Source organism: Balaenoptera acutorostrata, chromosome 6 (genome assembly GCF_949987535.1).
Source record: "Balaenoptera acutorostrata chromosome 6, mBalAcu1.1, whole genome shotgun sequence".
Taxonomy (NCBI): Eukaryota; Metazoa; Chordata; class Mammalia; order Artiodactyla; family Balaenopteridae; genus Balaenoptera; species Balaenoptera acutorostrata.
This window is the reverse complement of record NC_080069.1, coordinates 53,836,067-53,908,155: the sequence shown is the minus strand read 5'-3', so window position 1 is coordinate 53,908,155 and position 72,089 is coordinate 53,836,067. Positions and strand designations below refer to the sequence as shown.

Below are 72,089 nucleotides of genomic sequence, written 5' to 3'. Positions count from 1 at the left end.
AGCTCTGTGCCAAGAAGGAGGTGGGGCCAGCAAAGACCAAATATATTTCTTATTATGCCACAATACCATGTAGTAATATTTGATTTTTGAACCCCAGAAGTAGAATAGGTACTAAAATTTTAGAATGTACCAGTTATGCAACTGAATTCTGATATTTTCCCCTCTGATTTTGTCTAGTATTTTGTCTAGTATTTTAATCCACCATCATTTCTGAAACACCTGAACAACATCTGCCATCCCAGCTCCAATTGGGAAGAGACACCTATTTAAAAAAATCCAAGAAACACCTCATGGGTTGTCATTCTCTTGCATTCACACTTATCACCAAGGCATTGTCTGCCCCAAGTTGTATACTGGTGCATCCTTGGCTAATTTCAAGACAGCACTAGCTATTTGTTACTACCATTTGAAAAAGAGCAAGTTTCTTACATCTGGGGCTAAAAATAACGGTAGGCCATCTACCTCTTTAATGTTCTAAAATCTTGACGAGAAGACAAACATGGCCAAATCTAGGAGTACGGCCAAGATGCCATGTAATGGCTACAACAAATTAAAATGTCACAACAGCTGCCAAGAAATCCCCCAAAAGTACCTGAGGCAACTGATGCTAAAAGATGATGAAGAAGATTCTGGAGACCATGGGATTGTCAACAAAAAATTCAAAGAAGCCAGAAAAAAAAAAGTCAGTGAAATAGTTGTCAAAGTAGACAAGAGCAAGAAATAGGACTCAAAAAGAAGCCAAGTGTCATTTAGGAAGCAATTATCTGATAACATAAAACTCAGAGCCCTCTTGGACTTAACCTTCATGTACATATTAAATATCAGTTAACTGATAAGGCTTGGTGGATTATATTTGCCAAAGGTTATTTGTATTTCAAAAAGAAATTAACTTCTGAAACAATGGAATGCTTTAATTCATTCAACAAATATTTGCTAAGCACCTACTGGGGATATGATGGTGAGCACAACGGGAAACTTTTGCTGGGGTCATGGAATTTAGGAGCTAGAGGCAAAGTCAAATATCAATCAAACAACGCTAACATCTGTGCAATAACAAACTGAGGTAAATAAGTGTTCCAAAAAGAAGGAAAATCATTTTGTGAGAGTTTATACCAAAGAATCTAAATCAAGGAAGTATCCTGGAAGAAATAACCATTAAACTGAGATCTGAAGGATGAGTTGGGTTGAATGGTCTGAGCCTTAAAGTGAAACAGGATTTTTACCGAAGAGCTGGTGTATTACTTTGTTAGGGCTGCCATAACAAAGTATCACAAACTAGGTGGCTTAAACAACAGAAATTTATTGTCTCAGTTCTAAAAGCTAGAAGTCAAGGTGTCAGGAAAATTGGTTCCTTCTGAGAGTGGTGAGGGAGAATCTGTTCCATTCCTCTCTCCCAGATTCTGGCAGTTTGCTGGCAATCTTCGGTGCTCCTTGGCTTGTAGATTTTCTGCTGCATCTTCATATGGCATTCGCCCTGTGCGCATATCTGTGCCTAAATTTCCCCTTTTTATAAGGACGCCAGTCATATTAAATTAGGGGTTCACCTTAATCCTCATCTTAATTGACTATATCTGCAATGACCCTATTTCCAAACAAGGTCACATTTTGAGGGTAGGACTTCAACATATGTATTTTGCAGGTATAAAATTCAATCCTTAACAGCTGGGGAAGTTACAGTGGAAAGCAAAAAGGGTCTCAAATTCACCTCTTGACTTCAGATGGGTTGCTAATGAGAATAAAAATTTTCACTTCAGAGACCTTCAGGAAATTCCGTGTCCTCAAGGGAGAGTTGGACTGCATTTATACTAAGAAGGAGGCAGAAACTAAGAAGAAATTGAGGCTACAGGGCATTAGCTGATTATGGAGTAGGAATACGAGGGAACACAGTGGAAAGTTTGGGAGTTGGGAGAGGTTTGGGTTAAGGACAAGGGACTATAGACAATTATGAGCATGAAGGGCAGGTAGAGGAAATTGGTCAGGAGTACTTACTTATACTGAGGTCTGTGTGTGATGAAAACAGGAATAAGAAGCAAGATAGCTTTAATCTCAAATGCCTTTTTGAGAAAGGCCAAAAGACCTCCCAGTCTAGAGCAATATCAGGCTCAAGGGTCATAGTCCATGGTCTCCTGGACAGAACTGGGATCAAATACTGGCTCTCCCATTCACTAGACGTATGTGGTTGGGCCAGGTACAGCACCTCTCTAAGCCTCAGCTTCCTCATTTACAAGATGGGTATCGCAATAACTCTTAGTTGAGGAAGCTTGTGCAGTAAATCTCAATATCACTACTGAAGGCCTGGAGGATTCTCATGCCCTCAGTGAATTGTATGATCTCTCAGATTCTCTATTTCCTGATTTTAAAGTTGAAATAGCAATGCCTTATAAGGGGTTGCAAAAATTTGTGGAAATCTTGTTTATTAAAATGATTTGAAAACAGAAAAATAATGTCAATTTTCCTAGTTATACTGAGCCAAGACTGTGTCCTGTGACTGCGTCTGAATGCACCACAGGAGGGTGCATAAAGAAGGCAGCCTCCACTCTGCATAAGGAAAGCAGCTCCACTCCATTCTACTTTTCTCCTCTTCCCCAGTATAAGTTAAACCTGTGTGCCAATTTATCTTCCTTAATCTACCTGGTTCTATTAAGAGATCATTCCTAGTGTCCTCACTCTAGTTCATGGAGGAGGGGAAATCCTTATCCTCTTTGGGCTTACTCTAAAAATGCATATCCAGTCAGAGCCCCAATTTTATTCCCCAGAGATCCTGGATGTCTTAAACTGATCTTGTAAGAGTTTTCATCTTTGGGTTTAGTCTCTGAAAAAATCTCTTTCTGGTCCTGTATGCCTCTTTTCTTCTCTAGAGTCTAGAATAATTAGACAGTATAGTAAGTTGAATAGCATCTTCCCCAAAGGTATGTCCAAGTCCTACCCCCTATTGATTTGGAAATAGGGTGTTGCAGATGTAATTAAATTAAGGATCTCAGCATGAGATTATGCTGGATTTAGGGAGGCACTAAATCCAATAACCAACGTCCTTATAAGAGAAAGGAGAGGAAGATTTGACAACACAGAGAGACCCAGAGGAAAAGGCCATGTGAATATTCAGTCAGAGACTGGAGTGATTCAGCTACAAGCCAAGGAATACCAAGGATTTCTGACAACCACTAGAACCAGGAGACAGGCCATGGAAGAGATTCTCCCTCAGAGACTCCAGGAGGAACCAATCCTGCCAACACCTTGATTTTCGACTTCTGGCCTCCAGAACCGTGGGAGAATATATTTCTATTGTTTCAAGCCACTCAGTTTGTGGTAATTTTTATGGAAGACTCAGGAAACTAATATAGGCATGTTTCAAACTCAAGAAAAGTTTTCTAAACACTTGTTTTGTGCCATACATGGTGCTAGCCCTTTCATGCAATTTATTCTTCTTAACACGTGAGTCTGTTCTGTACCTAACTCTGATTTCCTAGTTGTGTGCAAATGTACAAGACACTTATCAGTCTTGATGTGGAGCTGGGGGTGGGGTATCAATTTTATTAATTTTTTCAAGATTTAACTTTTATGTTGATTTTTTTCTCTTTTGGCTATTTGATTTTTTTACTGATTTCTCCTCTTCACTTTTTCCTTCCTTCTACTTTCTTTACAATTAATTTACTGCTCTTTTTCTAGCCATTTGAGATAATGTTTAGATCAGTGATTTTCAGTCTGCCTTCTTTTCCTTTTTTTTTAATACATTTATTTATTTATTTATTTTTGGCTGTGTTGGGTCCTCGTGGCTGCGTGCGGGCTTTCTCTAGTTGCTGCATGTGGGCTTTCTCTAGTTGCAGTGAGAGGGGGTTACTCTTCAGTTGTGGTGTGTGGGCCTCTCACCATGGTGGCTTCTCTTGTTGTGCAGCACGGGCTCTAGGTGTGTGGGCTTCAGTAGTTGTGACACGTGGGCTCAGCAGCTGCGGCATGAGGGCCCAGTTGCTCCGCGGCATGTGGGATCCTCCCAGACCAGGGCTCGAACCCGTGTCCCCTGCACTGGCAGGAGGATTCCCAACCACTGCACCACCAGGGAAGCCCTTCTTTTCTAATATTTACATTTAAAGCTAAAAAAAAATTATTCTCTAAGAGTTTTTTCTTTTTCCTCTAAGTTTTTTCTTTTTCTCTTTTTTTCTTGTATTTAATGAGATGCTGATGATAACTAAACTTACTGTGGTAATCATTTCAGATATATGTAAGTCAAATCACTATCCTGTATACCTTTAACTTATATAGTGCTGTATGTCGATTGTATCTCAATAAAACTGGGGAAAAATTATCCTCGAAGCACTGCTTTAATTGCAAACCACAGGTTTTGATATGTTGTATTTACATTATCATTCAAACAAAAATATTTTAAAATTTCTGTTGTCAGACTTCCCTGGCGGTCCAGTGGTTAAGACTTTGCCTTCCAATGCAGGGGGTGTGGGTTCAATCCCTGGTTGGGGAGCATGTAGTTTTTTGGCTACATGCCTCATGGCCAAAAACCCAAAAAACATAAAACAGAAGCAATACTGTAACAAATTCAATAAAGACTCTGAAAACGGTCCACATCAAACAAATCTTAATAAAATTTCTGTTGTGATTTCTCTTTTGACCCATAGATTGTTTCAAAATCAACTCAAAATAAACAACTTAAATACCAAATGATGATTTTTCTAGTTATCTTACTGTAAATGTCCTTAGCTTAATTCCACTGTGATCAGGAAACATACTCCATGATTTAAATTATTTGAAATTTTTTGAGACTTATATGATTCAATATAAGACCTATTTTGGTAAATGTTCCATATGGACTTGAAAGAATGTATATCACAGAATACCTTATGCCTATAAAGTTTGTTATTCATGATATTCAAATCTTTTATGTTCTCACTAATTTTTGTCTGCTTTTTCTATTAGTTACTAAGAGAGCTATGTTAAAATCTCCAAATATGATTATAAATTATCTATATACTTTATAAGTTCTGACATTTTTTATTTTATATATTTTGAGTCCATATTTTAATATTTTTAAATGCCATTTTTATCATTATAGAATATTCCTTAAGATTTTTAGAAATACTTCTTTGCCTAAAATCCTTCTTTATTGCCATTTCAAATCACTTCTCCTTGGAAGAAACACTGTTGAAAGTTTGATGTATATAGCCTTTTAGATCCTTCTCTATAAGTTTATAAACACATATACAATGTATAATTTTGTTGTATGTATGTTTAAAGATGAATGGAATATTATGTACTATTATGCAATTTCCTTTTTCCTCTCTCAATAAGTCTTGAGAATCTTTCTATATTCCTATATTTATAGACCCCAAATCCATCCTCACCAGAATGGATGCCTGTGCCTATTTTTAAAATATTAGCTCCAGAGGCAATTCAATGGAAAAAGGACAGTCTCTTCAACACGTGTCGCTGGGACAGTTGGACATCCACATGCAAAAAAATAATCCTAGACAGAGACTTAATACCTTCCACAAAAATTAATTCAAAGTTTATCATAGACCCAAATGTAAAATGCAAAACTATAAAACTTCTAAAAGATAATACAGGAGAAAACCTAGTTGACCTTGGGTCTTGTGAGTTTTTACACAGAACCTCAAAAGCTTGATCCATGAAAGGAAAAATAAGGTAAGCTGGACTTCACTGAAATTAAAAGCTTCTGCTCTGAAAAAGACACTGGTAAGATAATAAAAACACAAGCTACAGACCAGGCGAAAATATATGCAAAACACATAACAATGAAAGACTGGTATCCAAAATACACAAAGGACTCTTAAAACTTAGCAATAAGGGCTTCCCTGGTGGCGCAGTCGTTGAGAATCTGCCTGCCAATGCAGGGGACACGGGTTCGAGCCCTGGTCTGGGAAGATCCCACATGCTGCAGAGTGGCTGGGTCCATGAGCCACAACTACTGAGCCTGCGCATCTGGAGCCTGTGCTCCGCAACAAGAGAGGCCACAATAGTGAGAGGCCCGCGCACCGCGATGAAGAGTGGCCCCCGCTTGCCGCAACTAGAGAAAAGCCCTCGCACAGAAACAAAGACCCAACACAGCCAAAAATAAATAAAAATAAAATAATTAAAAAGCACAGATTTTAAAAAAACCAAAAAAAAAAACTTCGCAATAAGAAAACAACCCAATAAAAAATGTGCAAAAACAAAAATGTGCGAAAGATCTGAAGAGACACCTCTCTAAAGGATATATACATATGGTAAATAAACATATGAAAAGATTCTCAACATAATTTATCATTAAGAATTGAAAATTAGGGCTTCCCTGGTGGCGCAGTGGTTGAGAATCTGCCTGCCAATGCAGGGGACACGGGTTCGAGCCCTGGTCTGGGAAGATCCCACATGCCGTGGAGCAACTGGGCCCGTGAGCCACAACTACTGAGCCTGCGCGTCTGGAGCCTGTGCTCCGCAAGAAGAGAGGCCACGATAGTGAGACGCCCGCGCACCGCGATGAAGAGTGGCCCCCGCTCGCCGCAACTAGAGGAAGCCCTCGCACAGAAACGAAGACCCAACACAGCCATAAATAAATAAATAAATAATAATTAAAAAAAAAAAAAAAGAATTGAAAATTAAAACAACAGTGAGATGTTACTACATATCAGAACAGCTAATATACCAAAAAACAAAACAAAACCCAAAAAACCTGAGAATACCAACTGCTAGCAAGGATGTGGAGAACAGGATTTATTCATGCTGGTGGGACTCCAAAATGGTACAACCACTTTGGAAGACTGCTGGGCAATTCTTCTGATAAAGCTAAACACAGTATTACCATACAATCCAGTAATCATTCTCCTAAGTATTTACTCAACTGATCTGAAAACATACAAATATTTATAGCAGATTTATTCATATTCAGCAAAACTGGAAGCAACCAAGATGTCCTACAATAGGTGAATAGATAAACTGTGGTACATCCAGACAACAGAATATCACTCAGTGATTAAAAAAAAGAAGTGAGCTATCAAGCCTCAAAAAGACATGCATGAATCTTAAATGTAAGTTGCTAAGTGAAGTAAGTTACTTTGAAAAGCCTACATACTGTGTGATTCCAGGCATATGACATCCTGGAAAAGGAAAAACTATAGTGATGGTAAAAAGATCAGTGCCTGCCAGGGATTCAAGAAAAGGAGAGAAGGGTGGAATAGGTGAAGCACAGGGGATTTTTTTCGAGCAGTAAAATTATTCTGTATGATACTGTAATTGTGTATGCATGACACTGCATTTTTTAAAACCACAGAATTTTACGATACAAAGAGTGAACCTTAATGTATGCAGTTGAAAAAAATCATTTAGGAGATCAGGAAACTCCAGGAAAAAGTGCAGAACGTGACAAAATAATCTAACTGATTTACAAATATATGAAATTACCTTACCGTAGGGAATGGGGGAATTGCTGACCTAATTAACTTCCAGAAATGAGTGGAGTCTGTAAGACAAAAGGCAAAAGAAACTGTCCATAAGGGCCAGACTCTTGTTTTCCACAGAGATTCAGGCTAACAACTCTAATACTCTATACAGATTACCAGACTTGAACAATTAAGTAAATTACAGTAAATTAGGGATGGTGCAAGGCAGATTTCTCACTGTTGGAGTGGGAGTTTACAGATAAGGGAAGGAAGCTAGAATGCTCTTTCTGATAACAGGTTACATTTGGAGACATTAATATGAAATTGCTTTAAGTTTAATGTAGATACAAATGATTACATATAAAAAGACTTATAGATATGTACATATACGTGTATTAGTATACACATATATTTCCTTGCACTGTCAGCTGAGAAGGTCTAGAAGCAACAATACCCTAGGAACAATGAGCACTCTGCATCCAATTCTTGGTTTATAATACCATTCTCCAATAAAAGGAACCATTGCTCTTTAGGAAAAAATGTTAGTTCTGGAACTAGAGCAGGAAATATGCAGGATGAGCCTGGAGTATCTTGTAGTGTCAGAAAGTAAAGATATGCTGACAACAACAAACCCAAAAGATGGAGTTATGTCAAAGGGACTTACACTGAAAGAGCCAACTGAAAAAGCTCCCAATGGTCAAATATGGAACCATTTGAGCAATAAAGTAACATTGGCTTACAATCCAAGCTCTAAAATAAATATCCATGAGTTTATATTAATCCGAATAAACGATTGAATAAACAAAAAAATGAGGGAGAAGAGACAATTTTCCATGCAGAAGAATTCCAAATAATGTATGCAGCTTTTCCACCCTAAAGGGGATGAAGCATGACTCCCCACTCTTTAAGTGTGGGCCGTGCGTGGTGACTCTTTTCCGAAAAGCACAGTGTGGAAAGGGGAAATAAAAGAGTGGTGGAAAAATACCTGACAAGCACTACCTCAGCAAGGTGATCAGGGTCATCATCAACACTGATAAGTCATGCTGATAGTATGTACTCTTTTTATGATATGGTGAACATGGCACTTTACCTCTGTAGTCTTCCTCCCCAGCCCTATATGTTTCTACTACACAATGAAAAACTGTAAAGTAACTGGTAACAGGCCATATTGATCTCTAGAATTTTTCAAGAACAACTAGATGTTTTTACGTTTTAAGAGAACTGAGAGAAAGCAAAGATGTCTGTATGCAAACTAAAGAATGAGAAATTGCCTCACCAGGCACTGTCTTCATACAGAAATAGTCCAAATTTTCTGTTATTAAAATGAAGGATGATCATAAATATGCTAGAGAGCCAGAAAACACTAATATTTAACAGATTAAAAACCAAGAAAAAGATGGTTAAAGACACAGACATTTGTGTAGCAAGGTTTTGGTCTCTGGCCCAGTCTAAAGTCTGGCTTTTTAGAAAAGAATGAAGAGAATTAAGATGTAATGGCAACTCTGAGAGAAAGAAATACAGAACATACTGTTAGAGGTCAAGACAATGCTTTTCCAGCTAGAAGGATTTGGGGTATGTCTGCAGACCAATATGGGCAGAATAAGACCAGAATCTAACAAAAGGCAAGAACATTGGCTAGTAAAGTTGTGTACTACATGCCAAGATTGCAGAAAGCCAAATCCAGTTTTACCCTATCCTCTGTAGCAGGCTCTAGAATTACCTCATAATGACTTAGCCTGGAACTTTTGTTTCCAGAGAGTGTGAGCTGGGTAACTTGAAGTAATGCTCCTACAAAAAAGCAGCTAAGAAGTCTGAATTAAAAGATTTAAAACCATTTAGAGCGCATTGGAGAGCTAACAAGCTAGTAGGGAATTACCGGACAAAGACTAACGGGAAAGTAGGAACCCAGAGAGATAAGCCACCACAAAAGCTTCTTTTTTCCTGAGGACACTTGCTGATCAGAGAAAATTCACTGTTGTCTTAATGCCCCTGCAAAATTAGGGGACTAGAAATAAAAGCCAAGACCTCCTCAAGTTCCAGTGTCTAACAGGAGACTTTCTCCATGTTTCTCCAGTTTAGAGTACTCAAGAGGTTACACTTTCAAGGTACAGAGGAACTAGAAATAAACTGACCTGTCCAGAGATTTGCAACCTAGGGTCACATTGCCTGAACTGGCCATGGAACTCAAGCCAGAAATTTGGTTTAAGTTAGTTCTGTACTAAACTGTCCAATGTTGCCTGGAAAAGTAAATACAAGCCTTCCCTGGAGGCAAGCACCTTAATACCAGAACTCAAATTATTTTTACAAATGATTTTCAAGGAGGATAATCACTTTACAAAGATAAGTAAGTACAGAGATAAAGAAAGATTCTATGTAAGAGTCAGAAACTAGAGACACAGAAAGAGAATCACAAAGACTTCAGATATTATAAGCTTGGGTACTCGTGTTCCAGGATATATTCACAAGAATGTCTTCTAGCAACAATGGGTGTAAAGTCCAAAACTGAAGAAAAACGCAAATGCACATCAAAATGCAAAAGGATAAATTTTTGTTTAAATATTTATTTATTTTTTTTAACATCTTTATTGGAGTATAATTGCTTTACAATGGTGTGTTAGTTTCTGCTGTATAACAAAGTGAATCAGCTATATGCATACACATATCCCCATATCCCCTCCCTCTTGCATCTCCCTCCCACCCCCCTTATCCCACCCCTCTAGGTGGTCACAAAGCACCAAGCTGATCTCCCTGTGCTACGCAGCTGCTTCCCACTAGCTATCTATTTTACATTTGGTAGTGTATATATGTCAAATGTTACTCTCTCATTTTGTCCCAGCTTACACTTCCCCCTCCCCGTGTCCTCAAGTCTATTTTCTACATCTGTGTCTTTATTCCTGTCCTGCCCCTAAGTTCATCAGAACCTTTTTTTTTTTTAGATTCCATATATATGTGTTACCATATGGTATTTGTTTTTCTCTTTCTGACTTACTTCACTCTATTACAGACTCTAGGTCCATCCACCTCACTACAAATAACTCAACTTCGCTTCTTTTTATGGCTGAGTAATATTCCAATGCATATATGTGCCACGTCTTCTTTATCCATTCATCTGTCGATGGACACTTAGGTTGCTTCCATGTCTTGGCTATTGTAAATAGAGTTGCAGTGAACATTGTGGTACATGACTCTTTTTGAATTATGGTTTTCTCAAGGTATATGCCCAGTAGTGGGATTGCTGGGTCGTATGGTAGTTCTATTTTTAGTTTTTTAAGGAACCTCCATACTGTTCTCCATAGTGGCTGTATCAATTTACATTCCCACCAACAGTGCAAGAGGGTTCCCTTTTCTCCACACCCTCTCCAGCATTTATTGTTTGTAGATTTTTTGATGATGGCCATTCTGACCAGTGTGAGGTGACACCTCATTGAAGTTTTGATTTGCATTCATCTTTTCATGTGTTTGTTGGCAATGTGTATATCTTCTTTGGAGAAATGTCTATTTAGGTCTTCCGCCCATTTTTACATTGTGTTGTTTGTTTTTTTGATATTGAGCTGCATGAGCTGCTTCTATATTTTGGAGATTAATCCTTTGTCACTTGCTTTGTTTGCAAATATCTTCTCTCATTCTAAAGGTTGTCTCTCCATCCTGTTTATGGTTTCATTTGCAGTGCAAAAGCTTTTAAGTTTCATTAGGTCCCATTTGTTTATTTTTGTTTTTATTTCCATTTCTCTAGGAGGTGGGTCAGAAAGGATCTTGCTGTGATTTATGTCATAGAGTGTTCTGCCTACGTTTTCCTCTAAGAGTTTTACAGTGTCTGGCCTTACATTTAGATCTTTAATCCATTTTGAGTTTATTTTTGTGTATGGTGTTAGGGAGTGTTCTAATTTCATTCTTTTACATGTAGCTGTCCAGTTTTCCCAGCACCACTTATTGAAGAGAGTCTCTTTTCTCCAGTGTATATCCTTGCCTCCTTTGTCATAGATTAGTTGACCATAGGTGCGTGGGTTTACCTCTGGGCTTTCTATCCTGTTCCATTGATCTATATTTCTGTTTTTGTGCCAGTACCATACTGTCTTGATTACTGTAGCTTTTGTAGTATAGTCTGAAGTCCAGGAGCCTGATTCCTCCAGCTCCATTCTTCTTTCTGAAGATTGCTTTGGCTATTCAGGGTCTTTTGTGTCTCCATACAAATTGTGAAATTTTTTGTTCTAGTTCTGTGAAAAATGCCATTGGTAGTTTGATAGGGATTGCACTGAATCTGTAGATTGCCTTAGTTAGTATCGTCATTTTCACAATGTTGATTCTTCCAATCCAAGAACACGGTATATCTCTCCATCTGTTTGTATCATCTTTAATGTCTTTCATCAGTGTCTTATAGTTTTCTGCAGACAGGTCTTTTGTCTCCTTAGGTAGGTTTATTCCTAGGTATTTTACTCGTTTTGTTGCAATGGTAAATGGGAGTGTTTCCTTAATTTCTCTTTCAGATTTTTCATCATTAGTGTATAGGAATGCAAGAGATTTCAGTGCATTAATTTTGTATCCTGCTACTTTACCAAATTCATTGATTAGCTCTAGTAGTTTTCTGGTAGCATCTTTAGGATTCTCTATGTATAGTATCATGTCATCTGCAAACAGTGACAGTTTTACTTCTTCTTTTCTGATTTGGATTCCTTTTATTTCTTTTTATTCTGATTGCTGTGGCTAAAATTTCCAAAACTATGTTGAATAGTGGTGAGAGTGAGAAACCTTGTCTTGTTCCTGATCTTAGTGGAAATGGTTTTTGTTTTTCACCATTGAGAACAATGTTGGCTGTGGGTGTGTCATATATGGCCTTTATTATGTTGAGGTAGGTTCCCTCTATGCCTACCTTCTGGAGAGTTTTTATCATAAATGGGTACTGAATTCTGTCAAAAGATTTTTCTGCATCTATTGAGATTATCACATGGTTTTTATCCTTCAACTTGTTAATATGATGTATCACATTGATTGATTTGCATATATTGAAGAATCCTTGCATTCCTGGGATAAACCCCACTTGATCAGAGTGTATGACCCTTTTAATGTGCTGCTGGCTTCTGTTTGCTAGTATTTTGTTGAGGATTTTTGCATCTATGTTCATCAGTGATATTGGCCTGTAGTTTTCTTTCTTTGGGCCATCTTTGTCTGGTTTTGGTATCAGGGTGATGGTGGCCTCGTAGAATGAGTTTGGGAGTGTTCCTCTGCTATATTTTGGAAGAGTATGAGAAGGATAGGTGTTAGCTCTTCTCTAAATGTTTGATAGAATTCACCTGTGAAGCCATCTGGTCCTGGGCTTTTGTTTGTTGGAAGGTTTTTAATCACAGTTTCAATTTCAGTGCTTGTGATTGGTCTGTTTATATTTTCTATTTCTTTCTGGTTCAGTCTTGGAAGGTTGTGCTTTTCTAAGAATTTGTCCATTTCTTCCAGGTTGTCCATTTTATTGGCATATGGTTGCTTGTAGTAATCACTCATGATCCTTTGTATTTCTGCAGTGTCAGTTGTTACTTCTCCTTTTTCATTTCTAATTCTATTGATTTGAGTCTTCCCCTTTTTTTTCTTGATGAGTCTGGCTAATGGTTTATCAATTTTGTTTATCTTCTCAAAGAACCAGCTTTTAGTTTTATTGATCTTTGCTATTGTTTTCTTCATTTCTTTTTCATTTATTTCTGATCTAATCTATATGATTTCTTTCCTTCTTTCAACTTTGGAGTTTTTTTATTCTTCTTTCTCTAATTGCTTTAGGTGTAAGGTTAGGTTGTTTATTTGAGATTTTTCTTGTTTCCTGAGGTAGGATTGCATTGCTATAAACTTCCCTCTTAGAACTGCTTTTGCTGTATCCCATAGGATTTGGGTCATCAGGTTTTCATTGCCATTTGTTTCTAGGTATTTTTTGATTTCCTCTTTGATTTCTTCAGTGATCTCTTGGTTATTTAGTAGTGTATTGTTTAGCTTCCATGTGTTTGTATTTTTTACAGTTTTTTTCCTGTAACTGATATCTAGTCTCATAGCATTGTGGTCGGAAAAGATACTTGATATGATTTCAATTTTCTTACATTTACCAAGGCTTGATTTGTGACCCAAGATATGGTCTATCCTGGAGAATGTTCCATGAGCACTTGAGAAGAAAGTGTAGTCTGTTGTTTTTGGATGGAATGCCCTATAAATATCAATTAAGTCCACCTTGTTTAATGTGTCATTTAAAGCTTGTGTTTCCTTATTTACTTTCATTTCAGATGATCTGTCCATTGGTGAAAGTGGGGTGTTAAAGTCCCCTACTATGATTGTGTTACTGTCGATTTCCCCTTTCATGGCTGTTAGCATTAGCCTTATGTATTGAGGTGCTCCTATGTTGGGTGCATAAATATTTATAATTGTTATATCTTCTTCTTGGATTGACCCCTTGATCATTATGTAGTGTCCTTCTCTGTCTCTTGTAATAGTCTTTAAAGTCTATTTTGTCTGATATGAGAATTGCTACTCCAGCTTTCTTCTGATTTCCGTTTGCATGGAATATCTTTTTCCATCCCCTCACTTTCAGTCTGTATGTGTCCCTAGGTCTGAAGTGGGTCTCTTCTAGACAGCATATATATGGGTCTTGTTTTTGTATCCATTCAGCCCCTCTATGTCTTTTGGTTGGAGCATTTAATCCATTTACATTTAAGGTAATTATTGATATGTATGTTCCTATTACTATTTTCTTAATTGTTTTGGGTTTTTGTAGGTCTTTTCCTTCTCTTGTGTTTCCTGCCTAGATAAGTTCCTTTAGCATTTGTTGAAAAGCTGGTTTGGTGGTGCTAAATTCTCTTAACTTTGGCTTATCTGTAAAGGTTTTATTTTCTCCATCGAATGTGAATGAGATCCTTGCTTGGTAATCTTGGTTGTAAGTTTTTCCCTTTCATCACTTTAAATATGTCCTGCCACTCCCTTCTGGCTTGCAGAGTTTCTGCTGAAAGATCAGCTGTTAACCTTATGGGGATTCCCTTGCATGTTATTTGTTGCTTTTCCCATGGTGCTTTTAATATTTTTTCTTTGTATTTAATTTTTATTAATTTGATTAATATGTGTCTTGGTGTGTTTCTCTTTGGGTTTATCCTGTATGGTACTCTCTGTGCTTCTTGGACTTGACTATTTCCTTTGCCATATTAGGGAAGTTTTCGACTATAATCTCTTCAAATATTTTCTCAGACCCTTTCTTTTTCTCTTCTTCTTCTGCAACCCCTATAATTTGAATATTGGTGCATTTAACATTGTCCCAGATGTCTCTGAGACTGTCCTCAATTCTTTTCATTCTTTTTTCTTTATTCTGCTCTGCGGTAGTTATTTCCACTATTTTATCTTCCAGGTCACTTATCTGTTCTTCTGCCTCAGTTATTCTGCTATTGCTTCCTTCTAGAGTATTTTTAACTTCAGTAACTGTGTTGGTCATCACTGTTTGTTTGCTCTTTAGTTCTTCTAGATCCTTGTTAAATGTTTGTTGTATTTTCTCCATTCTGTTTCTGAGATTTTGTATCATCCTTACTATCATTACTCTGAATTCTTTTTCAGGTAGGTTGCCTGTTTTGTCTTCATTTATTTGGTCTTGTAGGTTTTTACCTTGCTCCTTCATCTGTAACAATTTTTTTGTCATTTTTTTTTTTTGGTGACTGGTGTTGCTGTATTCCTGTCTTACTGGTTGTTTGGCCTGAGACACCCAGCACTGGAGTTTGCAGGCAGTTGGATAGAGTCGGGTCTTGGTACTGAGATGAGAACCTCTGGGATGCCTCACTCTGATTAATATTCCCTGGGGTCTGAGTTTCTCTGTTAGTCCAGCAGTTTGGACTCGGAGTTCCCACCACAGGAGCTCGGGCCCAACCTCCAGCCTGCGAACCAAGATCCTGCAAGCCAGTAACTGGAGGTTCCTCCTGTCCCCTTAGGTGTCCGTGGTCCCCCACTGGTGCCTGGCATGTGCCCTAGTTGTGTGGAGACGCGAATTCTGCATCTTCCTATTACGCTATCTTGACTCTGCAAGGATAAATTTTAGTATATCCATACAATGGAACACTATTGAAGAGTGAAAACAGCATGATGCATCTCAAAAAAACCATAATGTTGGGCAAAAGGGAAAACAAAAAATACATATAGCATGATTCTATATATATATAAAGATAAAAATCGGAGAAATAAAACAACATTTTTAGGGATCAATATATAGATGGAAAACTATAAAGAAAAACAAGGAAGTAACTATTACAAAGGTCAATACAGAGGTTACATTTAGGGAAAAGGGAGAGCTTGTGATCAAGAAAAGACATTCTGGAGACTTGTGGAACTTAAAATAGCCTATCTCTTGACCTAGTTGGTTGGAATACAGGTGTTTGCTCTGTAATTATTTGTGAAACTGAATGTTTATATTTTATGCATTTTGCTGTATGTATGTTAGACTTCAGAATTAAAAAAAATAAAAAGAACAAGAACTTAGTGAACATGTTAAAATACCTAAGTTACTTGTAGACAGATTGATGTTGGTTTCAGTTTCTCACTAAGAATTAATTAAAACAATAATCGACAAATGCAGTGGATGTTTCTGTGTAGTTTGCTGCATAGAATCATTTACTCATAACTTAAATTTAGTTTTAGTGATTAAAGCTCTCCCTCATATTCAGTACTGTCACCATGACTCAAAACTGAGTGCTATTTCCTTCCTCGAAGTATGTAGCACTGTCATCTATATCAGTTACTCAGCATGTAGTACACAGCTGTCAGTTGGTTATAGATGGTGACTTGTTGCCTGCATAGACTTCTCAAGAATTCATGCCTTGTCTCCCCTACCAGATTGTAGTTGCCTTAAAGACAGGGCACTCTTCCTCATTTTTACTATAGATCAACTTCAGCGGGAGCGGATCCCACAGCTATTTACGTGATGGTGGAGTTTTATTACAATGACTGCGTATATAAAGCTCATGCCTCCATTTTACAGATGCTGGGGATGACTAAGCTGGCTTTCTTGTCCCTTTGGGAAGATTCTCAAAAAAAGACATTTTCAGGGGCAGGGTGATGCTTTAGAGATTAGGCAAAAAGTAAAGTTAATTAAAAGGATACTAAAACTAGGAAAAAGAAAGCCATCAGAACAAAAGCAGCCATTCTCTCAGGCTCTCTCTCTTTCTCTGAGCCACATGACCATTCGCCTTTGATTACTAAACATAAATGATGTAGTCTCTCTCTCCGGAAACTGGCATTTCTTAGTTCCCTGCGTACATGACTAAAGGTGGTGTCCCAGAGCTCCCTATTTACGCATTCCTAAATTCCAAACACACATAATACTGACTCTTTCAAAAAAACAGTATGTATTCTTTTCTTGCTGATTCTTTGCTGATTACAAAAGTAGCAGATGCTCATAATTTAAAATATTTTTTAAATTATAGACTATTTTTTAGAACCGTTTTAAGTTCATGGGAAAAAAAGCAAAAATTACCAAGTTCTCATATACTTCCTCCTATTTCCTGCCACACACACACAGTTCCCCCTATTATTAACAACTTGCATTGCTCTAATACATTTTCTGTAATTGATGGACTGATATATTTTAAAATTTATTTTATTGGGGTAACATTGATTTATAACATTATATAAGTTTCATGTGTACAACATTATATTTCTAATTCTGTATACACTACAGCATGCATACTACCAAAAATTTAGTTTCCCTCCATCACCATTCAGTTAATCCCCTTTACCTATTTCACCCTCCCCAGCTTTTCTGATGGGGCTCCTCAAAGGACTGGCTTCTCTCTTGCTCATGTTGGAGCTCTGGCAGGTCCAACACTATCTAGCCACGTGGAGGAGAGTCGAGATGGTGCCTTCGGCTGGTAATATGAAATTTGTTGTTTAAAGGTAAACATGTAGACAAATACTGAATACTGTAATATTTTAATCATGATGAGTAAGTCACTTTTAATTCCAGTATAAAAGTTAAAGGAAAAAAGTATTAAAAAAACTATAATTTTAAAATGTTAAAAGGTACAAATATGAACAGATGTAAAATGTGACAACAATAATATAAAGTGTGTGGGGGACTTAAAATGTAGAGGTTTTGTAGGTGACTGAACTTAAGTTATTATCAGTCTGAAAATAGACTGTTACAGCTCTAAGATATTGTATGTAAGCCTCAACGTAACCATGTAAAAAAATACCTACAGCCTTATACCCATTAGGATTGCTACTATCAAAAAACAGAAAACAAATGTCAGTGAGGATGTGGAAAAATTGGAACCCTTATGCACTACCAATAAGAATGTAAATTGGCACAGTGGCTGTGGAAAATTGCATGGCAGTTCTTGAAAAAATTAAAAATAGAAATACCATATGCTCCAACAATTTCACTTCTGAGTATATACCCAAAAGAATGGAAAGTAGGGTCTCAAAGAGGTATCTGTACACCCATGTTCATAGCACCATTATTCACAATAGCTAAAATGTGAAAGCGACCCACGTGTCCATGGATAGATGAGTAAGCAAAATGTGGTATATACATACAATGGAACATTATTCAGTCTTGAAGGAAATTCTGCAATATACTGTAATATGGATGAACCTTGAGGACATTACGCTAAGTGAAATAAGCCAGTCACAAAAAGACAAATACTGTATGATTCCATTTATATGAGGTACTTAGAGCAGTCAATATTATACAGACAGAAAGTAGAAAGGTAGTTGCCAGGGGCTGAGGGGAGGGGAGAATGGGGAGTCATTGTTTAAAGGGTACAGAGGTTCAGTTTTACATGATGAAAAAGTTATGTGAATGTATTTAACACCACTGAACTGTACTAAAAAATGGTTAAGATGGTAAATATCACGTTATGTATATTTTACCACAATAAAAAAGAAAAACACAGACTTCCCTGGTGGCGGAGTGGTTAAGAATCTTCATGCCAATGCAGGGGACACGGGTTTGAGCCCTGGTCTGAGAAAATCTCACATGCCGCAGAGCAACTAAGCCCCTGCGCCTCAACTACTGAGCCTGTGCTCTAGAGCCTCCGAGCCACAACTACTGAAGCCCGCGCACCTAGACCCCATGTTCTGCAACAGGAGAAGCCACCTCAATGAGAAGCCCACGCACCACAATGAAGAGTAGCCACTGCTCGCCACAACTAGAGGAAGCCCGCACGCAGCAAAGAAGACCCAATGAAAGAAGGAAGGAAGGAAGGAAGGACCTACAGAAACAACACAGAAGAGAGGAATCAAAGCACAGCTATACAAAAAAACAACAAAACACAAAGGAAGACATCAAGAGAGGAAAAGGAAGACAAACTAATTAAAAGACTAACAAAAAGGGGGGAGTGGGGGGTTTAAAAACTGTGCAACATTGACAAAAGGACCAAGATAGTCAAGGCCCAGGAAGGGATAGCCCCAAGGACCTGGGGTGTCTCCTCTCCCAAGGCCAGGAGCAGCAGCAGGGTGGAAACTGGGGGTCCCCCTAGCCCCTGCATGGCCCAGTGCATGGGCCTCTCCAGGTGGGGTGGTGACCCAAGGAAGAGGCCTCAGTAGTGTGTGCTCATCATGCAGCCTGGATGCCCCTACCACTCACTCTGCCGCAGAAGGAGATAGAGTGACAGAAACTCAGGAGCATCCTCCCCCATTGCTGAGGCTGTAACCCACTTGCTAAGAATGGCCAATTGCCACAGTGCCCTTGGTCTCGCTCCAGCGTGCTCTGGATCTCCTTCAGGACCCTCTTGTCACTGAGCAGAGCATGCTCCATCTCGGGCCGACCTCCTCTCCTCTCCTCTCCATCACTTTGGCTTAGTTCCTGGCTCCACCCAAGGCCTTCTCAGGGCCCGATCCATTGCGGGGGCGGCTGTAGTTCTTTGTTTCTGCTGAATCCACCAGACACTGGGGCTCAACCAGCCACTTGGTGGAGAGAGAGAAGTGCTCAAATTCGGAGGGTGAGATCAGGTAGAAACCTTGGCCATATTTGGTGAAGATGCAGAAAGCAATGCTGCTGACATCCACCCAGCAGAAGTAGTTATAGTGAACCTGGGGCTTGAGCAGGGGCAGTGAGACCACCTGGACATCACCCACGTTGGTGAGGACAGCCAGGTGATGTTCCCTATAGTCCTCAGCTCGACAGCTGCGGAAGCAGGCCGCAGTGACTCACTGCACCCGCAAGCCCTCTAGGGTGGTTAGCTTCAGCTTCAGCCTGGCACTGATCTTGGGCAGCGTGAAACACCTTGAACTGCTCTTCTGACACAGTGAGTAGCTGGTGGCTTCCCTGAATGTCCAGGCTCTTTGACAGGTCATGGGCCACTTCCAGGGACTTGAGAAGGGGCACACTGTGTCCGTCCAGCACCAGGATGCCCACCAGGCAACAGCTGGATCTCCCTGGCCTGCTCCGCTCGCACCAGCTCATCTATTCTCTGCTCCTTGGGTGTCATGCACAAGGCAAAGGCATAGACGGTACTACCATTGGTGCCAGCCCACAGCAAGGGGCAGAGGCGAGAGTTGTTCCTCAGGTAGATGTCAGTGAAGTAGAGGGTCTGGACTAAGCCCATGAAGGTGTCTGCTGCCAAATGGGCCTCCATCTTGCACTGCACGGGTGCCAGCTCCATGTTCTGCATGTGGGTCTGCTCTGCCCTGGTGCTCCCCTCCTGCACATCTCCTGGAGGGCCAGTGGGCCACTGCTACCTTTTGGACACCCGGCTGCGACGTGTCCAGCGGAAGGACTGGCACAGAGATGTCTTTAGGAACTTCACGTGGGACAGCGGGCCCTCCAAGGCTAGCTGATCATTGAGGCGTGTGCACTTGACAAAGACCTGCTGCTACTGCTGGTGGTCAAAGAGGCTGAAGCCATGGCTGGTGCCGAAGGCCACGAGGTGCCACTGGGAGTGCAGGGCCAAGAAGGTGACCACAGCCAGGGGCTGGCACTGCACCAATACGAAGGGCTGAAAGCCAGGCTCAAAGCGCACAGGCCCCGGGCAGGCACACAGGCATTCCTGCCCCTTCCAGAGGTAGCCTTCCTGGTCCTGCAGCAGGTCAGCCTCCACCTGCTCCACGGAGTGCTCCACCTCCTCGTCACTTAGCTCCAGCAACCTCACCTGCCCTGCCATGGTGGCCACAACCAGGTAGCCACTGTATTTGCAGAGGAAAATCTTTTGGATGCCCAGCTGAGGATCGTCACTGTGGGGGTCGAAGGAGCCCACCTTGCAGAGCAGGGACCACTCATCCTGGCCCTGGGCAGTGAGGCTCTCACTGGGGTCTGTGTTGGTGAGGAACACCTGTACAGTGCTGAGTTTGCAGAGCAGCAGCAAGCACATGCCAGAGGCATCCCAGAACCTCACCATGCTGTCCTCATGCCCTATGAGTTATGGGCCACTCCACGGTGGAGAAGTGTGTGTTCTGCCAGCTGCCAGCAGCGATGATGTGCTCCCACAGCTTCAGGGGGATGTTGGAGACTTGGTGGGAGCAGGTGATGGCAGAGCAATTCAGGGAGGCCAGGTAGGGAGGTTAAATCTGCAGCCAACCGGCCGTCTGCAGGTCAATCACCACCAACTCCTCCTCAGCCAGCACCACCTGAGCGTAGGGGTCATCAAAGGCAGCCGCACGGTCCATCTCAACGAGAAGAGTAAAGTCAATGACTCGGGAGGTGAAGTCAGAGGCTGTCTGCTGGCTGTTGTGGGCCACCGAGATGCAGTGGCAGTCCCCATAGCCGGCCCACAGCATGCCACCCTTAAAGATGGTGAAGGGCAACCCCTGCTTGGTGGTCAGCCAGAAGATGTTGGTAATAGCTTTGCAAGGAAAAGGACCATAAGGCACACAGCTGTGCAGGGGCTCTGGTTGCTGGGTATCACCGGACACGGGCCACTGGCAGTAGCTGCTGTCAGAATGGCAGCTATCAGATGACCATCCCGCTGCCAGCAGATATTCTCCAGTTGCTAGCTGCTGAGGAAATGACAGAGCACGCGGCTGCCCTGCAGGTCCCAGAAGACGATGAGGCCCAAGCTGTAGCCAATGAGGATCTGGTCGGGGTCCCAAGGATATTCCTGCAGAGCCTCCACCACCTCAAATACCCACTGGTGGAGGGCCTCCTCTGGAAACTATGTTCATAGCAGCACTATGTACAATAGCCAAGACATGGAAACAACCTAAATGTCCATCGACAGATGAATGGATAAAGAAGATGTGATATGTGTGTATATATGTATATATACACACAATGGAATATTACTCAACCATTAAAAAAATGAAATAATGCCATCTGCAGCAACATGGATGGACCTAGAGATTATCATACTAAGTGAAGTAAGTCAGAAAGAGAAAGACAAATACCGTATTATATCACTTATATGTGGAATCTAAAACAGGACACAAATGAACATATCTATGGAACAAAAAGAGACTCAGACATAGAGAACAGACTTGTGGTTGGCAAGAGGGAGTGGGGATGTGGGAGGGAAGTACTGGGAGTTTGGGATTAGCAGATGCAAACTATTATATACAGGATGGATAAACAACAAGGTCCTACTGTATAGCACAGGGAACTATATTCAATATCCTGTGATTAAACCATAATGGAAAAAATATGAAAAATATTATATATATTTATAACTGAGTCACAATGCTGTATAGCAGAAATTAACACTGTAAATCAACTATACTTCAATAAAAAGTTTTTAAAAAGAAAAAAAATAGAACAGAAAATATCAAAGTATATCTCCCATAATACCAATAAGTGTTATTTCATGAGACTTGTTTCAGTTATGAGTATAGGTGCACACAAATGACATGGTGGGTTACAATGTTAACTATATTGATACTTGTTACTGTGAGTCATGGTATAAAATGTTGTTTTTCATGGTATAAAATGTTTGAAAGCTACTGCTCTCTGGTACCTAAACTAGAGGGATGCCTAATGCTCTATGAATGCTTACTGAATTGAACAAACTGAGTAGTATGATACAATCCATTTATTACAACTTCAAAGTTTCCACTTTAAAAGAATATAAAGTATAATGGTTATTGGAACAAAAGTAAATGGAGGGCTTCCCTGGTGGCGCAGTGGTTAAGAATCTGTCTGCCAATGCAGGGGACATGAGTTCGAGCCCTGGTCCGGGAAGATCCCACATGCCGCGGAGCAACTAAGCCTGTGCACAACTACTGAAGCCCGCGCCTAGAGCCCGTACTCTGAAACAAGAGAAGCCACCGCAATGAGAAGCCCGCGCACTGCAGTGAAGAGTAGCCCCCGCTCATTGCAACTAGAGAAAGCCCGTGCACAGCAACAAAGACCCAACGCAGCCAAAAATAAAATAAATAAATTTATTAAAAAAAAAAAAAAGTAAATGGATTCTGGGCTATGTGAAGCTACAGGGGGCAGGGCGGAGGAGTAGTAGAGAGGGATCCGAATACTTCCTGTTATATTTCAACAGACTTTCTCCCCAATAACTAAAATGTGTCTATATTTAAGGAAGATTAAATACAATTTTGGCTAAGTTCACTTTGGAAAGCTTTTCTTGTTCACTGAAATCACCTCATGATTATAAAGTTCTGCATATTTAAAATATCTGGTACAGGTAATTCCACCATGATTCATAAAAGGATCTTTCAGAGAAAGAAGCAAACGAACAAAACAAACAAAAACAAAAAACAAAAAACCTAACAGAAGACAGTGAACTCAATGGTAACAGTAAATCTTTTTTTGTCAGTAATTAACATTAAATGAAAAAATATTAAACTCTTTAGTTAAAAGACAAAGAGTGGCTGAACGAATTAAAAAAACAAGACTCAACTATATGCTGTCTAAAAAGGACACACAGGTTGAAAGTGAAGGGATGGAAAAAGACATTCCACAGAAATAGTAACCAAAATAGAGCAGGGTTGGCTATACTTATATCACACAAAATAGATTATAAGTCAAAAATTGTCATAAGAGACAGAAGGACATTATACTGATAAAAGTGCCAATCTACCAACAAGATATAAGAATTATATATATTACACACATCAGAGCACCTAAATATATAGAGCAAACATTGACAGTTTGAAGGGAGAAATAAACAATATAAGACAAGACAAGACAATAATAGTAAGAGACTCCACTCTCAGTAATGGATAGAACATCCAGACAGAAGATCAAAAAGGAAACAGAGGACTTGAACAAAACTATAGACTAAATGGACCTAACAGACATACAGAGTAAGTCCCCTACATACGAACCTTCAAGTTGCAAACTTTCAAAGATAGGAACGTGTGTTCGCATGTCCAATCACGTAAGTTAGTTCACTTGTCTGGCGTATATTGTCACTTGCATGCATCCTCTACAAGTAGTTGTGCTTCTGTGTACTTTACTGTACAGTACTGTACAGAGTACAGTAGTATAGTATCTTTATTTCAGCTAGATCTGCAAGAGGACGACTTCATTGAACTCCTTGCTGTGCAACATGAGGAGATTATTAATGAAGACCTGATGGAATTGGAGGCCCAGAGCAAGGACGAAGAGAGACAAGAGAAAGAAGAAGTAACTGAAGAACCGAAGAGATTCACGATGCAGGAAATGGCAAGGGGATTTTCTTTATTTGAGGAGGCACTGTTAGTTTTTGAGGCATAGGACCAGAATGTAGAACAGTACACGAAGGTTGCAGCAACCGTTCAGAATGCAATCCAGTGCTACCATGTCATCTATGATGAGAAAAAAAGAGCTACTACCCAGACATCACTGGTTCGTTTTTTCAAGAGGGTAGACAGAATTAAATCCAGCAAGGAACCAGAACCTGTGCCATCGTCAGGTGTGACTGAAAATTGCAGCTTGCCCTCTGTCTCCTATTGTTGTTGATCCTTCAGCTCTGCCATCTCCCACCTCCTCTCCCTCCTCCAGTCAGTAACTCTTCTTGCCTGTTCACTCAACGCCAGCCCCTGTATGCCAGCTGTTGTACTGTACACTGTACTTTTCAAGGTACTGTACTGTAAGATTAAAAATGTTTTCTTTATTTTTTGTTTATGAATTATATGTGTGAAAAGTATTATAAACCTATTACAGTACAGTACTATATAGCCGATTGTATTAGCTGGGTGCCTAGGCTAACTTTGTTGGACTTACGAACAAACTGGACTTATGAATGCGCTCTCAGAACGGAACTCGTTTGTATGTAGGGGACTTACTGTATAGAACATTCCACCCAACAGCAGCAGAACACATTCTTCTCAAGTGCGCATGGAACATTCTCCAGGATAGCTCACATTTAGGTCACAAAACAAAGTCTTAACAAATTTAAGAAGATTGAAATTATACCAAATATCTTTTCTGACCACAATGGAATGAAACTAGCACTCAATAGTAGACAAAAAACTGGAAAAATTAACAAGTGTGGAAATTAAACAATAATCTTGAACAACAATTGGATTTAAAAGGAAATTTGAAAATACCTTGAGATAAATAAAAACACAACATATCAAAACATATGAGATCCAACGAAAGCAGTACTAAGAGGGAAGTTTATTGTCATAAATGCTTAATTAAAAAAGAAAAAAAAATCTCAAACAACCTAACTTTACACCCCAAGAGGCGAGAAAAAGAATAAATTAAGCCTACAGTTATCAAAAAGATGGGAATAAGAAAGATTAGAACATAAGTAAGTGAAATCAAAAATAGAAAAACAAGTGAAAAAAACCAATGAAACTAAGAGCTGATATTTTGAAAAGGTAAATAAAATTGACAAACTCTTAGAAAGACTAAGAAAAAAAAGAGATGACAAAATAAAATGAAAAAGAAGACATTTAAAAAGATGCCATAGGGGCTTCCCTAGTGGTGCAGTGGTTAAGAATCCACCTGCCAATGCAGGGGACGTGGGTTTGAGCCCTGGTCCGGGAAGATCCCACGTGCCGCAGGGCAACTAATCCCGTGTGACACAACTACCGAGCCTGAGCTCTAGAGCCCATGAGCCACAACTACTGAGCCCACGTGCCACAACTACTGAAGCCTGTGTGCCTAGAGCCATGCTCCGCAACAAGAGAGGCCACCACAATGAGAAGCCCACGCACCGCAACTAGAGAAAGCCCGCGTGCAGCAACAAGACCCAACACAGCAAAAAATTAATTAATTAATTTAAAAAAGAATTAAAAAAAAAGATGCCATAGAAATTAAAAAGATCATAAGTGACCAGTATGAACAATTATACACCAACGAACTGGATAACCTAGAAATAATGGATAAATTCCTAGAAACATACAACCTACCAAGACCCAATCATAAAGAAAAACAAAGTCTAGGGAGTTCCCTGGTGGCCTAGTGGTTAGGATTCCCGGCTTTCACTGCTGTGGCCTGGGATCAATCCCTGGTCAGGGAACTGAGATCCCACAAGCTGCATGGCACAGCCCCCCCCGCAAAAAAAAGTCTCAACTATAGTCTAACAAGACCTATAACTTGTATGAAGGCTGAATCAATAGTCAAAAATCTCCCAAGGAAGAAAAGCCCAGGACCAGATGGCTTCACTAATGAATTCTACCAAACATTTTAAAAGAATTAATGCCAATCTGTCTCAAGCTCTTCCAAAAACTTGAAGAGAAGTATATATATTTCCAAACTCATTTATGAAGTCAGCATTATCCTGATACCAAAGCCAGAAAAAGACACTACAAGAAAAGAAAACTACAGGCCAATATCCCAGATGAATACAAATGCAAAATCCTAAACAAAATACTAGCAAAACAAATTCAACAGCTTTTTAAAAGGACTGTAGATCATGACCAAGTGGGATTTATCCCTGGGATGCAAGGATGTTGGTTCAACATATACAAATCAATAAATGTGATACACCACAATACCAGAATATAGAATAAAAATTAGACAATCATCTCAACAGATGAACAAAAAGCATTTGACAAAATTCAAATACCCTTTTATGATAAAAACTCTCAAAAAACAAGGAATATGAGGAAATTACCTCAACATAATAAAGGCCATATATGACAAGCCCACAGCTAACCTCACACTAAATGGTAAAAAATTGAAAGCGTTTCCTTTAATATTAGTAACAGACAAGGATAACTGCTCTTGCTACTTCTATTTAACATAGTACTAGAAATTATAGCTAGAACACTTAGGCAAGAAAAAGAAATAAAAGGCATCCAAATTGGAAAGAAAGAAGTAAAACTGTCCATGTTTGCAAATGACAATATCTTATATATAGAAAATCTTAAAGACTCCACCAAGAAACTGTTAGAACTAATAAATTCAGTAAATTTGCAGGATACAAAATCAACATACAAAAATCAGTTGTATTTCTCTATGCTAACACTGAACTATCTGAAAATTAAAGAAATATCATTCATAACAGCATAAAAAAAATAGCATATTTAGGAATAAATATAAACAAGGATGTGAAAGACCCGTGCACTGAAAACTATAAGACGTTGATAAAGACGCAAACAAATGGAAAGATATCCCATATTCATGGATTGAAGAGTTAATATTGTTAAAATGTCCATACTACCCAAAGTGATCTACAGATTCTATGTAACCCCTATCCAAATTCCAACAGCATTTTTCACAAAAGTAGAAAAAGCAATCCTAAAACTCATATGGAAACACCAAAGAACCCGAATAGATAAAGCAATCTTGCAAAACTGGAGGTACTCCACTTCCTGATTTCAAAATATATTACAGAGCTACAATAGTCAAAACAGTACTGTACTGGCATAAAGACAGAGATTTGGACCAACGGAACAGACTAGAGAGCCCAGAAATAAACATATGCATACATGGTCAACTGATCTTTGACAAAAGTGCCAAGAATACACAATGGGGAAAGGATAATCTCTTCAACAACTGGTGTTGGGAAAACTGAATATCTATATGCTAAAGAATGAAATAGTACCCTTATCTTATACCATACACGGAAATCAACTCAAAATGGATTAACTTTTAAAGAAGAGACATGAAAGTGTAAAACTCCTAGAAGAAAATGCTGGGGAAAAGCTTCATTGGTCTTGAATATGATTTTTTTGTATATGACAACAGTAACCCAGGCAACAAAAGCAAAACAGTCAATTGGGACTACATCAAACTAAAAAGCTCCTTTATAGCAACAGAAACAACAGAGTGAAAAGGCAATTTATGGACTCAGAGAAAATAGTTGCAAACTATATAACTTATAAGGGGTTAATATTCAAAATATGTAAGGAACTCCTACAACTCAACAGCCAAAAACCAAAACCTGATTTTAAAATGAGCTAAGGACTTGAATAGGCATCTCTCCAAAGTAGACATATAAATGGCTATCAGGTATATGAAAAAATGCTCCACAGTCTATAACCATCATGGAAATACAAATCAAATCAAAGCCACAATGAAATATCACCTCACTCCTGTAAGGATGGTTATTATTTAAAAAAAAAAAAAAAAAAAGACCACAAGTGTTGGTTAGGATGTGGAGAAACTGGAACCCTTGTCCACTGTTGGTGGGAAAGCAAAATAGTGTAGCCACTATGGTTAACAGTATAGAGGTTCCTCAAAAAATTAAAAACAGAACTACTGGGACTTCCCTGGTGGTCTGGTGGTTAAGAATCTGCGCTTCTAATGCAGGGGGCACAGGTTTGATCCCTGGTCGAGGAACTAAGATCCCGCATGCTGTGCAGTATGGCCAAAAAATAAAAATAAAAATAGAACTACCATATGACCAAGCAATCCCAGTTCTAGGTATTTATCCAAAAGAACTGAAACTAGGATCTCAAAGAAATCTCCCATGTTCATTACACTCCATTACAGCACCAGTCACGATAGCCAAGATGTGAAAAACCATGAATGTCTATCAACAGATGAATAGAGTCATAGTGGTATACACATACAATGGATTATTAGCCTTTAAAAAGAAGGAAACTCTGCAATATGCAACATGGATGAACCTTGAAGATATTATGCTAAGTGAAATAAACCAGTCACAGAAAGACAAATATTGCACGATTTCAGTTATACCAGCTACCTAAAATAGTCCAATTCATAGAATCAAAATGTGTAATGGTGGTTGCCAGGAGCCAGAGAGAGGGGATGTGTGAATTATTAATCAATAGGCATAAAGTTTCAGTTAAGCAAGATGAATAAGTTCTAGAGATCTGCTCTACAACACTGTATCTACCCTATAGTCAACAATACTGTATTGTGTACTTAAAAAACTACTAAGAGGATAAATCTCAAGTGTTCTTACTAAAATTAAACTCCAAAATGGGTCTCATTGAGTTAAAATCAATGTGTTAACAGGACTGTGTTCCTTTCTGAAGCTCTGTAGGATAATTTGTTTCTTGCCTTTTCCACTCTCTAGAGGCCTTCCACATTCCTTGGCTTACTGCCCTCTTTTTTCATCTTCAGGGCCATCACCATCGGACTAAGTCTTTCTCACACTGCCAGCTCTCTGGTTCTTTGTTATGCCTCTCTCTTCCATTTATATGAATTATAATTACATTGGGACCATCTGGATACTCTAGGATAATCTCTATACACATGGCAGAGTGAATAATGTCCTCCAAAGATATCCAAGCCTGAGTTCCTGGAACCTATGATTGCTACCATATATGGAAAAAGGGACTTTTGCATATGTAATTAAATTAAGGGTTTTGAAAAGGGGAGATTATCCTAGATTATGTGGGTGAACTCTAAATTAATTGCAAGTGTTCTTATGAGAGATTGAGGGAGATTTCATGAAAGAGAGGTGAAGGAGATATGACAGAAGCAGAGATTAGAGGGATGTGCTTCAAAGATAGAGGAAGGGGCCCCAAACCAAGGAATACAAATGGTCACTAGAAGATGAAAAAAACAAGAAAAGGGACTTTCCATTCAGAGACTCCAGAAAAAAATCGGCCCTGAAAACATTTTGACTTTAGCCCAGTGAAAACTGATGTTGGCTTTCTGACATCCAGAACTGTAAGAGAATAAATGTGTGTTGTTTTAAGCCACAGAACTTGTAGCAACAATAGGAAACTAATATACCATCATCTCAAGGTCTGCTGATTACCAACCTTAATTCCATCTGAAACCTTCATTCCATTTTTCCATTCCATTTTGAATTTAATATAGTCACAGTTTCCAGGAATTAGGACATGGACATCTTGGGGATAAGGGCATTATATTGCCTACCACAACTTCACACACAGTGAAAGTCCAGGTGAACAAAATATGTCAATGTCAAACATTAACAGAAAATGTAGGAGAATGTGTTCATAATCTTGGGTGTGTAAAAGGCCTTAAGACAACAAAGTTGTTAAGACATCTTTTTAAAAAACTGATACATTTGCTTCCATCAAAGTTTTAAAATTCTGTAGGCTAAATAATACCATATATAAAGTAATAATACAAGCAACAAGCCGGCAGAGAACATTTGTAACATATATAACCAAACATTAATAGCCCATTTTATACTAGTAAAAAATAGAAAATGACTTAAGTGTCCATCATTAGGGGAATGATTAACTAAATCATACATTTATCCATACAATAGGCTACCTACAGCAGTTTAAAAGAGTGAGGGAGAATCTTTCTGATTCTTTGCAAAAATCTCCAAGACATATTGATATTCTAGACAGTTATAGAACAGTGTGTATTGTGTGATGCTATTGTAAGGGGGGAAACAACATGCACCAAACAAAGTCATAAAGTATTTCCCCCAACTTTATGAGGATATCAGCAATTACCTCTGGGGAAAACAGCAGCAGCAAAGGGGAACATTAATTTTGTTTTACATCATTTGAATGCAGACACATTCATGTATAAACTGCATAATATTTTTTAAAGCACAGTTTTGTCTTGCTCATCACTGTATCCAAGCAGCCAGCACAGTACTTGATAGGTAATGTTTGTTTAGTGAATGAAATCCAAAGGGATGGGACTTACTGCTAATGGTAAATCCTGTGCTGGTGAGAAAATGCCCTGGTTGTACCTAAATTCTTCCTGCTTCAAGCCCCGCTTGGTCTTCCTTTGGGAACTGCTTTGGGGAAACTGGAAGCCTGAGCCAGAAGTGTGTGTGTGTGTGTGTGTGTGTGTGTGTGTGTGTGTGCGCGCGCGCATGCACGTGCTAGCATGTATAATAATTTATATTCTTTATGTTTAATCCAGACAACAAGCCTGCAAAGTAGTCACCCTCATACCCATTTTACAAATGAGGAAACTAAGGCTTAGATAAGGGACTAACTGAATGACTTACCCTGGAGTTTTCTTTTTTCTCTTCCTGTAAATGCAATTTTGACAGTTGCAGAATTCTTACAAAACAGAATGTGGTCAGTTCAAGAAACAACTTCCTTCTACCAGTACTTGACTTGCTTTATTAGTTATTTGTTTTACTTGTATTAGATAGTTCATACACTTGTTTTTAAAACTGGCAGTAAATTGTATTCAGTACATCTACTTCCCTCCCTTGAGACAATAGTCAACAACTTTTTGTGTGTCTTTCCAGAAATATTCTACGTACATACAAGCACACATACAAATATTTCTAAAGTTTAATTTGAAGCATTTTACATACATTGTCTGGTACCTCTCTTATTTCACTCAACAATGTATCTTGGAAATCATTACATATTTGCTAGATCTGCTACATTCTGGACCATAGCTGTACATGATTAATTTTAGAGAAGCCTCATAATTTAATTAATCCCTCCTCATTTATGGCCACTGAAATTGTCTCATATCTTGTTATTACAAAGCTACAGTGGCTATTGTTATACACGGGCCATTTTGCACATGTGCAAATGTATCTGCAGAATAATTTCTAGAGGAGCAATTGCTGAATAAAATAGATGTCCCTTAAAATTTTTCATGGATATTGATAATTTTCCTCTGTAGATGTTATATAATTTCACTCTCCCCAAGCAATGTTTATTCGTACCCCACGTCCAACACTTGGTAACATTTTCTTATACAAGAGGGAAAAGACAGAAAAAAGAAAAGAAAAAATCTATTTCATTTGCATTTGGCACCCAAAGGTAGTTTCTTCAACCTTGCCCAGGGGCAAGTTGCAGTTCCATCAACCCCCCATTTCCTGCAACTGTACTACTTTTCAACTGAAACTGTGAAAACTATTCCCCTCTCTTTTACTTTATACGTGATTGATCTACTTCATGTAGGACTGGGCATGGAAATTATTAATTCTGCTCTTCTATTTAAAAGATATCACTCCTTTCAAGCTGATCGACCCCCTCACAATCCTAGGTCACTTTCTGAGGGCACTTTCCAGAAATTTCCACCTTTGGTTCTGTGGTGTAGCTACTGCCTCCTCCTGAGAACTATTTACTTGAGGTACTTTTCCTGGCAAAAAATAAACACACTGTCCCCATTTCTTTCCTCCCCCCCTTTCATCAATCTCACCTCAAGTGTTTTCCTTAGGAAAACACTTTATTTCATTACTATTTAGCTTTGTGCAAACTAGTTTCCCCAGTTCCCCAACTACAAAGACAGACTCCTTGACTTCTAAGGCCAAATCTATTTGTTCTTACTATTCCTATACAAAGCTTGAAAATATGGCAACTGATAAAAAAAACTTTTTACATGTTAAAATAGCTTTAAAATTATATAGCAACTAATAGTGACTTAGAGGTTAGCAGGTAGAAGGATCCTGAGATGTATTTCCTGGATTGCTAACTTCAAATTTCATCTGTGACAACAGTTTTCTCACCTGAGTTATTATCAACAACAACAACAAAAATCATTTCATTATATGATTTATAGTGAGGGGAGCACTATTTCTCTCTCTCTCCTCCAATTAGGAAAAAATACTGGGCTTCCCTGGTGGCGCAGTGGTTAAGAATCTGCCTGCCAATGCAGGGGACACGGGTTCGAGCCCTGGTCCGGGAAGATCCCACATGCCACGGAGCAACTAAGCCTGTGCGCCACAACTACTGAGCCTGCGCGTCTGGAGCCTGTGCTCCGCAACAAGAGAGGCCGTGATAGTGAGAGGCCCGCGCACTGTGATGAAGGGTAGCCCCCGCTCACTGCAACTAAAGAAAGCCCGCGCACAGCAACGAAGACCCAACGCAGCCAAAAATAAATAAAATAAATTTATATTTAAAAAAAAAAAGAAAAAAGAAAAAATACTATCACTAGCTTCTTCTGGGTAGAGATAACATGTTGATTTGTTCTCTTATTCATCACAAAAATCTTTCTGGCAATCTTTACCAAATCAAAGCTATTTGGCTTGGTTGGAAAATAGATGTGATTTCAGTCCATTAAGAAATTTGTCTTTGTATGAGGGGAAAGATTTTCTCAGAAGGTAACTAGAAGAGAACATTGGTAGATTCATGAACAATACCAGTACTTTCTGTTTTGTTTTTATCTTTCCTTAGAGATGGTGAGTCCTGTAGTCCTACTGCCTGGCACAGTGCCTGGCATACAAGAGGTGCTCAATAATTATCTCTTGAGTCAATTAATGAATAAGATTACTTACGGAGAAAGAACTCCTCACATTCTTCCCCCTCAGCTCTCACATATCTTTTCCTAGTAAACTGGAGTGCAAACAGGGTCGGGGGGAGCTCCATTATCCACCTGAATGGAGACAAGAGATTAGGGAATGATTATTCTGTTTGCTCATAAATACCTTAAAGATATTAATAAACAGAGGAGATAACTTAAATAATTTCAGGTAGCAGTCCATAGGCAGAAAATGTAAATGCAGACTTGCTCCTTGGCTGCGATCCCTCAAGAGAAACAATTCTCTAAGAGCAAGCCGTCTACAGACAGAACTGGGGCAACACCCGATGATTTACTCAGCTATTTAAAGAAAAAGACAATTGAGATTTCAGAAAACAGACTAAATTATTGTAAGACAGTTCACTCAAAGAAAAGTTCAAATAGGAAAAAAATGGAATAATAATATTCACTTTAAAATAGGTATGTTTGCTTATTGCGCGAACGTTATTGCTTCAATCCGGTACGTGAGTTCTGGGAGGAGGTGCTTCCTTTCTCGCAGGCCGCCCGGCCTACGCGGGCACCTGGGAGACGCGGCCAAATCCCGGGCTACTCTCTGGGGCCTCGGGCTCCCAGGTCGCTGCACCCGGCGCGCTCCCCACTGAAGCTAGAAAAATGCCTCAGTCCGGCAGTACCTTTTTTTCTTTCCTCCACGGCTGATTGGCTCCGAAGTTTCGTCCGTTATTACGGGAAAGCCCCGGCCTCCGGCCTCCGAGCCGAGCTGCGGTCCCGCAGCCTCCTCTCCGGCCTCAGGGCCCCAGCCGTCTAGCTTAGAACCGCTCCCTCTTTCCTCTTTCTCGCTCCCTTTCTCTCACCCTCCTCGCTCTCTCTTTTCTTTGTTTGTTTTTTAAACCAGAGAAAGCCGCCGAGTTTCTCGGCCCGCTCTCGGGTGGCCCCGACCCAACCCCGCGCGTTTCACTTCCACGTCGCTCCGGCGGCGCAAGCGGCCGGCCGGGCCGGCGCTTTGCGTGCTCGGGAGACGCGCACGTGCACGCTCTGCTCTGCGAGCGCAGGTTCGGGAGGAGCTCTGGTTGGCCGGAGGCCCTTGGGGCTTACAAGTGAGCGTCCGTGCTGCCCCCGAGGCGCTCCAGCCTGCTGGCAAGCGGCTGGGGAATTACTACGTGTGAGGAATCTCCAAAGGAGAAAAGCAGGGTGTGCGTGCGTGCGTGCGTGCAAGAAAGTTGAGGAAAGAAGGGCCAGCTCTTAACAGTGCAAAAAAGAGAAAGGGGGGCGGTGGAGAAATTTTGGAGGGGAGTAGCTGACTGTTAGAGTTAGAGGGGGCTTCAGAGAAGTGGTGGGGGACAGGTAACCCAGAGGGTGGGAAGGCGGGGCATGGAAGACTTGCGTCCCAGTCACAGAGGATGTATGGAGGAAGGAACTTGGCACATCAGAGGCATTTTGCCATTCTGCTCGAAAGCAAAACAAAACAAAAATTAGAAGGGACGTCAATGGAAATGGCAGAATAGGAAGCTGCACGGGCCCGTCCCTACACAGAAACCCCAAAAAGATAAGTGTCAGAATTGACTTTGTGGGAATTCTGGGAAATAGCTGAACGTTTGCAGCATCCAAGTGACTCCTCAATCAAGAAAAAGATGACTTAAACACAACATAATGGGGACATTACTAGCGAATTTAAGGGAATAAAAAGGATTATGAGAGAAAACTCTGAACAGTGTACACTAACAAGTTAGGTAATCTAGATTAAATGGGCAAATTCCTAGAAACACACAGACCACCATCAGTAGTTTAAAAAACAAAACAAACAAACAAAAACCCTTCTGACAAAGAAAAGTCCAGGACCAGATAAGATGGCTTCACTAGTGAACTGCATCAAACTTTTAAGGAACAATTAACACTAATCCTTTTCAAACTCTTCTAAGAATAGAAAAGCACTGAACACTTCTTAACTTATTTGATGGGGCCAACATTACCTGATGCCAAAACCAGAGACATCATAAGAAAAGAAATTTTCAGACCAATATCCCTTATGAATATAGATGCAAAAAATCCTCAATAAAATCCTTGCAAACCGAATCCAGCAAAATGTTAAAAGAATTACACACCATGAGTAAATGATATTTACCTCAAGAGGGATTCAACATATAAAAATCAATCAAAGTAATATACAATATCAATAGAATGAAGGAAAAACGTGATCATCTCAACTGATGCAGAAGAATAATTTGACAAAATCCAACACTTTTTCATGATAAAAACATTCAACAAACTGGGAATAAAGAGAACTCCCTCAATCTGATTAAGGGCATTTATGAAAAAAAAAAAAAACTACAACTAACATCAATAGTGAAAGACTGAAAGATTTCCCCCTAAGATCAGGAACAACAACAACAACAAAAAGAATGCCTGCTTTTGCTTCATCTATTCAAAATTGTGTAAGCAGCATTGTCCTGAAAGTTCTAACTTGAGCAATAAGGCAAGAAAAAAGAAATAAGAGGCACCCTGGTGGTCCAGTGAGTAAGACTCTGCACTCCCAATGCAGGGGGCCTGGGTTTGATCCCTGGTCAGGGAACTAGATCCCACATGCCACAACTAAGAAGTCCACATGCCACAACTAAGGAGCCCACGTGCCACAACTGGGACCTGGTGCAGCCTAAATAAATAAATAAATAAATATTAAGAAAAAAAAGAAACAAGAGGCATCCAAATTAGAAAGAAACAAGTAAAACCACCCCTCTTTGCAGATGACATGATCTTATATAGGAAATCATAAAGAATCCACAAAAAACTATTAGGGCTAATAAACAAATTCAGTGAAACTGCAGGATAAAAGATAAACACATGAAAATTAGTTGTATTTCTAAACACTAGCAATGAACAATCCAGATAGGAATCTGAGAAAATTCAATTTTCAGTAGCATCAAAAAGAGTAAAATACTTAGAAATAAATTTAACCAAATAGGTGCAATACTTGTACACTGAAAACTACAAAACATTGTTGAATTAAAGAAGACCTAAATGAATGGAAAGACATCCTGTGTTCATGAATTAGAAGACTTAATAGTGTCAAGATGGCAAAAGTACCTAAAGTAATCTACATATCCAGTGCAATCCTAATGAAAATCCCAATGGCCTTTTCTTTGGTACAAATGAAAAAGCTGATCCAGAAACTTACATGGAATTGCAAAGGAACCCAGATACAAACTTGAAACAGGTCAATATTATTTTGAAAAGAAGAACAGAAATGGAATACACTTCCCAATTTCAAAACATACTGCAAAGCTACAGTAATCAAAGCAGTGTGGAACAGACATTAAAAATACACATATATCTCAGTGGAATACGATTGAGAATCCAGAAATAAACCAATACATCTATACTCAATTGATTTTTGACAAGAATCCCAAACCATTCAATTAACAAAGAAGAGTCTCATTAACAAATGGTGATAGGACAACTGGAGGTCCACTTGCAAGGGAAGGTACAACCCTACCTTACACCATATGCAAAAGAATACATCAAAATGCATCAAAGACTTAAGTGTGAGCTATAAAACTCTAAAGGTCATGGAAGAAAACATAGAGGTAAATCTTCAACAAGGACCTACTGTATAGCAAAGGGAACTCTGCTCAATACTATGTAACAACCTAAACAGGAAAAGAATTTGAAAAAGAATAGATACATGTATATGTATAACTGAATCACTTTGCTATACACCTGAAACTAACACAACATTGTTAATCAACTCTACTCCAATATAAAGTACAAAGTTAAAAAAAAGAAAACATAGAGGTAAATCTTTATGACCTTGGATTTGGTAATGGAGTCTTGGATATGACACCAAAAGCATAAGCAACAAACAAAAAAAACAAAATTAATTAGACTTCTTCAAAACTAAAATCTTTTGTGCATAAAAGGACACTCTCGGGACTTCCCTGGTGGTGCAGTGGATAAGACTCCGTGCTCCCAATGCCGGGGGCCTGGGTTCGATCACTGGTCAGGGAACTAGATCCTACATGCATGCCTCAACTAAGAGTTTGCATGACACAACTAAAGAGCCCATGTGCCGCAAGTAAGGAGCCTGCCTGCTGCAACTAAGGGGACTGCTACAACTAAGAAGCCCCCCTGCAGCAATTAAGACCTGGCACGACCAAATAAATAAATATATATATATATTTTTTTTTTTAAAAAGACACTATCAGTAAAGTGAAATGACAGCAGATAGAATGAAAGAAAATATTTATAAATCATATATTTGACAACGATCTAGTATCTATAATATACAAAGATTTCATGCAACTTAACAGCAAAAAGAAAAGCAACCCAGTTTTAAAATGGGCAAAGGACTTGGAGAGACATTTCTCCTAAGAAAATATACAAATGACCAATAAACACATGAAAAGATACTCAACATCTGTAGTCATTAAGGAAATGTAAATCAAACCCACAATGAGTTACCACTTCATACCCACTAGGACGGCTTCTAAAAAAAACCAAAAAAAAAACAAAACAAAAGAACAACGGGGGCTTCCCTGGTGGCGCAGTGGTTGAGAATCTGTCTGCCAATGCAGGGGACACGGGTTCGAGCCCTGGTCTGGGAAGATCCCACATGCCGCGGAGCAACTGGGCCCGTGAGCCACAACTGCTGAGCCTGCGCGTCTGGAGCCTGTGCCCTGCAACAAGAGAGGCCGCGACAGTGAGAGGCCCGCGCACCGCGATGAAGAGTGACCCCCACTTGCCGCAACTAGAGAAAGCCCTCGCACAGAAACAAAGACCCAACACAGCCAAAAATAAATAATAAAATAAATAAATAAATTTTTAAAAAACCCGGAAAATAACAAGTGTTATTGAGGATGTGGAGATATTGCAATTCTTGTACACTGCTGGTAGGAATGTTTAATAGTTCAGCTGCTGTGGAAAACAGTTTGGCAGTTCCACAAAAAGTTAAACATATTATTATATGACCTAGCAATTCAACTCCTAGGTATATACCCCCGAAATTGAAAACTATTCAAAAAAATACTGGTATACAAACGTTCACAGCACTATTCACAAAAGCCAAAAGGTGGAAACAACCCGAACGTTCATTACCAGATGACAAGATAAACAATGGAATATTATTCGGCCATAAGAAGGAGTGCTACATGCTACAACACGGATAAGCCTCAAAAAAAAGTATGCTAAGTGAAAGAAGACAGACACAAAAGGCAACATATTGTATGATTCCACTTACCATCAAGTGTCCAGAATAGGTAAATCCATAGAGACAATAGATTAGTGGTTGCCAGGGTCTGGGAACAGGGAGGATCTAATGAATATGCTTAATGGGTATGGGGTCGCCGTTGGGGATGATGAAAATGTTGGAACTAGATAAATGGCGATGGTTGCACAACACTGTGAGTGTACTAATGCCACTGAATTATACCCTTTAAAATTGTTAATCTTATGTGAATTTCACCTCAATAAGCAACGGAGACTGAGGCAGCCCCAGCTGAAGTTGGAGCTACGTTCCTGCAACATCCCTGCTCTGGCAAAGAAGCGCGGAGCTGCTTTTGGCTTGGGTGGCGGTCACAGCCACAACCTCACAGCCCGCCACTGGCGAATCCCGGAGCGCTGGGCCGGCCTGGAGGGCCAGCTCACGCAGGCCCCAGCGGGATGCAGAACTCTGCGCTTGGTTGTGGGTCATGTTCTGCAGGCTCCGCCACCTACTATTGATTGTGACGCTTTGTGCAAAATACCCAAAACCTTACTTACGGGGCTCGGATTCTGGAGCCAGGTAAGTAAGGGAAGTCTCAATCTGAGGTCTCCCTGGAGTTTCCATTTATCACTTTTTACCCCTTTTCATCGATCTAAAGTCCCAGCTTTTGACATTTCATTATCTGAAATCCGAATGTGTCTTATTACTCTATGGTATGCACTCTTACCTGCAGCGTTTTTCTTTCCAAGAGGTATGTGAAACAATGGTGAGTCTCGGAAACAATGCTATATCTGCGATTCAATGAAATAGGCCTTAAAATTTCTAGTTATGTGTTGTGTGCTTATTAGTTGATGTCCCTGGCCCTGTCCAGGGACATCTGTTCCCCCCGCCCCCCCCCCCCACAGCTATACCCCTGGTAAGGTGCCATAATAGGTGCTCAATAAATGTTGACTGAGTGAACGGAAAGAACCCTATTTGTTTTAAACTTTTTTGCGCCTGGGCTTCGCCCCTTGCGGGCAGTTTGACACAAGAAGCGTCACGTAATCCATTTAAGCTTCGTTTTCCTAGTTCACAAAATGGCTGTAATAACCTCAGCGTCTGGCGGGTGCGAGGCTCGAAAGAGGAAGTGCCCGCTTAGATGTGTTCCCAGAGCCTGAGTACTCGCTCCCGAAAACTCTAACCCGATGAAAAGACAAGAACAGTGTCGGTTTTTTGTTTTTGTTTTTTTTATTTTTATAGCAAAATTTAAGGGAAGGAAGGGGGAGGCAGTTCCAATTTTTAAAAAGCGTTATTTGATGAATTGGAACTAAGCAGGGAAGACTTAGATATGGTGGGGGTAGTTCTTGTATTCAAACTTCGACGACTGAAGATCAAAATACGTAGTCGAAGTGTCTCTAAATTTCAATGATTCTTTAGGGCGGGACTGTCTGTAGAAGGCAGAAAGAAAAACGACATTAGAAACCAGAAGTCAAAGACGTGCGACCCTCCCTCCTCTCTCGCAGCCCCCCACGGGCTGTGCAGACACCTCTTCTTAACATCCACCATCCTCAGCACAGGGTCTGTCTAGGGAGTCTGGACCCTCCCAGCCGCCGCCGCACTCCCGAGCCTCCCCGATCTCGCAGCGCGTCCGCTTGACCCGCTGGGCTTCTCCGGGCTCGCCAGGCCGCTCCCGCGCTCGGGACCCGCTCGACGAGGGCAGGGAGAGAGCAGCCGCGCAACCTGCGGGGTTGCGAGAACCAAGCAGGTCTATAACGAGTGCCAAGTTGTTTGCCACACAGAATGCCAGGCGACTGGAGGTGAAGGGGTCGCCTTGCCCTTCGAACGTCCCCAGGTAACAGCGATTCGGCGAACTCGCATAACCAGAGAGCACCTCAGGCTCAGGGGCGCTCCGCAGTGTGAGAACCTTCGATTCCAGTCCTATCTTCTTTCCCAGACCCTGTCTCCCAAACCTGCTAATGGTTTCCTAACGTTTCTAGAACAAAATCCATGTTTTGATCTAACATCCTTTTTTTTGGACTTACAGGGCCACTACGTTATCTGGCCTCTGCCCTCTTCTTTGCTCTCGTTGCGTACTCGCTCCAGCTGGCCTTTGGGTCCTCTTAAACTGCCAAGTTCTTTTTCACGTAAGTTTTTGCACTCGAGTTTCTCTGCCTCCCGTGGCTAATCTCTTCTCATGACTCAGGTTCTCTGACCACTCTTAAGATAGTCTCCCCGCCTATTCACACTTCATTCTTATCCACCACATCGGTTTTACAAACTCACTCTTCGAAATACACTGTTATATTGCGTAAAAATCTACTTCCCAGAATGTAAGCTCCATGAGGGCAGGATTCCTGTTTTGTCCTATTCACTTTTGTGTCTGATCTAGAACGGGGCTGATCACAAGTAGGAACTTAAAAAAAAAAAATAGGAAGGAAGGAAGGAAGGGAGGGAGGGAGGGAGGGAGGGAGGGAAGGAGGGAGGGATCGTGTGTACCTGGGTTAAATATCTTAGGTTTGATTATTCATTTGCCTGTGGACCAACTCGATCATCTAAATCCTCCTCCTCTTCAGCTCCTCCCAGTTCTTCCTCCGCCCAACAGCCCTGTGATTGGCCCCTAGTCCTACGACGCATTCCATACGGAAGCTTCAGTTGGAGGAGAGAGAGCGTGGCAGGCTAAAGGAGGTATGGGTGCCTCTCACACCCAAGGCCTAGCACTCAAGACATCTCCCAAATGTCCAGAGCAAGCCTTTCCACTCCGTCCTCCTAGGCTCCCCTAAGGCACAGGGAGCCTAGTGCCCCAGTTCTGAGCCAAAATACGATAGATTTCAGTCTCTTCGAAGTCATGGTTTACCTTAAATTTTCGCGTAATCTCGTATATTGCTATAGATAGATAGGTAGGTAGGTAGGTAGGTAGATAGATAGGTAGATAAAATGATTCCCCCTTCAGAAAAAAGTCAGAGTAAAGTTGGTACTTTAAGCAGGTAGGAGTGAGGTGGGGGAAATGGGCCAAGGGAAAAGAAGTCTTCGTGGTCGTAGGAAGAGGCAAGGAGGTCCGCATATCCATCATAACAGAATGCTTAAGAGAGGGAAAAGCTTAAGAGTGTCTATTTCTCAGAGAGTGCAGCGAATCCCAGTGTGCAGACTGCGAGAGTTGGCGAGGTCTCCATCCCAGTCGCCCTCAGAACCCACTGGGAGAGCTCTGAAAAACTCCACCGCATAGAGCGGAAGGTCAGATTTAGTAGAGTTTTGCAACAGAGCCGGGAATGATAGATCTCTGCCAGATGATGCCACGCGCAGTTGGCTTTGGAAATTCCAGGGTTCCTTCAGCGGCCTTGTTAAACTAATGGGGAAACTGGGGGCCGTTGAAAGGTTGAAAGGATGCAGCTAGCCAGCTAATTTGCAGGAAGAGGGGCCACTAGACCTCTAGCCTCCGGAGTGCTCAATTTTCCACCGTCTGCTTCTCAAGTGTTTAGGGGATGGGAGGCACGGTTTATGGGATGGGCTTTAACGTGCGACAGTCCATCTTGGGCTATTTCCCGTCTGCAGTCCTACCGAGGCAGCGCGGTCGGGAGACGAGTTGTCCCACGGGTTGGCAGGATGAGCTGAGGTAGGACCAAATACCCTAGTCTCCTGGGCCCAACTTTCTCTTCCGAAAAGTGAGTGCGCTGGGCTGCGGAAGCTGAGTTCAAACTCGTGGATCAGCCACCTCACCTGCGGGACCTTCCGCGGAGTCTGCGCGGGCGTGGCTCCCGCCTTCGGTGCCCCCTGCAGCCGCGCGCAGGTAGCGGGCGACGTCGCGGTGGCCCCGCTCCTCAGCCAGGTCCACGGGCAGGCGGCCCCAGGCGTCGCGCACGTCCAGCCGCGCCCCGGCTCGGTGCAGCGCCACCAGCGTGTCCAGGAAGCCCTCCCGGGCCGCGTCGTGCACGGGTCGGGTGAGGGTGTCGGGGTCCGCGCAGTTGGGGTCCGCACCGTGGAGCAGCAGCAGCTCGGCCACGCGGGCGCTGCCCATCATCATGACCTGCCGGAGAGAGCAGAGCGGTCAGGACCGGGGTGGGGGCAAGGGCAGGAATAAAGAAACTACTTGCGGAGCCCCCAGAACTTGCAGACGCCCTTACAAGCCATAGGTGTCTAGGTACTACTTTCTTTCAGTTACCAACTCGCTTAGCCAGTTCTCCTACCTATTCCATTTTCCTGTACACATTCTGTTATATTCTCCAACGTTTTGCAGGGTTCCAGCCACGCACAGAAAACTGCCAGAGTCACAGACAACAGCAAAAGGGTGAAGAACAAACTGGCTTTCACTACAGCCTAACCTCCTGTATTTTCTTCCTCATTTTGATATGAAATTATGTAAGGCTCGGAGATTTTGTATGGTTCACTGCTGTATATCCAAGCCCAGAACGTGGTAATTGTTTAAAAGCAAAAATGAAAAAGAAAAAAAAACCGACAAAAACTTAATTCTTGCAAAACTTTAAGCTACCCTTGGTTTCCCTGAACGTTAAACTTCAATTTCTTTAAGAATAAAATGAGAAAGTTTGTCTAACCAGTCCTAAAATTCCTTCTTCTGGTAAACTAAGTAATGCCCCCCAAAGATGTCCACTTCCTAACACTCAAAAGCTGTGAATATATTACCTTATATGGCAAAGGGGACTTTGCAGATGTGGTTAAATTAAGGATTTTGAGGGAGATTAACTTGTATTGTCAGGGTGGGCTCAACTTAATTACAAGTTTCCTTATAAAAAAGGACACAGTCAGAGAGAAGATATAAGAATGGAAGCAGAGGTCAGAGAGAAGATGCAGGGGCCAAGAGCCAAGGAAAGTTGACTGTCACTAGACGTTGGAAAAGACAAGGAAATGGATTCTTCCTTAGAACTCCCGACAGGAGTGCAGCCCTGTGGATCCATTTTAGACTTCTGACTTCCAGAACCATAAAATAATAAATTTATGTTGATACTAAATTTGTGGTAATTTGTTATAGCAGAAATAGGAAACTCAGACACTTTCCAAGATTACACTCTGAGAGTTCACTAAGTAGGGGGTGCTCATCTCATTTGGCTCCTAAATAATCTTTGATACAAAGCCATTACCAAAGAGGAATTTTGAAATGGTGTTCACAATCACAGCAACCTTACAATCTGAGTGTTACATGGTGGGTGGTGGTGGTAGACTATTCTTTTTTTAGGGTAACCATTATTTGGTTATATTAGCAAGACCATAGTGACTATAAAGAGGAATTACTTATTTTTAGTTACATTCTGTATTAAACATAAATGAATCTGTCCAAACCAAGGAATCATAACAAGTTACAGTACGTTTGTTGATTCCTGTCCTGGAGAAAGTGAAACTGATTTAATTTTCAAAAAGACAGAGAGAAAATATAAGTGAACCAACTTACAGCTACAAAAAGAAAGAAAAACTAATGCAGTGCATTAGAAGAATTGTTTTTAAAAGAAAAACTGGTGAAACTGTCACAATATTATTAACTACTTATTTACACTATTAGATTTCTAATAGATTATGGGTTAATTTCCAAAACAAAGGGGCCACACCCAAGGATGATGTCATAATGTTTTGGAAGCTCTACTGCAAGTGCCAGAGCTAGTACATGTATGTACACTTCCATGCCTGTATATAATGCAGGTGAAAATATATTAGTTGGGTTGGATAAATAAAGTCCTTCATCTTAGTCATAAAACTGGTTTTAAATGTTTTATTATATGCCACAGTATTAAAGGTTGAAAAGTAACATAACATTTAAATATTTAAATAATAGCAATCCAAAGCAAAAAGAAACTTAATCAAACAAACTAATATTTATAGGGTGCCTAAGTCAACTTGATGACCTAAATTTAATTTAGTAATTAAAATTTTTCTATAAACTAAGTATTTTTCTATTAAGCACAAATTTGGTTAGGGTTCAAAACTAAAATCATACCCCCTTTTGTCTATGCTTTTATCTTATTTAAAAATGATTTAAAATTAATTATCCAACTTTCTTTTTGTATTTAAACAATAAGGTCTCATCTAACACCTTCTAGAACTCGAAGGCTGAACGCCCAGTCTGCAAGGTGCTGGCAAAATTTTAGAGATATCTAATTATGACTCAGGCATGCATTTTTTAAAAAGGACTCAATGCTTCTCTTCTACAACCATTCAACCTTTCTCTCCCCAAATCTCTCCACATTTCAAATCCCAAATAATCTCAAATTTTAAGGCATTTTAGTTTTATTTCTATATCTGTATCTAAAAGTGTGTAAAATTTATCCTATGTAGCATAGTTTCAGGAAAGGAAGATTCACTTGTGAAACCTGTTAAGTTCCAAGTGCAGTTACTTTTCCTTTGTCTTGTTAGACTGGAGTTTTTGCAATGTGCATTTGCTTCATATAACTTTTGTTTTTCAGAATCAGAAATCATTGTCGAAACTGGGCGTAAAACAAGGGTAGTGACTGCCAGGAAGATTGTGTCTTTAGCCTCAGATTTAGGAAGTTAGTGAAGGCGAAAAACAACAGAAAAACGAACTCAACACACCCTCACACACACAAAACTGGAGTGGGGAGGGGAGAAATGACATTTTTAAACTATGAGGAATTGAAAACTCTCAAATAAATTAACCTACATCAAGTAAGTTTAAAATACCCAAAATGATAGGAGATACTCCCCAAGTGGTTTACTAAATTGACAGCATTATTTCAGTCAAGGTTACATTAACGTTTTTCTTCAGATATGTCTGTTTCCTAACAAGCATATATTTTCCTTACTCGGTTAAAAAAAATAAACACGATGTGTAGTTACTTCTGAAAAATTTCAATCGACCTTTATTCCAACATACACAGCAGGAGATTTCCACTGAAATCCCTCCCCCCACTCCCAACAAAGAGGATTATCAGCTCCATTCCCCATTCAGTGAGTTCGGGGTTAAGTGGTCCAGCAAATCTTCCATTTCTTTAAACTCTTACCCCAAACGTTCGTCAATTTCGCATCTGATGAAGAACATACTTCGGTTTATATGAACACAAATAGGCTCTCCCCTCTAGATCTTCATACCAGTCTACAGATCTGAACCCCATGTGCCTTTCAGTCCTCCGGTGGCTTCCTGAGCCCCCTGGGCGTCGCTGAAAGGAGGTCTCCGACTCCGACCTCGGTCTGAAAACTCCCCAGGAAGTCTCCCCTTTACCAAGAATCGCTTACCTGGTTCCGATCCACTGGCCAACCTCGTCCTTCTAAGTCGTCCGCCATCCCCCCCCCCCCCGCCAGCACCCCGCTCCCCCGCCACCTTCCCGCGGCAGGCCTGCCGACCTACCTGAATCGGGCTCCGACCGTAACGGTTCGGCGCGTGGGCCGGCGCCCCCGCCTCGAGCAGCGCCCGCACCTCGTCAGCCCGGCCCCGGGCGGCGGCGGTGGCCAGCCAGTCAGCCGAGGTCTCCATGCTGCTCCCCAACGCTCACCCCTCGCTCCCTCGCTCCCTCGCTCCCCCCTCCCTGGAGTGCAGGCGGCCCGCCCCGGCCGCCCGGGAGCAGCCCGCCCCTCCTCTTTCCTCCTCCGGGGCCCGCGGAAGCGGCCCCCAGACTCGGCTCCTCGACTCCTCCCGCGGACTCTTTCCACTCCAGAGAGCGCCCTCCGCGCGTTCTTCCAGGAGGCGCCTTTTGCTCCCAACGCGCTGCAAATGAGACACCTCTGAAGGGGCCCCACTTCATGCCTCCGCAGTCACGAGTCCTCAGCCCGCCCGCCCGGGGGCACCGGCCGGAAGCGGCCCGCCCCTGGAGCGCGGCGGAGCCCCGGCTGGAGGGCGCCCAGGGCCCTCCCACCTGCCCCCTCCCCGCGTCCCCCGCGCCCGCCTCCCAGCGCTGCGCCCCCACCCCCAGCAGAGGCGCACGCGCAGCTCTGAGCGAGTTCGTTCCACTAAAGCGAAATTCCTCGCGTGTACACCCCGCCTGGCATTAGAGAGTTGCACGGGATTCCTAACCGCCAAGTTCGAACCAGTGTGTTTGGTGTCCTAGGCAAAGTATTGCTTCCTCTTTTAATCAGAAGAAACAGCCAGCCTGTCCTCGCGGTAAGAGCCGAGGATCGGTATCACCCATCCCACCATGAGGCTTCCCTTCTTTCAGACGACACACTCCCCCTCCAACACTCTGCACTTGGATTTCGCGCGCTGGCTCTGCTGTGCCAGAAATCCTAGCTCAAACGTTCATTTTGGAGAGTGCTCACCCGCCAGCCTGTGCCTCCCTCCCTCCACACACATGAAAACGGATGTCGGGAGAGAGCGTTTCCGAGGCTTACACAATGCCTGGTACTAGTGCCTAGTATACGGGCTGGCTCCGAGAAGATGAGGTCTGTTTAACAGGGATGGTGGGGATTTCTGCGTATAAGCAGATAGGAAAGTGGCAAGGGAGTCACTGGGCTGATAGGCTCCGTTCTTAATAAATAATTCCTCCTAGATCAGAAAAAGTGCTCAGCGCTCTAGAGGCAGAGTTGCGTTCAGAGTTGATTCAGAGACCAGGCTCACACACTGTCCTGGCGCCGCTTCTGTCCCGCCCCCTACACCTCTCCTTCCTACTGGAAAAACCTTAAAATTTTCTTAGTTATAAAATGGGGGGTTAAGAGTCGTCCCTACTTCATAGGACTGTTCTGAGTTTTAAATGAATTGATATACACATAAGTATTTAGAACAGTGTCACACATCCTAAGCTAATGCCTGTTAGCTCTTAAATTATCCATTTTGAGGATTCTTTTGCAATCCTGTTATGAGACACAAAGAAGAAAATGCTTTGGGTAGAATTATCAATATTATATAAAAGGGGAAGGCAAGAAGACCTTAATCACCGAAACAATGATAGACATCCTCCAAAAACCGACATATTTAATGAAAAGTTAAAAAAAATGAAGAGGATAATAAGCAAAAGAAAATCCAACAAGGTTCTAATTTATCCTGTGGTTATTACATATATATACATATATATGTATATACACACACACACACACACCACACACATATATATACTTTTTTAAAAGACTGGGTTGCTCAGGCTTTGCAGATGCCTTAATCACATGCTTCATCTGTCTACTACATAACCCAGCTCTATTTTAAAAGTTATGTTTCAATACCTGCTTGACTCCTCTTTTTTTTTTTAACATCTTTATTGGAGTATAATTGCTTTACAATGGTGTGTTAGTTTCTGCTTTATAACAAAGTGAATCAGCTATACATATACATATATCCCCATATCTCCTCCCTCTTGCTTCTCCCTCCCACCCTCCCTATCCCACCCCTCTAGGTGGTCAAAAAGCCCCGAGCTGATCTCCCTGTGCTATGTGGCTGCTTCCCACTAGCTATCTATTTTACATTTGGTAGTATATATAAGTCCATGCCATTCTCTCACTTCATCCCAGCTTCCCCTTCCCCCTCCCCGTGTCCTCAAGTCCATTCTCTACATCTGCGTCTTTATTCCTGTCCTGCCCCTAGGTTCTTCAGAACCTTTTTCTTCTTTTTAGATTCCATATATATGCATTAGTATATGGTATTTGTTTTTCTCTTTCTGACTTACTTCACTCCGTATGACAGACTTGACTCCTCTTGAAGACCCAGAATACCTGACTGTACTTTCAGTTGCTGTTAGATAAGGCAACACATGAAGTTTTAAGTGATGCCAATTAAAACATGTATGGGATATCAAATCCATTATAAAAATCCATCACTGTGCCATTTATATTTTCCCCCAGGCACCTCTCAATTATTAGGGCAACAATGGTGTGGAAAATTCAAACTGTGGTAGAGAACATAAAATTCTTTTAATGTAGCTTAAGGTATTGTATCATGGGGGAGGGGAAAATAGCCGTTGTGGTGATGGGATGGAGGGAACAGATTTCCCTTGTAATATGTCCAGCTTTTTAGACTAATATCAAAATTAGTTCTCATCACTAAAAAGATGGTTCCTAATCTTAGGGCAGGGAGAGTAGGCCCTTTGGAGAACCTGTTGAAAGCTATATATCCTCTCCTCAAAAAATAAAGTATGCAATTTTATTTAAAAAGTGTGTTCACTGGCACATATAACTTTTAGGGAATTCAGAAATTCCTCTAAAACTCAACTATAGATTCCTACATCAGGAACTCTTTAAACTCTCATGCAGTATATTGGACGGTTACTGGAGGAAATGGGTGATGGAATCATATAAAAACATCCCTTGGGGCTTCCTTGGTGGCGCAGTGGTTGAGAATCTGCCTGCCAATGCAGGGGACACGAGTTCGAGCCCTGGTCTGGGAAGATCCCACATGCCGCGGAGCAACTGGGCCCGTGAGCCACAATTACTGAGCCTGTGCGTCTGGAGCCTGTGCTCTGCAACAAGAGAGGCCGCGATGGTGAGAGGCCTGCGCACCGCGATGAAGAGTGGCCCCCGCTTGCCACAACTAGAGAAAGCCCTCGCACAGAAACGAAGACCCAACACAGCCATAAATTTTTAAAAAACAACAAAAAAACCCACCAAAAAACATCCCTTGGATGCGTTATATACAGACATGGAGGTTGACTTTCTCCAAGAGCAGGTTTCAGACAGGTATGCATTAGCTCCAGCACTTACAGTAGAGTTTCCCCAAAGATTATGGTATCCTTGAGTATGGCCCCTTTGTTCTGGAAGTTGATCCCATACTCCACTGGAAATCTTGTGTAAATAAGTAGTTAATAATAGTATGAAAGCTTTCCTAGTTTTTCTTTCAAAGAACTACCAAACTCCCAATTTACTCAGGTATATCAGCTCAGACCTGAGGGGAAATCCCTCAGAAGAAATAAAATATAAAGCCCAGGATCCTGGTGCTGGTTATGCCAGTCTCAGATTCCCCATGTGTAAAATGGAGTCATAATATATTTCATGGATTGATAAAATAAGATGATGTATGTCAAAAAGCTTCAAAAATTCTAAAGTTTGTTGGTTATTTCCATTATCCTCCTCAAACTTTCTTTCTTCTCTTCTTCCCTGAGGATGTCATGGCCTTATTTAGGTTTGTGCTGTGTTTGCAGTTTTGAAAATCTATACTATGAAATAAAAATCTGTCTCAATTCTGATCAGTTTTTTAAGATGATTCATTTAAAAAAATGAATGTTCATTCAACAAGCTCACAGGTTAAGGGTAGAGTATTAAGTGCAGGGGGTGGGTAGAAGATGTTAAACATATGGGCTTGAGTTGGAATGCCTGGGTTCAGATTAGACTTTTCACTTAGTTGCTCTATAACAAAGTAACTTATTGTACCTGGACCTCAGGTTTTTCATCTGTATAACTGGGATAATAGTACTCGCCTCAAACAGTTGTTGTAGGGATTAAATGAGGCATTATATGTAATGTGTGTAGAAGAGCAAAGGGAAGCAGAGGATGACACAAGAAAATGCAAATGGAACCAAACTCATTCTGGTGGCTTAGGCAAAGTCTTCATGGATGCTGAAAGCTCACCTTAGTCTTGAAAAGTGTAGGAGTATAAAGATGGAAAAGAAGAAGAAAGATGTTCCAGGCAGAAGTGAGAGCAAAGAAGTTTGGGAAAACTGAAAGTAATTTACTGGGATGCATGGTGAGAAACTGGAAAAATAAACTTCTGGAAGAAAAGCCTGCAAAGGCGTCTGCTAAGTGCTGCTCAGATTGTCAGGAGGAAAACCAGGAGTGAATAGGATGCGGAGGAAGTGGGGACGCCCTGTGCAGGCTACTCTTTCACAGGTTAGCTGTGACAGCTCAAGGCAGTGAGTGGTGAGGGGAGGCAGAGGGAAGGTGCAAGAGGCCTGAGCACACATGTACCCTAAAGGAAAAGTGCCAGGTGACAGGAAGAACAGTTAGGAGAGGAAAAAAAAGAGAAACTGAGGACATAGGCAAGATAGGGTATTTCTGAGGACCTGAGGCACCTAAAAAGTAAGGAAGCAAAGGAATATAAGGCACAGGGAGTCATCACAAATTTGGATGCAGGAGATTCAGCTAGATTTGAGAAGGGAGAAAAGGTCAGGGCAGGGAGGAAGTTGAAACACTTCCTTCCATGAACAAAGAGGCTGGCTTGTTTTCAGTGATGATAAGATGGTGGGTTAGGAAGTGAGAGTGGTGAAGGTTTAGGATATCTGTTATGAGGAAAGAGGGATGGGCTAAGTCGGACTTAGAAGGCTTTTCATCAGCCTGGAGAACCCAGCTGAGGGTAGGTGACACTAGAGGAGCACCTGACTCTTTAAATTAAAGGAAGCCTTGCAATGATGGTGCTCCTGTGACCCTACAAATCCAAGAATGGTAATTCTAGATGTGAACATTAATTCAACACATCACCAGAAAGAGAAAGAAAGATATTTGAGAAGGTAGTATTCTGAAATTAGGTTCTGGTTCTTACAAGGCACTGCAGGATTGGCAAGGTATGATATGCATGATATGCAAATACATCATATGTAAACTAACATCATTTTATCAGGAAAATAAAGGGTATTGGATAAACAGCTCTGAATTGGGACCAAGTGACAGTCCTGATTTGACTATCTAACAACATGCTTTTTGATTGTGAAATCCTTTGAGGCTATTCTTAGCTTCAATGTCCATATCCTTAAAATGGACTCTATCTTGCTCTACCTTTATATCTCATGAGGTTATTATATCAAGTGAGGCAATACACACAAAAGCACACATCTGTTTACCATATTTAATATTAGTATTGTTATAAAAGAATTGTTCAAAATATAGTTTGAGGTTAAAAATAAAATATATATAGAATACCTCTGGACAGATATAGAAAAGTCTGTTAACTGTGGGGAGAAGAAATGGGGAACTGGGATGGGCATGTGATTTTCTTGTCACACTCTACAACTTGTATTGTTTGGATTTTGTACTATATGCATATATTAGCCATATAATTAATTAAGTAAACGTAATACATTTTATTAGACAAATAAGCATTGAGCATTGCTTTTCTGAAAACCATCATTCATAACTTTATTTGAGAAAGAGTAACTGAGTTCATACTATATGTCAGGCACTTGGCTTTAAGTTGTGTATACAAAAAAAGAAGGGTCCTTAGCCAAGGGTAGGGTAAATTGGTAACAACCATCGACATGTTTGATTCTCTGGAGGAGGAAGTTGGTCTGGAATTGGAATGCACGCTTTAGGGGAGCCTACATTAACAGTATAGGAGAAGGAGGATGCACTCTGACAACTGACACTTCAGACCTGTGTTACTAGGAAAAAGATGTTGTATTTCAGGGTCTGGAGAGGATCCAATAATTAACAAGACCTCCTTATGAAATAGCTTATCAGAGCAGGTATGCTCTGTTAATGGAGCTTCTGGACATAGCTGGGTTAAGCCTGAATAGATGGGCTCTAGGGTGGAATGCTGGGTGCGGTAGAAGATTATTTGAAGACTAAAGCAATGGAAGAATAATTTCATGTACCCCTTTTAATATAGAAAGAGTTACCAAAGTAAAGACCACAGGCCTAGCTCCACCACCGACTTTATTACCTTGAGAAAGTAATACTTTATTCTGGCTTTGAAATCTGCATCTACAAAGTGGGCATAATAGCAACTGTGCCTCAAGAGATTGTTGTTCAGCTAAGAAAAGTGCCCCTCAAAGTGCCCCTGGGTAAGAATTCTGAGGGCTCAGTGTCCAATCTGGGTATTTTAAATGGGAAAGAAGGACTTTCTTGGGTGAAAAATGGCAACGAATGCAAGGTTTTCCTTTAATTATTTATTTTACCACAAGGATAAAAGGTAACTTTAACAAAAAGGGAGACCTCTGAGAAAAAGAGCAGACCTCTGTCACAGGTTAGTTAAGACAAGGGAATGTGCCCCCAAGGATTAGATCTTTGGAAAATTCAAGGTGGAGGATATTTTCTTTTCCTTTTTACTATTCTCTAACTAAATTCAATACAGCACAATTATTGAGTATCTGCTATGAATAAGGCACTCTTTTAGGGACTCTATGATAGCTCTTTTCACTTTCACTCAGAATTATTGTAAAATTTATCTTCCTGCTCAAACAGGACTTGGGCAAAGAGCACAAAACTCAAAATCCCTTTAACTTATTATAAACCTGATACATAATTATAGGTAAGTCCTAATTTTTCAGTCTTATTTTCCAAAGTATTAACTGGGTATAGAATCTGTAGTATCTATCATCATCTTCCCAAGATCATTTTGAGGATAACTTGTTATATAGCAGATGTCTTTTCTAAATTGTGTGCAAAACAAATGTAATTTTAAATCTATGTAAGGAGTTTACTATTAAAAATATCTCTAGAGTGGAGGCTTGTGAAATGAGGAAGCTTTGAAGCTCATGAAAACAATCACTCCCTAACTCAATTGTCTTGTAAATGTCTGTTTTTGTTTGTTGAGAAGTTTCTTTTGTTGAATTACTTATGCCTATCTGTGGCTACTTGGCCAGTTGAAAAAAACTAAAAGACTAGCACTGTGTGTGTGTGTGTGTGTGTGTCTCTCTCTCTCTCTTGCTTTATATATATATGGTATGTATATATATATCAATAGATACAGTATGTATTTGTGTGCATACGTGCATAATTTGTTTACATGCACAGATATGGAGAATTAGAATTAGCCTCATCCTGAGGGACAAAATAAGTAAAGCATATAATTAGAGGAGAGAGAGACAGACAGAAACAGAAACAATAGAAAATTCATTTAAAGTTGCCAGCAAAATCATAATGGCTACCATTTATTGAACCCCAATTAGGTGATAAGCATTAAGCAGCTTTACATATGTCATTTGTAATCCCACGACTGTCCTGTGGAATAGAGAGTAGTATCCTTTCTTCATTAATTAGAAAAAAAGAAGCCCAGAGTGCTTAAGTCACAAGGTACAAGGAGATGGAGTTCAAGCCCACGGTTCCCAGTTCTGTCTGAGAGGTGCACACTCTCCCCACTATGTTTCCCTGCTGATTGATTTGTACAGGACATGGTGGACAACTCAGCAATGCTTCCTTTTCTATGAGAACTGTGCCATCAGGCAGGTTGTAAATTTTGGACCAAGGTGACAGGATTTCCACCTTTGGGAATTACTGTGCTTCTGTGTGATTATTCTTGGATAATAATACACATAGTGATAGAAATTTGGATCTCGAAGTCCCTCAAAGTGACTTAATCCAGTCCCCTCATTTTTGAATGACTTTTTCCTGATTATAGTTCACATATGTAAAAAATGTAAGAAATGAGCTTCATAAAGAAAATGAAAAATTATACTACACAGAAACAGTAACAACATTTTGAAATATTTCCTTCCTGTCTTTTATCCTTGCTCAGTTCTTGTGGATATAATACAATTTTGAAATGAGTTTTTCCTTTCACTCATCATTAGAGCATTTTCCCAAATTCTCCAAAATTGCTTTATAAACACTACTTTTAAAAGCTACAACATACTCCACTGGGGGAAAAAAGCTCCAGTTTACCTACTGATGCTCCTGTTGTCAGATATTTAAGGTGCTTCTAACTGCTACAACAAATAGTACTGCAGGTTTTCAAAGAGTCTAAGTCTTGTGACACATATTGAAAAATTGCTTTTCAAAAAGCTACCCTTATGATTTATAGATAAGGAAATGGAGGGGTAGTGCATTGCCATGGTTACCCAGCAAATAAGTGTTTCCTGCAGGTCTTAAACCCAGTCCTCTCTTCACGTTCTTTCTATGGCCACAGCTACTTACACTGACTGCGACAAATGTGGTTGGTGAGGATGTCAACCACAGCCTTAAATAATAATCTTGGAGAAGACACAAAGGCAGCACAGGTAATGGGACAATCTCAGTCTTCATACTCAGGTAGCCCTCATCCCTCATTTACCAGTTCTGCAGACTTGAATAAACTTTCTGAGCCTCCATTTCCTCACCTCTCAAAGTGGGGAATAAAACATATTTCATAGGGTTATTATAAGGAATAAAGAATGTCAGATATAGAAAAATTTAGGCACACAGTGGGCTCTCAATAAATGGAACTTACTTTTTTTTTTTTTTAAGGATATGACATTTACTATCTTCTTATTCATTTAGGCCATCAAAGTCAATTTCCTCTTGGGTATTTTTTTCTCATTACTATACATTCTGGCAGGTATCTGTGGTTTGAACAAGCAAACTCCCTTCCAGAAGGTGTGATTAACTCTGTCTTCTTTGAGTTCTAACCCCATGAAAACAGAGCTTCTTTGTAATAAAGTTGGCTGTGTTATAATAAAAGTACTTCCACAAAAACTTTCATTAAATCATGGGAAGTGACAATGGAGTGTGTCACTGTGTTCAATGTTTCCTCTGCATTCATTGCTACCCACAACCATTCCTTGGAGTGCAGTTCAAGTAGAAAGTACAATGGGGAAACTATAGGCAAAATTGAGAAATTATAAAGTTTACCTTCTCTAAACCTCTATTCCCAACCTCCCTCGTTTTCCTCCTTGATTGCACAGATTTTCTCCTTTCAAACACGTGTTGCTCTCTTAATTGCTAACCTTGAACACATACAGTATTCCATTTCTGCCTATCCTGCTGATGCTTGTATGTGCTATTATTGCCTTGAGAAAGTGAAACTCACAGAGCAGTAATATTGTGTTCAGTTTTCACTCTTGGTGGAAGTTGAGTGTTCATGGTTGATTGATTGGGTTTAACGATGATTTAGGATACTCTAATTTTGGGGAAACATCTATATTGAAGCTTTCCTCTTCAAAGGGAGACCTAGTTACCACCCTCCCCACAACTATCCCTTAAGAGTAGCCTGCCTTCTTTGGGCTCTAGAGTCTGTTATCTTCATGTTTTTGTTTTTGTTTTTGTTTTTTTTTGCCTTTCCTGGACTTCTGAAAATTCTGAAGCCAAACTATCCTCTGATATTGTAAAAGATCATAAGAAAATTTTCTGTGTTGGCTCACTCTTCCTGGAGTCACATTCTTCACCCAATATGGGATTAAACTCCTCTGGAAGGAATCAACTTCATGATGATATACATCAATCCTGAATAAATCAGAAAATGCTTCCTATTCATGTTTTAGCATCTTTCACTTACAGATTTAACATTCCCACTCATGTTTTCCTTTGAGTCTCTGGGTTGAGGGTATAGTTTTATATTTCTCTTTCTTATGGTTAAGATGATAACTCCCAGACTTCATTTTTTAAAGGCAATGATAACAGAGCATACTTTATGTTTCTCTGCACTAATTTTAAATACCTAAGTCAATTTTGCCTAAGGAAGTATATTTAACATATTTTGTCTCTTTGATATCCTACTAAATGTGAATAAGAATAGTTGCAGGCCACCTTCCAAAGCAGACATTTTGGAGGTTTTGAGGATGACTTTAATGCTTCTTCCCCTCTTTCCTTCCACGACACACACACACACACACACACACACACACATACACACACACACGCACGCATGCACACTCTTCACACTAAAGAATTTTTAGAAAATTCTGTGCCGAAACTATTGATTCAGATATTCAGACTGCAGCAACTGTTCTGAAGGAATCGAGAGCCCATTATCTCAGTGTTCCCTCCAGAAATTATTATTTGGAGTTATTGAATTTTTTGATAAATTGAAGGCAAGTTAATAACTTTTTTCAGTTTTCTAAAACTAATTTAATTTCTTATCTTAGAAAACAGAAGTTCATGACTATCGTTTAATAGCTATTTAGTAATTATGAATACTAGAAAAGTTTAGAATCACACTGTAAAGGCCATCATATAGGGTTTCTGTACAAGTTTACACTGATTTTTTGTACAAATTTACCTGACACCTTGGAATATGCCAGGGATTTGAATAAATATATTTTTATTATGATATTCTTTAAAATGGAGTTGAGGAGTTTCTAGCTACTCTAAATAATTAAATTAGAGTTAAGAAGGCATTTACTGTAAAAGTAAACTAATGTGCTTTTAAGGATTAGTTTAATTAGGCACTTTAACAATAATTGACAAATGTATGTGATGAATTGAAAGTTTACAACATATCTTTGCATATACTATTTTATCTAGTTCTTAATGAATGAGTACTATAGGGTACCACCTTAGGTTTACAGATAAGGAAGTGGAAGCATTGAGAGCTTTAAGTACTTAGTCCTAATACCACACAGCCAGTAAGTAAAGGAAATGGAATCTAATCACAGATCATATATTCCAAGAAAGTGACATTTCTACTTCGTGCTTCAAGTGATTCCTATGCTGGTGCATAGGTTTCCTGTTTACTGCTCTTAAATCGAAGTGTAAGTGAGTAATTTATACTTAATTTATAAGGGAGTTTTCAATTACTTTTATTCTGGGCAAGAAATGAATTTCTGAAAGAAGTTAATTTTCTTGTTTTATTATGAGATTCAATGGCTTTTAGGACTTCCGTTATTAAACTGCCTTACTTTTCAGAACTTTCCATTCACCTAATCAATATTTGCTAGAACATATGTGGCTGATGCTGAGTAAAACAGAGATCCAAGGGAGTTAAGCAATTTACAAAACAACAACTAATATAAGAGATGGAACTGAAACCATATATATATATACACACATATAGGTATATATATGTGTATGTATATATATATACACACACACACGTGTGTGTGTATGTATATATATATACACACACACGTGTGTGTGTATGTATATATATATATACACATACATATGTGTGTGTGTGTGTGTGTATATATATATATATATATATAAAACATGTATTCACTCAAGAGGCAGTTATAAAGGGCTAATTTAGGGCATTTGGGGCAAGAAGCACACCTAGTTCAATTTGGCACGAGTTACTAGTCAATGACTTTTGACAGACCATGCAACCTATCAGAGCCTCAGTCTCCAGTCTATGAAATGAGAGAATAAAATCCCTAAAACATAAGGATAATGTGACAATTAAATAAGATAATGTAAGTTGATGTGCTCTATTACTGTTAAGCTCCTCATAATTATTTTGAGGGAAAAGAGAAAGCAAACTTGACCATATGCTTTTAGAAGAAAGTTTCAATAAACTTCTTTTAAAAATTGTGTTACATAAAATATATTCAGTTTCAATTATTCAGCATGCAAATTGAATGGAGTAAAATTCAAAGTGTCCCATGTTGTATGTACATTTAACAATTATTTCAGAATTAAAATATACTGCTAGTTCTACAGGTTGGGAAAGATTTGCAACTGGGGGGATTCATTGTTTTTGGATAGTTGCTGTTTCTTTAAATTGGGTGAAAGAGTTGTACAATTGCTGAGTCAGATGGTCTGGCAGCCTGAGAGATTCAGAGCAAGAAAATGGTGGCACTCAAAAAAAGAAAGTAAAACGTAAGCTTTTCCCCCTAATACATCAGCAAAGTAATAGGTGTAACATTAGAAAAATGTAGTTTAAAAGCAGAAAAATTATAAGTTGGAAGGCATAATATTTTTGTTTTACTTAAACGGCAAATTATTCTTTAGCTTACATTATTCTATATATGTCCCCCTCATCAATGTGCTTTTATAGACACAAAGACCCCTCATTTTGTCTATAAGTGCCTTATTCTGTTATGGCTACATTCTACTGCAATTTTGCCTTGATCATAAATAAATATAATTTAAATCTGTGGAATACTTTTATGTTTTCTTTTTCTTCTCTTACATAATTTTACGTTGTTATGTTTACTGCCTGGTTTCTGGTTTGGAAGATAAAGTAAAATAAAAGAAATCCCTTATTACTTATTACTCTATCTATCTATCTATCTATCGAGGACCCTCCATCCTATGTAAACAACAGTAAGTGTATGTAGTGTTTCAAAAAGGTGATGTCTTTTGTGGAAATTTTCTGGCTGGTGCTACAAGCTTTAATGCACAAGTGTATCCTGTTACATTCTTCGCGCCAAAATGTGTTCTGATTGTAGAGATCTGGCATCTAAGAGATAATCTTTTCCAATTCAGATGAAGGATCACATAATAATAATAAAGGGTCTCCTTCATTTGGTAAAATAGCTCCTCCAATGATTTATTCAGATTCTCAGTGTCCTTCCTGACACCCAAAGTGTGATTCTAAAATTTTAAATCTTATCTAAAAGCCTGAACCTCGATTCAAAAATAAGTGAGCAAAAATAAGGTTTAAAAAAGCAATTTTGGCCATATTTGTCCCAAGGAGCCACCTCCTAACAGAATCCCCCTTAAATGCTTTAAAATGCAGATTCTTGGGACCCACAGCAAATCTGCTGCATCAGATATTCTAAGGGTGGGCTCCAGAAATATGTATTTTAAACAGCAGCCCAGGTAAGGATGCTGCTGATAACCTTTGCCTTACTTCTTTGACGTCACATTATTCTCATGCTTAAATTAAGAAAGTGAGGGCGTATTTATTAACACCACTCTGATTGCACAATTTTATTAGTTGCAATTTGTTTAAGAGATTACATGTCTTTGTTCATATAGTTCTGAACCTCTACAATCTACAAAACTTTTTTTCCCTGAGAAAAAACTCCTACTGGCTTCGCAACCATTTAAATAAATTCTGAGATTTTCTTTTTGAAGGTAAAGGGGGAAATTGATAGCTAGTTGAAGATAAAAGTTGTGATAAAAAATAAAAATCAACTTATTCTTTTTCAAAAGACCTCTGAGGCACTGTAATTTTAAATCTTGTAGTTGACATTTTAATTTTTTCTCCTTTATGACTTCTTTCTGATTATGTAGTTCTACCCAACTGCAACAATCATTCCAGGGTTTATGAAATATAAAACTGCACTGACAGGCAGAGATTTTCTTCAATCCTCCTTTCTTTAAAAAACAAATGTTATTGACATTTAGTAAATTCAACAATTGTCAATACACATGGGATTGCTGAACACACAGTGAAATACCATGAATTAGGATATGGTGACTCTGCGGAGACCCCAGATTGGTGGGCATTTTCTAAGACGGAGCAGTCTTTTAAAGGACCTTCCTTCTCCTACTGAACAAAGCCTTTATTTATTCCTAAGGTTTTCTCCATCGGTTGGCTTACTGACATAGAAGTTGACCTTATTTTAATACTGACTGATGTTTTTTCATTCTAATAAATGATTTTATTTGAATGTCTTGACTAAAAGGAGAAAGTTTTCAAACATGAGGAAAGCTTCAGTATAAGAAGAAAACTATTGAGAGACATCATCACTAGAAAAATATGACGGGCCATTCTTTACACCTTGCACCCCAGACAGAGAAACAAAGAAAACGAGGCCTTTCAATACTCTGGTCGCCACCTAGCCTGGAAGGTAATGGAATAGCCGCCTAGGCTTGGAAGTGCACCTCACGATCTCTCGTTCCGTCCCTCGGAGTGAACCTGTCCCATCCCGCTCCCTCCCTTCCAGAAAAAAAGGCCTAGTCAGTTTCACGCTGGGGGAGGTGACCCAGAGATGTCCCCTGTCATACCTTGCACCCCTCTGGAAGCCACGAAGCCCACTCAGACTCCGCCTGTCCCCACCCCTTCCTCACCCAGGGCAGCCCCCATCCTGCTCTGCGTTTAACCCCTGCTCTGCTCTGTTACTCTAATGAAATATTACCTGCGGAAATAGTTGGGGTGAGGGGCGAGGCCCAGAGGAGGCTAAAAATAGAAGGGGTGGGTGCGTTCGCGGAGTTCGGTGATACGTGGGCCTGTGTCCTACCTCAGCGGCCAATAAAATCTCCGGCATCCGAAGCATCTCTAAGAATTGAGAGGGTGAGGGATGAGTCAAGGAGGGTGGTTGTAGTTGAGAGGTGAAGGAGGCGAGGTCCGAGCAACTTCGAGTCTCACTTCCTACTCTGGGGTCCTGGGGACACCCGCTGCGACCCCAGCCCAGCTCTGGGAAGTGGAGAGCCCCACCCTGAAGTCGTCCAGAGAGGACTTGGGAGAAGGGGATCCCGAGGAGGGGCAAGTGCTGGGACCAGAGAGGCCTAACACCCAGGTGCCTTGGAAACAGGTATAGCCACCCATTTATCATTTATTTAAAAACGAACTACGTTGTGAATAGGCACAGCGTGCCCTACAGTCTGAAGTTAGAACCCTCTCAGGCTTTCTCCAGACCTTAAAGCCACCTTCTTGTATAGGATACGTGTACAACTTATTTTCCTCACCCTTTCTCACTCCTTCCCCAACTAACGCTAAGTAAGCTCTTAGTTCATCTGTACTGTAGGAAAATAACGGTTTTTTTCCTTTTTTTTTTTTTTAACTGGTGATGGTCATAGCACTTTGGAAGACACAAAAGTGTAACGAAGAAATAAAGATCACCAACCATCCTGAGGAAGCCACTATAGATATTTTGATACATTGCTCTGTGTGTGTGTGTGTGTGTGTGTGTGTGTGTATGTATGTGTAGGTGTAGAGAAAGAACGAGAGAAAGAGAGAGAGAGACGGATAGGAAAAGCAAGAATAAGAATTGTTTATTGCTTTAAATCTTGCTTTTTTTAAAAAAAAAAAGGAAATCACCTACCTTTATAATGTAATAATTTTAATCAAAAACTTGATGATTGTCTATTATATTCCAGATCTGAAATATTTCAGACCATAATTCCAGAGTATAGGTATAATTGAACATAATTTAACAATGTGATTGCTAGAATTTTAGGCAATTTTCAATTTCCTGCTACTATTTATCTGTTTGTATTGCTCTTTGTCAGAATCTTTCTTTCCTTAAAATAATGCCTACATATAGAAAAACTGAATAAAAGTATATGGATATTTTACAAGTTCTTGATACATAATGTAAAAATGTTCTTGCCAGTGAGGTGTTTAGGAAAGTGCGTTAATCTTCAGTCAATAAACAGACGCAATATTAGTCATCAGGTATGTGAAAATCAGAATTTAGAAAACTGTAGTTTTTTTTTAAAGCTATTCAATATTATAATTATATGTTTAGAAAATGAAACTATACCCATTGTTTATATTATTTAAACTGTAGAAATAAAGCACCACAAAAACTTTTTATGAGGTTGGATTTTGTAGCAGAGAGAAGGATTCTCTGGCCTAGGGTGTTTTAGGATGGACTGGGGCAAGTGAGATTGTCATGCTTCTCAAAAAGGACTAAAGGTTTTAAAAGAGCAAAAACACTGGGCCAAATGTTCAGCCTTCCTTTAAGAAGGTATTTTTGAGATGATGTAGATCACTTTACTATCAGGTGTCATTCATATGTTGGGAAAATGGTTTAGCTTAACCCTACCGTGTTAGTTACTTGTGATGAACTAACATGTAATTAGCAGACCTGTAAAATACTGTTGGACATAGACAGCAATAGGCTGTGTTGTTGTTACCTTAGGATGAGAATGGACTTTTTAAAATTCAAGAGTCCCCAAAGAAGTAAGTGAATATTAAGTCTTGACGTCTGAAAGAATTATTGTTCATTTAGAACATAATACAAGCTAGGGATCATGTACACATTGGGAATAATGGTTTATGCTAACCATATAGTGCTTACCTTGAGAGGACACTATGCTGTTAAAGGAGCGGAAAAACCCTAAGAGTTCCCACCTAACAGTAAACAAATGAATATTTAATTTCAGAAAAATATGACTAGTCTGTAAACACACCAAGGTAGAAGTAACGAGTCAATTAGTGTAATTCATCAGGCACGTGTGGATAAGAAACTAGTAATGTGGAATTTTATTATATACAGTTTCCAGTTATATAAAAAAAGTCATAATGAACATGTTTGCAAAACTCTAAAAATATGTTAAAATAATAACACCTTACAGGTCTGCGTTAGTATTAAATAATTCATACAAGTTAGTTTTTAGCACTGTTGCTCTCAAGGAATTGTATGAGTCCCAACATAATTACCACCCATATATATTCTTAAATCAGTATAACCATAGACATATATTAATGTGAAATATATAATTACATGTCACTTATAATTAATACTTCCAGATGTTTGTATATGTGTAAAATTTCACATATGAAGTTGGAGAATTGCACATATTTTCAAAACATATTCTATTCTATCTACGTCATGTGTTCTGTCTTCAGATATTTGCTGAAAATTGGGCTTTTCACATAGTCAATGCATGTAAAAATAACTTTCATTCCTGAAAATTGATTTATACCTAAATAACAAGAAATAAATGGCTATTTTCAATGAATCTATCATTTTTATATTTTTAACACTTATACAATAAATATATTATAAAATGAATATTTCTCTAACTTAAAATAAGCAAAATATTATATTATGTATTCCTAAAATAGAAAACACATAATTATATTATTTATATAGATTAAATTTTTCTACTTTGTTACTCTAGAGTTTTGGATGCAACTTAATAATTTAAATAAAATAACTTTATATAGAGAATAATATTAAAAACTAAGATATTCAAAAACATATCATAGTGGCTAAATGCTTGCTGGTACGGATAAACCACCGTTTTAAAAAAAATGGATCCTGTTAATGTTTTAAAATGAACTGAAATCAAGACCAGCAACATGCCTTGAAATTCTTTACAAGCTCCTTCTACTAATTCCAAAAAAAACTCTGAACTTCAATAATAATATGAAAAAGAAAATGTGTATTTTCCCTATAAATTGTTTGTAGATTTTTGCCAATAGAAATTGAGGCACCTGATTAAACACTGATAGTGTTAACAGTTTTACATTTACATGTCAAAAAGTCTATTAACGTTACAATAAAAAATAATTCCCCCTCTGCTGACCTTTGCTTTTTCAAAACACATATTCATGGGGAAATAATGCCACGAGGAAGGTCACAAAAATGAAGCCTCATTAAATTGTTTTTGGATTCATTACCCAAGTTCTAACTGGGACTCTATATATTGTAACTATATATATATTTCAACTATCCTGGTCATAGGAAATTACATCGACTATGTAAAGATTTATCTTCTGTGGGGACAAAACTACCTAGAATTCTGTCTTTCAAGAAGTAGGCCTCATTTGGGGCCTGTTAATTGGGGCCTGAGATGACTAAAATATGATCGGTGTGATCCTTAGACTCCCCACTGTAGTTCTGTCTTCTGCTAAACATACGGGCATTGTCCCAAGTACTTAGATACACCAGGCCGCTAAAGAAGAAACCTCCATCTCACTGCGAAAGTCTGACTCTCCATTGACTGCAAAAGCAAGTGATTTGCTCCTCTTAGCAGTTACTGATCCTTCGATCAAGATCAATGTTACTATTTCGGGAAGTCAAACTCTGTGCGAGCCCGCACCCTCAAACGTCCTCCACTACTGGAAGGAGGGAGGGTTGACCAGGCAGGAAGACTGGGGAGAAAAAAGGCGGCCTCCAGAAAACTAAGACCGTTAGTGCTACTTTCCTCCAGGGCACAATAAAGTGCCTTAGAAATACACCTTGTGTGTGTGTGTGTGTGTGTGTGTGTTTACTGATTCCCACTCAGGAAATACAGGAGTGACTGACTTCTAAAGTGGGTTTAGAATCTCCCGGTTTCCCCCAGAGTTTCACGGGATTTAGGAGGTGTGTGAAGGCGGCTCCGGGCTCCACATAATGGGAGAACAGCACCTCTAAGTAACTGTAACCCGTATGGAGAGAAAGTGGAAGGAGCCTCCACCCCCCCGAAACAGCCTCCTCCAACCTCGTCCGGAGATGATTTATCTGTGTATTAGCTTACATCAAAGTCACCCGAGGGCCGATTGCGCCCGGGATTTTCGAGGCCTTTCCTACCTGGTCTAGGATGCGGTTGCTGCGCTCTGCGCTGGCTCCTCACTAGCATCAGCACGAGGTCCGCAGCGGCCCGCACAACCGGCGCTGCCCACTCACGCGCTGGCCGCGCGATCTGCACGACGAAAGCCCTGACTCGCGGCGGGCCGTACGCGCGCCGAATCCGCACTGTGATCAAGAGTCGGCGCACCATGTTCTTGCCGCCGCTGGGCTCGGCGGTCGCTGCGCCGCCTTTTGACTTAAGAGGTAGGCAGCTCGGCGCCCGCCCCCCGATAGCAAACTGAGACCCACGCGCCGCCCCCAGCCCATCCCCGCCCCACACGCGCGCACCCGCCTTCCCTGCGCGTGCCCGCTCGCCCCCCACCTTCTCAGAGCCCAGAACCGTTCTGCGCCCAGCGCGCGCGGGAAAGGCGGGCTGAGGCGCCTGGAGGCGCGCGCGCGGGCAGCTAGCGTCCTAGGTTCCTCTCCCTCCCGCCCACCTCCTCTTTCCCGCCCTGTCCGCGTCCCCCCCGCCCGCGCCGCCACCTTCCCACCCTCCGCGCGGGCGCCCCACGCGGTGACAGCTCAAGGTCCTGACGCCACAACGCATCTCCAGGCAGCCCGCCCCCTCGCAACATCCGTCACCTGACCCTGCCATATCAGGAACCGCCGCGGTCCAGCTCGCGTCCCTGCTTCCCTGTCCCCCTTCCTTTATTCCGCGCTCCCCACGCTGGGGGTTCTTCCTTTCTCCAAACCGGATTATTTAAAAGAGAAAAAGAAAGAAAGAAAAAAAAAAGCAAATTTATCTCATGGGTCTATCCGCCATTCAGGAGGCTGGATGTCAGTTTTAAAAGAAATGGCGCTATGCTCCACTTCTCGATTTGGGAAACGAGCGAAATTAAAGGAAACTGCTGCGACATCTGGACACTGCGTGGCGCTGGCGCCGCTGGGGCGGCGGGCCCCGCGCCGGACCAGGTAGGAGGAGCCGAACCCCAACCCCTGCTGGATCGGGGCGCCCCTTCCCCTGCCTGCTCCCCGCGTTGCGGAGGGCTCTGGGCTAGGCCAGCAGTCCATTCACCAGGCAATTTTTATTTTCGGTTTTAACATCCCGCTCAGCGAAGCATCTGAACGCTTCTTCCTCTTTCCTCCTGCCACGGCGCTCCCCTCCCCCACGGCTGCTCCCCGCTCTCCCGTTGTCCCCGCGTCCACTGGTCGTTCCTCCCGCAGCCTCCTCCTCCTCCTCCTTCCGCCCGGCGCTCCGACACCCTTCCCTCTTGCTGCCTGACTCTTCAGCGTGGTCCCTCTCCTCTCTCCTCCCCTCCTCCCTCTGCCCCCTCTTTTCTTCCACATCACTGACCCTTTCTTTCTGGACACCCCCCGCCCCCCCGCGCTGCTGGGGTCCACTCGGCACAGGAAAAGCGGGGGAAGGAAAGGGAAGAGCCGCATAAAGGAGGGGTGAGTCGAGGACACGGAGGCGGCCTGAGGACACGCAGGAGCCGGGTTCCAGAGCGCAGACTGACGGGTCCCGGCTGTCGGGCTGGATGGAGCTTTGGCGCGGGTTCGCCGGCTCCCCCGAAGGCGAGTGGTCGAGCCCAGGACGCCTCTTTCAGGCGGGCGGTGCTGACCCGATGCCCCAACTTCCCGGGCCTGAAGTCAGTCTCGATGGGCCGAGAGCCTCGCAGGCTGGAGGCGCGGCCTGGCCGGCCCGGCGTGTAAGAGAGGATGTGGGACTAGGCCCAGCCTTCGGAGCCTGAAAGGTGGCCCGCCTCGAAGTGGCTTCTTTCACTTGTGGCCGAGCCTACTGGCCGAGCTGCAGGAGTGGATCCGTAGCGAGACAGACGACAGGTCCTATGAATCAGACGCCAAGCCTCTCGCTATCTGGAGGAGGCAAGTGAGGCTTGGATGGTGCAAGCCACCCACCGAACTGTAACCGAGAGACCGGGTCCAGCGGCACGCAGGCTGCTTCCACTCCCCACCCCTCACCTCCGCACAGGACGTAGCCTCCTGACCCGCCGGCTGGAGTGAGACTTAGGGAGCAGGCTTAAATAGCCACTCTAAATAACATTTACAAATGCACCTCTCCCCTCTCCTGTAGGACTCCCTCAGAATTCACGGAACACCCAGGCGCCATGCTGAGGCTGCTTGCCGCTCCTCTGTGACAGAACGAATGCGCTTTCTGGCTCTTCACAAGGCTAGCTCCTACTCCTTCAGGTCGCTTCTCAGGTATCCCCCCCCCGCCCCCCTCAGAGGCTCTTCCTCCAGGCACCGTATTTTTTTTCCCCCTAAAGCACTTACCATACAGAAGTTATCATAAGTAATTGTTTACTTGTTTGTCTGTCAGTAGTTAGTATGTAAACTCCGTGGAAGGCGAGTCTTGCTCGGTCTTGCACCACACCTATGATTCCCCTCCTCCCCCCCCAAAAAAAAACCTCATAGGAGAGAGATGGACTAGTAAAAACATACAATTATAATGAGGGGATTTCATTTTATGGCAAACAGAAGAGGGGTACTTTAGGAGGTGGGGGATCAGAGAAAGCATCCTGGAGGGGAAATGCTGCCCAGTTTCAGCACAATATCATTTAAGGACCCTGGAGAAGTGGAAGAGAGAAGGGTTTCCTGGACCCAGGCAGAGTTACTAGCTGTGGCAGTAAACCATGGTGCGTGAGGGTGAGAAAACCTGTATTACACATTTCTTGAAATTATTAGTCAGGGTTCTCTAGAGACAAAACCAATTGTGTGTGTGTGTGTGTGTGTGCGCTTGTATGATTTATTTTAAGGAATTGGCTTACCCAGTTGTGGGGCTGGCAAGTCTGAAGTCTGCAAGACAAGTAGGCAGGCTGGAGACCCAGGGAGGAGTTGATGTTGCAGTTTTGAGTCAGAAGGCAGCCTGGAGATAGAATTCTTTCTTCCTTGGGCAACCTCTTTTCACTTAAGGCCTTCGACTAATTGGATGAGGCCCACACAGATTATGGAGGATAATCTGCTTTATTTAAAGTCTATGGATTTAAATGTTAATTATATCTAAAAAAATACCTTTACAGCAATATCTTGACTGGTGTTTGACCAAACAATTGGGTACCACAGCCTAGCCAAGTTGACACATAAAATTAAACCTCACATTATCCTATTATGCCTGAAAGGTCTGCTGAGCCTCAGTTTCCCAACCAAGTTTAAATTCTGGGATCTGTCTGTATTGATTGGGCCTGTATAGCTTAACCTATAACCATTTCCTCTCCGCCCAAACTTGTTCTGGGGATAAGGGGAGTTACCCACTTCAGAGGAATGCCATTTGAGTAAGAGCACTGAGTAAGATTACTATACAGTAATCTCTGTGTTCAATGAATATAAAATTTAAAACTTAAACTCCATCTTGGTTTTCCCCTGCTACCCAACACCTGTGTTTTGTTAGTTGTGGTATGCAGGGGAATTCTATCTAATTTTAATATTAGACTAAGCAAAATACAATTATGAAGATGAATCTTTAGCAACACAACTAATTTGTGGCATTCCAAACACGTTTGGAATTCCAGATGACTTTGGCTTTGTGTTCTTCAAGAACAGTATGATCAAGAGCTGAGCAGTGTTATTTGTGCACACTTTCGCTTGTATTACTTATCTTCACAGCGGCTCTTTGAATTTGGGATTACTACCCTATTTTACAGGTGAGAAGACTGAGGCCTAGAGGCACTCAAATCTTAGATACTTTATAGCCAGCAAGTGCCAGGGCTGGAATCATTAAGAAGGTCTTTGGACTAAAAGCCTTGTGCCCTTTCTGTTGTACTAAACAGAGTCAATAGGAAGTGAGCTATTAATGGGTCATTTTTGCAGAAAAAGGATCATTGAATGTCGGAGCTTTTCTTTGCTCTCTTCCTTTGGCCTAAAAACTGACTTGGCAGATCTGAGTGTTTGAATGGAGGAAAATTATTTCCTATATTTTAAAATGATTTTCTATTTTCGATCAGCAAATTCATCCCACAGGCAGAGATAGGAGAGGGCATTTTACTAATACCTTGTCTGTGCCACGCCACCCAACTACCCCCTAGCCGTGATGTCCTAGGACACTAGCTTTTTCCCTCAGGTATCTCTTTTTTTCTTTTTTTTAACATCTTTATTGGAGTATAATTGCTTTACAGTGGTGTGTTAGTTTCTGCTTTATAACAAAGTGAATCAGTTATACATATACATATGTTCCCATATCTCTTCCCTCTTGCATCTCCCTCCCTCCCACCCTCCCTCTCCCACCCCTCTAGGTGGTCACAAAGCACTGAGCTGATCTCCCTGTGCTATGCGGCTGCTTCCCACTAGCTATCTATTTTATGTTTGGTAGTGTATATATGTCCATGCCACTCTCTCACTTTGTCACCGCTTACCCTTCCGCCTCCCCATATCCTCAAGTCCATTCTCTAGTAGGTCTGTGTCTTTATTCCCATCTTACCACCTCAGGTATCTCTTGATTATCAAAATTCTGTGAGAAACTTCCCTAATATTGCACATGCTCAAACTAAAAACCCCAAAGGTATAAGACATAAAACACCAGAAGATTTTAAAACTATTATTTGAACACATATAAAATATTAATTTATAGAATATATAAATACATAAATAAGTAAAAAAATAACCCAGTAGAAAAGTTAGCGAATAATATAATGGGCAGTTTAGAGTAGAGGATATTCAAATAGTCAAATGGTCAAAAAATTATGAAAATATATTCAGTTTTACTGGTTAGTAAAGAAATGTAACAAAAACACTGACATATACCTACAGGTGTGGCAAAAATAAAAAGAGTGATAACATTGGCAAAGTTGTCAGAAAACAATCTTCTTACATACTATTGTAACTTGGTACATTCATTTTGGAAGGCAACTTTACAGTATTTATTAAAACTGTATGTGCATATACATACCCTTTGATTCAGCAATTCCACTGAGTTTATGTATGCAAATATACACATACATAAATAGATGTATGGAAATATGTATACTGTTTATGTAGTGTGTATATACGTATGGAAAGAAATACATATTACATACGCATGTATATATGTATTACCCTTTGACTCAGCAGTTCCACTCCTATAACTCATCTAAGTATTAAAAGTATATATGCATATATACATGTATATATATTATTGAAGATATACACATACACACATATATATACATACATAAGTATGGAAAGATTTTACACACACACATATGTGCAGACATACATGGTATGTGTGTGTTTGTGTGAGAGAAAAAGAGAGAGATGTACCTTTAGCCTCAGCAATATCACTTCTATAAATTGCTACAGATTGCTCATACAAGGATGAAAAAAAGGTTCTTTATAGCAGCATATGTAGTAGCAAAAAAAAAAGAGAAATAATTTACATGTTTGTCAATAAGAGACTGGTTTTAAAAAATTTGGGTTTATCCATAAAATACAAAACTATGCAGCTATACAAAAAATGAAGTGCACCTTTATTTCCTAATGCAAGTTGTCAAAGATCTACTATCAAAAAAAACAAGTTGCAGAATGGTTTCCTAAATGTGTGTGTTGGGGCAGGGCTGTTTACAATTATGTGTACCTATATTTCTGGGAAGTTGATTAAAAGTTTTTAAAAATAGTGGTTACTCCTGGATAGTGAGAATGGTGGATAGGGAGGTTTCAGGAGATATTAATTCTGTTTACTTTCTGTACTGTTTGAAAGTTTACCATGAACAAGAATTTCAGAGTAACAACTATGGAAATTTTTGGCTCCAAAACTAGAGATTCTAATTTTGTAGTCCTGAAGTTGGTCAGTGAATTCAAAATTTAGAACATGAATGATTGAGAGCCAGGGTTGAGAACAACTTCCCTATATGTTGGTCTCAAATGACTGATGGGGACAGCACCATCATTGTACAGATATAATAAATACCTGGGGGTGAATGTAAAATGAAATGTCATGTAATTTTTCCCTAGAAAGGGGATGACATTAAATTCTTCTGTTCAAGGTGGGATTTAAACAGATCAAAAGGCTCCTGCAGCTCTGGAATGGATCCATATATGATATCTCTAACTGTCCAAGGCAGTCTAGACATTAGAGAGTAGTAGAGGATGACAAAATATTTTAGGCAAGTTTATAGCTTATAACTCTAAGGTGGCATATTGGGAGCAGATATAGGAGACTGTACAGGGTACTGCTGTGCCCTAGGAAAGGTGATAGAGCTTAGTACTCATAACCCACAGACAGAATGAGAAGCCATTGGATATAAATATTTCCAACATTCACCCTTCAGAAGAAAACTGTGTGTTGTCATAATCTGTTGACCTATCTGTGGCTTTGTGAACAGAAAAAATGTTTACTGTTTTATGTTTATATGTTATCTCTTATAAACATATTATAAAATACATAATACACACTGAAATTATTTACAACTTAATTTGATAAGGAAAACAAAATGCAATTATTTATACTATGAGATGAGTGAAAACTGAAGAACAATGAATAACCTTTACCTATCTGGTTTAGGACTATACTGAAAGCCACCCAAACAGCAGACACTCATGACTGGTTCTGACTCCCACTCTTATCCACAGCTCGGTACCTATTATTTGGTCAGAAGAAAGTGGAATTCTCAGGGAGACCCAGTTTTCAGCTAAGGCAAGGGGATGAAGAAATTTGTAAAGTGAGAAGAAGGTAGAGTGGCGTTTGGTTAAAATGAAATGGAGACCCTGAGGTCACACAAGAAAGGGTTCAAAGGAAGTAGCACCAATCCTTTCATAATGTATTCCAAAGAGAAGATAGACAAATAGTTTATGCATTTTGGGAGAAGGCCAAATTTGAAAGGGAAATGAGCCATGGTTTAATTACTGTAATTGCTCTTAAAGTTTTCACTTTAACTCTGTTGTAAAACATTTTATGTGCCAGCACTGACTCTATAGATCTACTGGAGGTCTAATGTCAGGGGCTTCTGAATGAGAAGGGCATTAACAGGTGTTTGGGGTTCCTTTGTAAATTTCCAATAAAACGTAGATATCTGTGAGACAGTCTGTGTATCATCTTCATAGTTTTTTTTCCCCAGAAAAATCTTTGGTTTATATTGATTTCAAACTTCAAATTATAATACAAGTTGGCCATTTCAGGAGGGCAGAGAATGAGATGAAAAGAAAGTAACAAAAGGAATAGAAGGAGGAGAGGCATCTTGGTGTTTTGTGGAAGATGGATCAGTAGTTTAACAGAATTAATCAAATAAAACCAAAACAAACTGCTTATGGTCTACACGCTGGTGGGGTTTGTGAAATATTCCCAGGCCTGAAATAATGGGAATCTGCTCATTCCCTACTGTCTTGATTTTCTATAAAACTTTTCTCAGGATCAGCTTTTACAAATGGTAGGAGTCCTTTTTGGCCTCTTGAATTCCTCACTCAGACTTTAATAGCATTCCTTCCATAAAGGAAAAAAATACTTTATAGAAATGGTAACTTGTATATATCATCCCTTTGTTAATTATGTAATACAGGAAATTTTGCTTTGAAGCCAGTGCTACTAATGAAATAATATGTAACTGGCATGGATTACATATTAAGCACAGTAATATAAATCAACATGTATTGATATTGAGGTGATACAGAGCTCTTCCCTGACCAGCTGGTTCCTACTATCACCCAGGCAACATTTAGGGACCTAAAACTTCATGGAATCCAATGGAAACAAACAAGAAAGAACGGACCTTTAGAAATGGGTCTGTAAACTCCACAGCAGCTATTTACAGAGAGTTTTTCATCTTCTAATGACTTTTCTACATATTTTAGCATTCTCGTGCCTTTGCACTTTCTATTCCTTCCAATACCCCCAACATTTTTTCTTGGTTCCAACTCCTATACCAACCTCATTTAGGTCAGTATCACTTGTTATATGTTTACTTAAAAAACACTGTTTCTTTCAGAGCATTTACATTAGTTTGTAAACACCTACTTCAGCATTATTTTAATTTATTGGGTCTACCTGCTTATCTCACTTAAAGAAGTGAATTCTTTTGGTGGCTATGAGTCACATGAGAGAAATGCAAAATGCAACAGAAAAAAAAATCAGAGGTAAGACGAAGTAAGAAAGAGCTTAAAATTAAACTACATATTTATTTTGCAAAGCATCTTTTCTGTGCTAGTTTCCACAAACTTGTTGGTAACTTCTCAACTAACTGGTGGAGGTGGTGCTTATGAAGATCCCCCACCCCCCAGGGCTCCAGAATTTAAAAATGCATCTCTTCTCTCTATTCCTTTATATAGCTTTTCTTGGCTCAGACAAGCAAAATGGCAAAATCATTACTAATAAAATATAAGACCCCATTACAGTCATATATGCAACAAACTTATAAAGCGATAAAACTTTAGTGATGGTAGGGAGCTTAGAAGTAATCTAGTCCAACTCCCATCTTTTATAGATGAGGAAATTGGGGCTAATCATGTCACATGATTTCGTAGGTCATATATTGAATTAGTTGAAGAACTAATACCAGAACCCAGGTTTTCTACCTTCCAATCAAGTCCTAATTTCTCTCTGCTTCATTCCCTCTTTCTTCCCTGGGATTATAAATAGAACAGGAGAAGATATTGAAAGTATTGTGATTCAACTCTTGTTGCTC

The 72,089-nt window shown here is 40.4% G+C and overlaps 1 protein-coding gene and 1 pseudogene across 3 annotated transcripts; both read right to left on the bottom strand.

Moving 5' to 3' along the window:
* Positions 1-18,992: 18,992 nt before the first annotated feature.
* LOC103013893 (LLGL scribble cell polarity complex component 2-like) lies at positions 18,993-29,411 on the bottom strand (annotated as a pseudogene).
* A 9,753-nt stretch (positions 29,412-39,164) lies between these two features.
* LOC103012968 (cyclin-dependent kinase inhibitor 2A) lies at positions 39,165-63,979 on the bottom strand. Of its 3 annotated transcripts, none has more exons than XM_057547736.1 (4): positions 63,869-63,979; positions 41,654-41,960; positions 39,486-39,679; positions 39,165-39,387 (listed from the first exon to the last, which is right to left on the bottom strand). In XM_057547736.1, the coding sequence occupies exons 2-3, from the start codon at positions 41,955-41,957 to the stop codon at positions 39,492-39,494; spliced, it is 492 nt and encodes a 163-aa protein (XP_057403719.1). In that variant the 5' UTR covers positions 41,958-41,960; positions 63,869-63,979; the 3' UTR covers positions 39,165-39,387; positions 39,486-39,491. The 3 variants fall into 3 exon arrangements, with proteins under 3 accessions (XP_057403719.1, XP_057403718.1, XP_057403717.1); XM_057547735.1 differs by lacking the exon at positions 63,869-63,979 and adding an exon at positions 63,508-63,647; XM_057547734.1 differs by lacking the exon at positions 63,869-63,979 and adding an exon at positions 45,243-45,717.
* Between the last annotated feature and the right edge of the window lie 8,110 nt (positions 63,980-72,089).

Bases quoted from the DNA above. Each gene is read 5' to 3' on its own strand.
- LOC103012968 (XM_057547734.1), bottom strand. From the start codon at position 45,368: ATGGAGACCTCGGCTGACTGGCTGGCCACCGCCGCCGCCCGGGGCCGG. The intron at 41,961-45,242 runs GTAGGTCGGCAG...TCTCTCCGGCAG, and splicing joins ACGGTCGGAGCCCGATTCAG to GTCATGATGATGGGCAGCGC. The intron at 39,680-41,653 runs GTGAGGTGGCTG...GCAACCCCGCAG, and splicing joins CTCCGCGGAAGGTCCCGCAG to GTTGCGCGGCTGCTCTCTCC.